General features: G+C 38.9%; 2 protein-coding genes across 3 annotated transcripts; both read left to right on the plus strand.

Moving 5' to 3' along the window:
* The first annotated feature begins 39,799 nt into the window (after window positions 1–39,799).
* Window positions 39,800–43,390, plus strand: LOC116610238. 2 transcript variants are annotated; one of them, XM_048720213.1, is made up of 4 exons: window positions 39,800–40,162; window positions 40,274–40,433; window positions 40,756–40,821; window positions 40,954–43,390. In XM_048720213.1, exons 2-4 carry the CDS (start codon window positions 40,287–40,289, stop codon window positions 43,075–43,077), a joined length of 2,337 nt encoding a protein of 778 aa, XP_048576170.1. In that variant the 5' UTR covers window positions 39,800–40,162; window positions 40,274–40,286; the 3' UTR covers window positions 43,078–43,390. The 2 variants fall into 2 exon arrangements, with proteins under 2 accessions (XP_048576170.1, XP_048576169.1); XM_048720212.1 differs by having other exon boundaries at window positions 39,800–40,433.
* Window positions 43,391–47,887: 4,497 nt separating this feature from the next.
* On the plus strand, window positions 47,888–52,606 carry LOC125557471. The gene has a single exon (XM_048720115.1). It carries the CDS (start codon window positions 47,888–47,890, stop codon window positions 52,604–52,606), a length of 4,719 nt encoding a protein of 1,572 aa, XP_048576072.1.
* Window positions 52,607–72,089: the final 19,483 nt, after the last annotated feature.

The following is a 72,089-nucleotide window of genomic DNA, read 5'->3' on the forward strand; positions in this document are numbered from 1 at the left end:
TACTTCTTATTTTCAAGAGAGTGGCTAGATAGCTCAGTGATACGGGCTTCGCTTCTCAAACAAGAGGACCGGGTTTCGAATCCATGTCAGATCAACTTGGGATTTTTTCAGGGGTGTAAAGATAAGGACGTTAAGTTGACGTTTAGATAAGTGATTTTGTGGGTGAGTTGACAGGTGTATAGGGTAACAAGAGTTGGTCAAAGGGGTCCAGGGTTTCAAGGGTTGACAATAAGGGTCAATGATATCAAGAACTAGGTCATAGGGGTGCAAGTTATGAATGCGTGAGTACACAGGGGTACAGGGTATCTATGGCTTGGTATTGGACGTGCCGGGTTTTAAGGTATGGTTCAAACAGGTACAGGGATCCAAGAGCTAGGTAATATGGGTACATTATAATAATTAATAATAATAATTACCCTATATCCCTGAGTATTCACCCACAGTTAAGCTACACCCCTACGACCTAGCACCAACTACGCTAAACTCCTGAATACCTACCCCTAACTAAGCCTCACCCCTACTACCTAGCAATAACTACACTTTACCCCTGAGTACCCAACCCTTGCAAAGCTACACCCCTGTGAGCTGAACCCTTTGACGTAGCACTAACTTACCCTATACCACGCCCGTTTGATTGAGAAGCGAAGCCCGTACCACTGAGCCATAGCGCCACTCTCGAGATATCAAGGAAAAACTACTCTATACCTTATAAGGCTGGGTAAACAAGGCTATACGGAAGTTACTTCTAGTTTTCAAGAGAGTGGCGCGATAGCTCAGTGGTACGGGCTTCGCTACTCAAACAACAGGGCCGGGGTTCGAATCCAGGTCAGATCAACTTTGGATTTTTTCAGGGGTGTAAAGATAAGGACGTTAAGGGGACGTTAAGATAAGTAAGTTTGTGGGTGAGTTGACAGGTGTATAGGGTAACAAGAATTGTTCAAAGGGGTACAGGGTTTCAAGGGTTGGTAATAAGGGTCAATGATATCAAGAACTAGGTCATAGGGGTGCAAGTTATGAATGAGTGTGTACACAGGGGTGCAGGGTATCAATGGCTTGGTCTTGCCGGTGCAGGGTTCTAAGGGATCGCTCAAACAGGTACAATGATTCAAGGGCTAGGCAATATGGGTACATTATAATAATTAAAAATAATAATTAAGGATAATAGTTAAGGATAATAGCTACCCTATATCCCTGAGTAACCACCCATAATTAAGCTACACCTCTACGACCTAGCACTAACTACGCTATACTCCTGAATACCTACCCCTAACTAAGCTTTACCCCTACGACCTAGCAATAACTACACTTTACCCCTGAGTACCCAACCCTTGCTAAGCTACACCCAAATGACGTAGCACTAACTACCCTATACCCCTGAATACCCAACCCTAACTAAACTACACCCCTATAACCGAGCACTTACCTACCCTATAACCCTGAGTACCCACCCATAACTAAACTACACCCCTATGTCCTAGCACTAACTGGCCTATACCCCTGAGTACCCGCACCTAGCTGAGCTACACCCCTACGACCTAGCACTAACTAGCCAATACCCCTCAATACCCAACCCTAACTAAACTACACCTCTACTACCTAGCACTAACTACCCTATACCCCTGAATACCCACCCCTAACTAAGATAATCCCGTACGACTCAGCACTAACTACCCGATACCCCTGCCTAGCCATCCCTAACTGACCTACACCCCTATGACTTAGCACTTACTACCATATACCCCTGAGTACCAACCCCTAACTATGCTACACCCCTATGACCTAGCACTTACTACCCTATACCCCTGCCTACCCACCCTCAACTGACCTACACCCCTATGACACCCAATCACATAACTACCATTTACGCATGTATAACCAAGCGCTTACCAACTTGCTCCCCAGTGACTCTGCCGTTTATATCCTGTACCCCTGTGCACGCACCCCCTAATGACACCGGCCTTACCTTAACACCCCTGAAAAAGTCCCTAGTTGATCTTACCTGGATTCGAACCCTGGCCAGTTTGATTGAGAAGCGAAGCCCGTACCACTGAGCCATAGCGCCACTCTCGAGATATCAAGGAAAAACTACTCTATACCTTATAAGGCTGGGTAAACAAGGCTATACGGTGGTTACTTCTAGTTTTCGAGAGAGTGGCGCGATAGCTCAGTGATACGGGCTTCGCTTCTCAAACAAGAGGGCCGGGGTTCGAATCCAGGTCAGATCAACTTGGGATTTTTTCAGGGGTGTAAAGATAAGGACGTTAAGTTGACGTTTAGATAAGTGATTTTGTGGGTGAGTTGATAGGTGTATAGGGTAACAAGAGTTGGTCAAAGGGGTACAGGGTTTCAAGGGTTGGTAATAAGGGTCAATGATATCAAGAACTAGGTAATAGGGGTGCAAGTTATGAATGAATGAGTACACAGGGGTACAGGGTATCAATGGCTTGGTATTGGAGGTGCAGGGTTTTAGGGGATGCTCCAAACAGGTACAGTGATTCAAGGGCTAGGTAATATGAGTACATTATAATACTTACAATTATAATTAAAAATAATAATTAACAATAATAGCTACCCTATATCCCTGAGTATCCACCCATAATTAAGCTACACCCCTACGACCTAGCACTAACTACGCTATACTCCTGAATACATACCCCTAGCTAAGCTTTACCCGTACGACCTAGCAATAACTACACTTTACCCCTGAGTACACAACCCTTGCTAAGCTACTCCCTTGTGACGTAGCACTAACTACCCTATACCCCTGAATACCCAACCCTAACTAAAATACACCCCTATAACCGTGCACTTACCTACCCTATAACCCTAAGTACCCACCCGTAACTAAACTACACCCCTATGTCCTAGCACTAACTAGCCTATACCCCTGGGTACCCACACCTAGCTTAGCTACACCCCTACGACCTAGCACTAACTACCCTATACCCCTGCCTACCCATCCTAAACTGACCTACACCCCTATGACACCTAATCACATAACTACCCTTTACCCATGTATGACCAAGCGTTTACCAACTTGCACCCCTTTGACCCTGCCGTTTATATAATGTACCCCTGTGCACTCGACCCCTTAATAAGAATAAATAATTAATAATAAATAAAACATAATTAATAAATAATAATTAATAATAATTAATAATAATAATTAATAATAATAATTAATAATAATGATTAATAGTAATTAATAATAATAACTAATTATAATAATTTATAATAATAATTAATAATAAATAATTAATTAAAATAATAATGATAATTATAATTAATAATAATAATTAATAATAATAGCTACCCTATATCCCTGAGTATCCACCCCTAATTAAGGTACACCCCTACGACCTAGCACTAACTACGCTATACTCCTGAATACCTACCCCTAACTCAGCTTTACCCCTACGACCTAGCAGTAACTACACTTTACACCTGAGTACCCAACCCTTGCTAAGCTACACCCCTGTGACGTAGCACTAACTACTCTTTACCCTTGAATACCCAACCCTAACTAAACTACACCCCTATAACCGAACACTTACCTATCCTATAAGTCTGAGAACCCACCCCTAACTAAACTACACCCCTATGTCCTAGCACTAACTAGCCTATACCCCTGAGTACGGACACCTAGCTGAGCTACACCCCTACGACTTAGCACTAACTACCCTATACCCCTGAGTACCCACCCCAAACTAAGCTAAACCAGTACGACCTAGCACTAACTACCCTATACACATGAGCACCCACCGCTAACTAAGCTACTTCCCTTTGACTTAGCACTTACTACCCTATACCCCTGAGTACCAACCCCTAACAAAGCTACACCCCTATAACCTAACACTTACTACCCTTCACCCCTGCATACCCATCCCTAACTGACCTACACCCTATGACACCTAATCACATAACTACCCTTTTCCCATGTATGACCAAGCGCTTACAAACTTGCACCCCAGTGACCATGCCATTTATATCCTGTACCCCTCCGCACCCACCCCCTAATGCCACCGTCCTTACCTTAACACCCCTGAAAAAGTCCCTAGTTGATCTTACCTGGATTCAAACCCTGGGCCGTTTGCTTGAGAAGCGAAGCCCGTACCACTGAGCCATAGCGCCACTCTCGAGATATCAAGGAAAACTACTCTATACCTTATATGGCTGGGTAAACAAGGCTATACGGTAGTTACTTCTAGTTTTCAAGAGAGTGGCGCGATAGCTCAGTGGTACGGGCTTTGCTTCTCAAACAAGAGGGCCGGGGTTCGAATCCAGGTCAGATCAACTTGGGATTTTTTCAGTGGTGTAAAGATAAAGACGTTAAGGAGACATTAAGATAAGTGAGTTTGTGGGTGAGTTGACAGGTGTATGGGGCAACAAGAGATGGTCAAAGGGGTACAGGGTTTCATGGGTTGGTAATAAGGGTCAATGATATCAAGAACTAGGTCATAGGGGTGCAAGTTATGAATGAGTGAGTACACAGGGGTACATGAAATCAATGGCTTGGTCTTGGAGGTGCAGGGTTTTAGGGGATGGTTCAAACAGTTACAGGGATTCAAGAGCTAGGTTATATTGGTATATATAATAATTAATAATAATAATTAATAGTAATTAATAATAATAATTATTAATAATAATTATTAATAATAATTATTATTAATAATAATTATTAATAATAAATATTATTTATTATTAATTATTATTTATTCATAATTATTATCGATAATTATTATTAATATATATTATTATTATTAATGTAAAATATAATTATATATAATATATATAATATAATATATATAATTATTATTCATATATATTGATTTTTTTTAATTATTATTAATTACTATTATTAATTACTCTTAATTATTATTAATTACTTTTATGAATTACTTTCATTAATTATTATTAATTACAATTATTCATTATTATTAATAATTACAAATAATAATTAATAATTAATAAAAATAATTTATAATAATAATTTATAATAATAATTTATAATAATAATTAATAATAGTAATTAATAATAATTAATAATAGTAATTGATAATAATTACAAAAAGTAATTCATAATACTAATAAATAATAATAAATAATAATTAATAGTAATTAATAATAATTAATAATAATTAATAATAATTAATAATATTTAATAATAATTAATAGTAATTAATAATATTTCTATAATTAATAATAATTAATAAAAATTAATAAAAATTAAGAATAATCAATAATAATCATTAGAAATTAATAATAATAATTAATAATATTTATTAATTATAATAACTAATAATAATAATTAATAATAATCAATAATAATAAAAATAACTAATAATAATCAATAATATTAATCAATAATATTAATCAATAATTGAAATTAATAATAATAATTAATTATAATTAATAATAATCTTTAATAAGAATTAATAATTAATAATAATTAATAACAATTAATAATAAATAATAAATAATAATTAATAATTAATAATAATAAATAATTATTAATTAATAATTAATGACAATTAATATTGATATTAATAATAACAATTAATAATAATAATTAATAATTAATAATAATTAAGAGTAATAATAATTATTAATAATAAATAAATTATAAAAATTAATATTAATTAATAGTAGTTATTAATAATAATTAATAATAATAAATAATTAATAATAATAAATATTAAGAATTAATTAATAAAAATTAATAATAATTAATAAATAATAATAATCAATAATAATTATAATTAATAATAATCAATAATAGGTAATAATTCATAATTAATAATAAATAATAAATAATAATAAATAATAATTAAAGATAATAAATAATAATTAATAATAAATAAAAAAATTAAATAATAAAAATTAATAGTTAATAATAATAATAATTAATAATAAATAATATTTAATAAATAATTGATAATAGTAATAAATAATTGTAATTAATAATTAATAATAATTAATAATTAATAATATTTATTATTTATAATAAATAATAATTAATAATTAATATTAATAACTAATAATAATAATTAATAATAATAATTAATTAATAATAATAATAATAATTAAAAATAATGTTTAATATAATAATAATAATTAATGATAATGATTAATAGTAATTAATAATAATAACTAATAATATTAATTAATAATAATAATTAATAACAATAATTACCCTATATCCCTGAGTATCCACCCCTAATTGAGCTACGCCCCTACGACCTAGCAATAACTACACTTTACCCCTGTGTACCCAACCCTTGCTAAGCTACACCCCTGTGACGTAGCACTAACTACCCTATACCCCTAAATACCCAACCCTAACTCAATTACACTCCTATAACCGAGCAATTACCTACCTTATAACCCTGAGTACCCACCCCCAACTAAACTACACCCCTGTCCTAGAACTAACTAGCCTATACCCCTGAGTACCCACAACTAGCTAAGCTACACCCCTACGACCTAGCACTAACTAGCCTATACCCCTGAATACCCAACCCTAACTAAGCTACACCCTTATGACTTGGCTGTAACTACCCTATACCCCTAAGTACCCGTCCCAAACTAAGCTAAACCCCTATGACCTAGCACTAACTACCCTATACCCATGAGTACCCACCGCTAACTAAGCTACACCCCTATGACTTAGCACTTACTACCCTATACCCCTGAGTACAAACCCCTAACTAAGGAACACCACTATGACCTAGCACTTACTACCCTATACCCCTGCCTACCCATCCCTAACTGACCTACACCCCTATGACACCTAATCACATAACTACCCTTCACCCATGTATGACCAAGCGCTTACCAACTTGCACTCCTTTGACCCTGCCGTTTATATCCTGTACCCCTGTGCACCCACCCCCTTAATAATAAATAATTAATAATTAATAAAAAATAATTAATAAATGATAATTAATAATTAATATTAATAACTAATAATAATAATTAATAATGATAATAATAATTAATAATAATAATTAATAATAATGGTTAATAGTAATTAATAATAATAACTAATAATAATTAATAATAAATAATTAATAATACTAAAAATAATAATAATAGCTACCCTATATCCCTGAGTATTAACCCCTAACTAAGCTACACCCCTAAGACCTAGCACTAACTACGCTATACTCCTGAATAGCTACCCCTAACTAAGCCTCACCCCTACGACCTAGCAATAACTACACTTTACCCCTGAGTACCCAACCCTTGCTAAGCTACACCCCTGTGACGTAGCACTAACTACACTATACGCCTGAATACCCAACCCTAACTAAACTACACCCCTATAACCGGGCACTTACCTACCCTATAACCCTGAGTACCCACCCGTAACTAAACTACACCCCTATGTCGTTGCACTAACTAACCTATACCCCTGGGTACCCACACCTAGCTTAGCTACACCCCTACGACCTAGCACTAACTAGCCTATACCCTGAATTCCCAACCCTAACTAAACTACACCTCTACTATCTAGCACTAACTACCCTATACCCCTGAATACCCACCCCTAACTAAGCTACACCCTTATGACTTGGCTGTAACTACAATATACCCCTGAGTACCCACCCTTAACTAAGCTAAACCCCTACGACCTAGCACTAACTACCCTATACCCATGAGTACCCACCGCTAATTAAGCTACACCTGTATGACTTAGCACTTACTACCCTATACCCATGAGTACCAACCCCTAACTGACCTACACCCCTATGATACCTAATCACATAACTACCCTTTACCCATGTATAACCAAGCGCTTACCAACTTGCACCCCTGTGACCATGCCGTTTATATCCTGTACCCCTGTGCATTCACCCCCTAATGCCATCGTTCTTACCTTAACACCCCTGAAAAAGTCCCTAGTTGATCTTACCTGGATTCGAACCCTGGCCCGTTTGCTTGAAAAGCGAAGCCCGTACCACTGAGCCATAGCGCCACTCTCGAGATATCAAGGAAAAACTACTCTATACCTTATAAGGCCGGGTAAACAAAGCTATACGGTAGTTACTTCTAATTTTCAAGAGAGTGGCGCGATAGCTCAGTGGTACGGGCTTCGCTTCTCAAACAGGAGGGCCTGGGTTCGAATCCAGGTGAGATCAACTTGGGATTTATTCAGGGGTGTAAAGATAAGAACGTTAAGTTGACGTTTAGATAAGTGAGTTTGTGGGTGAGTTGACAGGTGTATAGGGTAACAAGAGTTGGTAAAAGGGGTACAGGATTTCAAGGGTTGATAATAAGGGTCGATGATATCAAGAACTAGGTCATAGGGGTGCAAGTTATGAATGAGTGAGTACACAGGGGGTACAGGGTATCAATGGCTTGGTCTTGGAGGTGCAGGGTTTTAGGGTGTGGTTCAAACAGGTACAAGGTTTAAAGAGTTAGGTAAAATGGGTACATTATAAGAATTAATAATAATAATTAATAATAATAATTACCCTATATCCCTGAGTATCCATCCCTAATTAAGCTACACCCCTACGACCTAGCACCAACTACGCTATACTGCTGAAAACCTACCACTAACTAAGCCTCACCCCTACTACCTAGCAATAACTACATTTTACCCCTGAGTACCCAACCTTTGCAAAGCTACACCCCTGTGACGTAGCACTAACTTACCCTATATCCCTGAATACCCAACCCTAACTAAACTACACCCCCATAACGGAGCACTTACCTATCCTATAACCCTGAGTACCCACCCGTAACTAAACTACACCCCTCTGTCCTAGCACTAACTAGCCTATACCCCTGGGTACCCACACCTAGCTAAGCTACACCCCTACGACCTAGCACTAACTAGCCTATACCCCTGAATACCCACCCCTAACTAAGCTACACCCTTATGACTTGGCTGTAACTACAATATACCCCTGAGTACCCACCCCTAACAAAGCTACACCCTTATGACCTAGCACTAACTACCCTATACCCATGAGTACCCACCGCTAATTAGGCTACACCTCTATGACGTAGCACTAACTACCCTATACACCTGAATACCCAACCCTAACTTAACTACACCCCTATAACCGAGCACTTACCTACCCTATAACCCTGAGTTACCCACACCTAACTAAACTACACCCTTATGACTTGGCTGTAACCACCCTATACCCCTGAGTACCCACAGCAAACTAAACAAACCCCTACGAACTAGCACTAACTACCCTATACCCATGAATACCCATCCCTAACTGACCTACACCCCTATAACCGAGCACTTACCTACCCTATAACCCTGAGTACCCACCCCTAACTAAACTACACCCCTCTGCCCTAGCACTAACTAGCCTATACCCCTGGGTACCCACACCTAGCTAAGCTACACCCCTACGACCTAGCATTAACTAGCCTATACCCTTGAATACCCACCCCTAACTAAGCTACACACTTATGACTTCGCTGTAACTACAATATATCCCCCGATTACCCACCCCTAACTGAGCTAAACCCCTACGAACTAGAACTAACTACCCTATACCCATGAGTACACACCGCTAATTAAGCTACACCTCTATGACTTAGCACTTACTACCCTTACCAATGAGTACCAACCCCAAACTAAGCTAAACCCCTACAAACTAGCACTAACTACCCTATACCCATGAGTACCCACCGCTAATTTAGCTACACCTCTATGACTTAGCACTTACTACCATATACCAATGAGTACCAACCCCTGATTAAGCTACACCCATATGACCTAGCACTTACTACCATATACTCTTGCCTACCCATCCCTAACTGACGTACACCCCTATGATACCTAATCACATAACTACCCTTTACCCATGTATAACCAAGCGCTTACCAACTTGCACCCCTGTGACCATGCCGTTTATATCATGTACCCCTGTGTACCAACCCCCTAATGCCACCGTCCTTACCTTAACACCCCTGAAAAAGTCCCTAGTTGATCTTACCTGGGTTCTAACCCTGGACCGTTTGCTTCAGAAGCGAAGCCCGTAGCTTTGAGCCATAGCGCAACCCTTGAGATATCAAGGAAAAACTACTATATACCTTATAAGGCTGGGTAAACAAGGCTATACGGTAGTTACTTCTAATTTTCAAGAGAGTGGCTAGATAGCTCAGTGATACGGGCTTCGCTTCTCAAACAAGAGGGCCGGGTTTCGAATCCAGGTCAGATCAACTTGGGATTTTTTCAGGGGTGTAAAGATAAGGACGTTAAGTTGACGTTTAGATAAGTGATTTTGTGGGTGAGTTGACAGGTGTATAGGGTAACAAGAGTTGGTCAAAGGGGTCCAGGGTTTCAAGGGTTGGTAATAAGGGTCAATGATATCAAGAACTGGGTCATAGGGGTGCAAGTTATGAATGCGTGAGTACACAGGGGTACAGGGTGTCTATGGCTTGGTATTGGAGGTGCCGGGTTTTAAGGTATGGTTCAAACAGGTACAGGGATCCAAGAGCTAGGTAATATGGGTACATTATAATAATTAATAATAATAATTACCCTATATCCCTGAGTATTCACCCCCAATTAAGCTACACCCCTACGACCTAGCACCAACTACGCTAAACTCCTGAATACCTACCCCTAACTAAGCCTCACCCCTACTACCTAGCAATAACTACACTTTACCCCTGAGTACCCAACCCTTGCAAAGCTACACCCCTGTGAGCTACACCCTTGGACGTAGCACTAACTTACCCTATACCACGCCCGTTTGATTGAGAAGCGAAGCCCGTACCACTGAGCCATAGCGCCACTCTCGAGATATCAAGGAAAAACTACTCTATACCTTATAAGGCTGGGTAAACAAGGCTATAGGGAAGTTACTTCTAGTTTTCAAGAGAGTGGCGCGATAGCTCAGTGGTACGGGCTTCGCTACTCAAACAACAGGGCCGGGGTTCGAATCCAGGTCAGATCAACTTTGGATTTTTTCAGGGGTGTAAAGATAAGGACGTTAAGGGGACGTTAAGATAAGTAAGTTTGTGGGTGAGTTGACAGGTGTATAGGGTAACAAGAGTTGTTCAAAGGGGTACAGGGTTTCAAGGGTTGGTAATAAGGGTCAATGATATCAAGAACTAGGTCATAGGGGTGCAAGTTATGAATGAGTGTGTACACAGGGGTACAGGGTATCAATGGCTTGGTCTTGCCGGTGCAGGGTTCTAGGGGATGGCTCAAACAGGTACAGTGATTCAAGGGCAAGGCAATATGGGTACATTATAATAAATAAAAATAATAATTAAGGATAATAATTAAGGATAATAGCTACCCTATATCCCTGAGTAACCACCCATAATTAAGCTACACCCCTACGACCTAGCACTAACTACGCTATACTCCTGAATACCTACCCCTAACTAAGCTTTACCCCTACGACCTAGCAATAACTACACTTTACCCCTGAGTACCCAACCCTTGCTAAGCTACACCCATGTGACGTAGCACTAACTACCCTATACCCCTGAATACCCAACCCTAACTAAACTACACCCCTCTAACCGAGCACTTACCTACCCTATAACCCTGAGTACCCACCCCTAACTAAACTACACCCCTATGTCCTAGCACTAACTGGCCTATACCCCTGAGTACCCGCACCTAGCTGAGCTACACCCCTACGACCTAGCACTAACTAGCCAATACCCCTCAATACCCAACCCTAACTAAACTACACCTCTACTACCTAGCACTAACTACCCTATACCCCTGAATACCCACCCCTAACTAAGATAATCCCGTACGACTCAGCACTAACTACCCGATACCCCTGCCTAGCCATCCCTAACTGACCTACACCCCTATGACTTAGCACTTACTACCCTATACCCCTGAGTACCAACCCCTAACAAAGCTACACCCCTATAACCTAACACTTACTACCCTATACCCCTGCATACCCATCCCTAACTGACCTACACCCTATGACACCTAATCACATAACTACCCTTTTCCCATGTATGACCAAGCGCTTACAAACTTGCACCCCAGTGACCATGCCATTTATATCCTGTACCCCTCTGCACCCACCCCCTAATGCCACCGTCCTTACCTTAACACCCCTGAAAAAGTCCCTAGTTGATCTTACCTGGATTCAAACCCTGGCCCGTTTGCTTAAGAAGCGAAGCCCGTACCACTGAGCCATAGCGCCACTCTCGAGATATCAAGGAAAACTACTCTATACCTTATATGGCTGGGTAAACAAGGCTATACGGTAGTTACTTCTAGTTTTCAAGAGAGTGGCGCGATAGCTCAGTGGTACAGGCTTTGCTTCTCAAACAAGAGGGCCGGGGTTCGAATCCAGGTCAGATCAACTTGGGATTTTTTCAGTGGTGTAAAGATAAAGACGTTAAGGGGACATTAAGATAAGTGAGTTTGTGGGTGAGTTGACAGGTGTATGGGGCAACAAGAGATGGTCAAAGGGGTACAGGGTTTCATGGGTTGGTAATAAGGGTCAATGATATCAAGAACTAGGTCATAGGGGTGCAAGTTATGAATGAGTGAGTACACAGGGGTACATGAAATCAATGGCTTGGTCTTGGAGGTGCAGGGTTTTAGGGGATGGTTCCAACAGTTACAGGGATTCAAGAGCTAGGTTATATGGGTACATTATAATAATTAATAATAATAATTAATAGTAATTAATAATAATTATTAATAATAATTATTATTTATTATTAATTATTATTTATTCATAATTATTATCGATAATTATTATTAATATATTATTATTAATGTAAAATATAATTATATATAATATATATAATATAATATATATAATTATTATTCATATATATTAATTTTTTTTCAATTATTATTAATTACTATTATTAATTACTATTAATTATTATTAATTACTTTTATGAATTACTTTCATTAATTATTATTAATTACAATTATTCATTATTATTAATAATTATTAATAATAATTAATAATAGTAATTATTAATAATAATTAATAATAATAATTTATAATAATAGTTAATAATAATAATTTATAATAATAATTAATAATAGTAATTAATAATAGTAATTAATAATAATTAATAATAGTAATTGATAATAATTACAAAAAGTAATTCATAATACTAATAAATAATAATAAATAATAATTAATAGTAATTAATAATAGTAATTAATAATAATTAATAATAATTAATAATATTTAATAATATTTTATAGTAATTAATAATATTTACTATAATTAATATTAATTAATAAAAATTAATAAAAATTAAGAATAATCAATAATAATCATTAGAAATTAATAATAATAATTAATAATATTTATTAATTATAATAACTAATAATAATAATTAATAATAATCAATAATAATAATAAGAACTAATAATAATCAATAATATTAATCAATAATATTAATCAATAATTGAAATTAATAATAATAATTAATTATAATTAATAATAATCTTTAATAATAATTAATAATTAATAATAATTAATAACAATTAATAATAAATAATAAATAATAATTAATCATTAATAATAATAAATAATTGTTAATTAATAATTAATGACAATTAATATTAATATTAATAATAACAATTAATAATAATAATTAATAATTAATAATAATTAAGAGTAATAATAATTATTAATAATAAATAAATTATAAAAATTAATATTAATTAATAGTAGTTATTAATAATAATTAATAATAATAAATAATTAATAATAATAAATATTAAGAATTAATTAATAAAAATTAATAATAATTAATAAATAATAATAATCAATAATAATTATAATTAATAATAATCAATAATAGGTAATAATTCATAATTAATAATAAATAATAAATAATAATAAATAATAATTAAAGATAATAAATAATAATTAATAATAAATAAAAAAATTAAATAATAAAAATTAATAATTAATAATATTAATAATTAATAATAAATAATATTTAATAAATAATTGATAATAGTAATAAATAATTGTAATTAATAATTAATAATAATTAATAATTAATAATATTTATTATTTATAATAAATAATAATTAATAATTAATAATAATAACTAATAATAATAATTAATAATAATAATTAATTAATAATAATTATAATAATTAATAATAATGTTTAATATAATAATAATAATTAATGATAATGATTAATAGTAATTAATAATAATAACTTATAATATTAATTAATAATAATAATTAATAATAATAATTAATAACAATAATTACCCTTTATCCCTGAGTGTCCACCCCTAATTGAGCTACGCCCCTACGACCTAGCAATAACTACACTTTACCCCTGTGTACCCAACCCTTGCTAAGCTACACCCCTGTGACGTAGCACTAACTACCCTATACCCCTAAATACCCAACCCTAACTAAATTACACTCCTATAACCGAGCAATTACCTACCTTATAACCCTGAGTACCCACCCCCAACTAAACTACACCCCTGTCCTAGAACTGACTAGCCTATACCCCTGAGTACCCACAACTAGCTAAGCTACACCCCTACGACCTAGCACTAACTAGCCTATACCCCTGAATACCCAACCCTATTAAACTACACCTCTACTACCTAGCACTAACTACCCTATACCCCTGAATACCCACCAATAACTAAGCTACACCCTTATGACTTGGCTTTAACTACCCTATACCCCTGAGTACCCGTCCCAAACTAAGCTAAACCCCTATGACCTAGAACTAACTTCCCTATACCCATGAGTACCCACCGCTAACTAAGCTACACCCCTATGACTTAGCACTTACTACCCTATACCCCTGAGTACAAACCCCTAACTAAGGCACACCACTATGACCTAGCACTTACTACCCTATACCCCTGCCTACCCATCCCTAACTGACCTACACCCCTATGACACCTAATCACATAACTACCCTTCACCCATGTATGACCAAGCGCTTACCAACTTGCACTCCTTTTACCCTGCCGTTTATATCCTGTTCCCCTGTGCACCCACCCCCTTAATAATAAATAATTAATAATTAATAAAAAATAATTAATAAATCATAATTAATAATTAATAATAATAACTAATAATAATAATTAATAATGATAATAATAATTAATAATAATAATTAATAATAATGATTAATAGTAATTAATAATAATAACTAATAATAATTAATAATAATAATTAATAATAAATAATTAATAATACTAAAAATAATAATAATAATAATACTAATAATAATAATAATAGCTACCCTATATCCCTGAGTATTAACCCCCAACTAAGCTACACCCCTAAGACCTAGCACTAACTACGCTATACTCCTGAATAGCTACCCCTAACTAAGCCTCACCCCTACGACCTAGCAATAACTACACTTTACCCCTGAGTACCCAACCCTTGCTAAGCTACACCCCTGTGACGTAGCACTAACTACACTATACGTCTGAATACCCAACCCTAACTAAACTACACCCCTATACCCGGGCACTTACCTACCCTATAACCCTGAGTACCCACCCGTAACTAAACTACACCCCTATGTCCTTTAACTAACTAACCTATACCCCTGGGTACCCACACCTAGCTTAGCTACACCCCTACGACCTAGCACTAACTAGCCTATACCCTGAATACCCAACCCTAACTAAACTACACCTCTACTATCTAGCACTAACTACCCTATACCCCTGAATACCCACCCCTAACTAGGCTACACCCTTATGACTTGGCTGTAACTACAATATACCCCTGAGTACCCACTCCTAACTAAGCTAAACCCCTACGACCTAGCACTAACTACCCTATACCCATGAGTACCCACCGCTAATTAAGCTACACCTGTATGACTTAGCACTTACTACCCTATACCCATGAGTACCAACCCCTAACTGACCTACACCCCTATGATACCTAATCACATAACTACCCTTTACCCATGTATAACCAAGCGCTTACCAACTTGCACCCCTGTGACCCTGAGGTTCATATCCTGTACCCCTATGCACCAACCCCCTAATGACACCGTTCTTACCTTAACACCCCTGAAAAAGTCCCTAGTTGATCTTACCTGGATTCGAACCCTGGACCGTTTGCTTCAGAAGCGAAGCCCGTAGCTTTGAGCCATAGCGCAACCCTTGAGATATCAAGGAAAAACTACTATATACCTTATAAGGCTGGGTAAACAAGGCTATACGGTAGTTTCTTCTAATTTTCAAGAGAGTGGCTAGATAGCTCAGTGATACGGGCTTCGCTTCTCAAACAAGAGGGCCGGGGTTCGAATCCAGGTCAGATCAACTTGGGATTTTTTCAGGGGTGTAAAGATAAGGACGTTAAGTTGACGTTTAGATAAGTGATTTTGTGGGTGAGTTGACAGGTGTATAAGGTAACAAGGGTTGGTCAAAGGGGTCCAGGGTTTCAAGGGTTGGTAATAAGGGTCAATGATATCAAGAACTAGGTCATAGGGGTGCAAGTTATGAATGCGTGAGTACACAGGGGTACAGGGTATCTATGGCTTGGTATTGGAGGTGCCGGTTTTTAAGGTATGGTTCAAACAGGTACAGGGATCCAAGAGCTAGGTAATATGGGTACATTATAATATTTAATAATAATAATTACCCTATATCCCTGAGTATTCACCCCCCAATTAAGCTACACCCCTACGACCTAGCACCAACTACGCTAAACTCCTGAATACCTACCCCTAACTAAGCCTCACCCCTACTACCTAGCAATAACTACACTTTACCCCTTAGTACCCAACCCTTGCAAAGCTACACCCCTGTGAGCTACACCCTTGGACGTAGCACTAACTTACCCTATACCACGCCCGTTTGATTGAGAAGCGAAGCCCGTACCACTGAGCCATAGCGCCACTCTCGAGATATCAAGGCAAAATTACTCTATACCTTATAAGGCTGGGTAAACAAGGCTATACGGTAGTTACTTCTAGTTTTCAAGAGAGTGGCGCGATAGCTCAGTGGTACGGGCTTCGCTACTCAAACAACAGGGCCGGGGTTCGAATCCAGGTCAGATCAACTTTGGATTTTTTCAGGGGTGTAAAGATAAGGACGTTAAGGGGACGTTAAGATAAGTAAGTTTGTGGGTGAGTTGACAGGTGTATAGGGTAACAAGAGTTGTTCAAAGGGGTACAGGGTTTCAAGGGTTGGTAATAAGGGTCAATGATATCAAGAACTAGGTCATAGGGGTGCAAGTTATGAATGAGTGTGTACACAGGGGTACAGGGTATCAATGGCTTGGTCTTGCCGGTGCAGGGTTCTAGGGGATGGCTCAAACAGGTACAGTGATTCAAGGGCTTGGCAATATGGGTACATTATAATAATTAAAAATAATAATTAAGGATAATAATTAAGGATAATAGCTACCCTATATCCCTGAGTAACCACCCATAATTAAGCTACACCTCTACGACCTAGCACTAACTACGCTATACTCCTAAATACCTACCCCTAACTAATCTTTACCCCTACGACCTAGCAATAACTACACTTTACCCCTGAGTACCCAACCCTTGCTAAGCTACACCCATGTGACGTAGCACTAACTACCCTATACCCCTGAATACCCAACCCTAACTAAACTACACCCCTATAACCGAGCACTTACCTACCCTATAACCCTGAGTACCCACCCCTAACTAAACTACACCCCTATGTCCTAGCACTAACTGGCCTATACCCCTGAGTACCCGCACCTAGCTGAGCTATACCCCTACGACCTAGCACTAACTAGCCAATACCCCTCAATACCCAACCCTAACTAAACTACACCTCTACTACCTAGCACTAACTACCCTATACCTCTGAATACCCACCCCTAACTAAGATAATCCCGTACGACGCAGCACTAACTACCCGATACCCCTGCCTAGCCATCCCTAACTGACCTACACCCCTATGACTTAGCACTTACTACCATATACCCCTGAGTACCAACCCCTAACTATGCTACACCCCTATGACCTAGCACTTACTACCCTATACCCCTTCCTACCCATCCTTAACTGACCTACACCCCTATGACACCCAATCACATAACTACCATTTACCCATGTATAACCAAGCGCTTACCAACTTGCTCCCCTGTGACTCTGCCGTTTATATCCTGTACCCCCTGTGCACGCACCCCCTAATGACACCGGCCTTACCTTAACACCTCTGAAAAAGTCCCTAGTTGATCTTACCTGGATTCGAACCCTGGCCAGTTTGATTGAGAAGCGAAGCCCGTACCACTGAGCCATAGCGCCACTCTCGAGATATCAAGGAAAAACTACTCTATACCTTATAAGGCTGGTAAACAAGGCTATACGGTAGTTACTTCTAGTTTTCAAGAGAGTGACGCGATAGCTCAGTGATACGGGCTTCGCTTCTCAAACAAGAGGGTCGGGGTTCGAATCCAGGTCAGATCAACTTGGGATTTTTTCAGGGGTGTAAAGTTAAGGACGTTAAGTTGACGTTTAGATAAGTGATTTTGTTGGTGAGTTGATAGGTGTATAGGGTAACAAGAGTTGGTCAAAGGGGTACAGGGTTTCAAGGGTTGGTAATAAGGGTCAATGATATCAAGAACTAGGTAATAGGGGTGCAAGTTATGAATGAGTGAGTACACAGGGGTACAGGGTATCAATGGCTTGGTATTGGAGGTGCCGGGTTTTAGGGGATGCTCCAAACAGGTACAGTGATTCAAGAGCTAGGTAAAATGGGTACATTATAATAATAAATAATAATAATTAATAATAATAGCTACCCTATATCCCTGAGTACCCACCCGTAACTAAACTACACCCCTATGTCCTAGCACTAACTAGCCTATACCCCTGGGTACCCACACCTAGCTTAGCTACACCCCTACGACCTAGCACTAACTACCCTATACCCCTGCCTACCCATCCCTAACTGACCTACACCCCTATGACACCTAATCACATAACTACCCTTTACCCATGTATGACCAAGCGTTTACCAACTTGCACCCCTTTGACCCTGCCGTTTATATAATGTACCCCTGTGCACTCTACCCCTTAATAATAATAAATAATTAATAATAAATAAAACATAATTAATAAATAATAATTAATAATAATACTTAATAATAAAAATTAATAATAATAGTTAATAATAATGATTAATAGTAATTAATAATAATAACTAATTATAATAATTTATAATAATAATTAATAATAAATAAACAATTAAAATAATAATGATAATTATAATTAATAATAATAATTAATAATAATAGCTACCCTATATCCCTGAGTATCCACCCCTAATTAAGCTACACCCCTACGACCTAGCACTAACTACGCTATACTCCTGAATACCTACCCCTAACTCAGCTTTACCCCTACGACCTAGCAGTAACTACACTTTACACCTGAGTACCCAACCCTTGCTAAGCTACACCCCTGTGACGTAGGACTAACTACCCTATACCCTTGAATACCCAACCCTAACTAAACTGCACCCCTATAACCGAACACTTACCTATCCTATAAGTCTGAGAACCCACCCCTAACTAAACTACACCCCTATGTCCTAGCACTAACTAGCCTATACCCCTGAGTACGCACACCTAGCTGAGCTATACCCCTACGACTTAGCACTAACTACCCTATACCCCTGAGTACCCACCCCAAACTAAGCTAAACCAGTACGACCTAGCACTAACTACCCTATACACATGAGCACCCACCGCTAACTAAGCCACTTCCCTTTGACTTAGCACTTACTACCCTATACCCCTGAGTACCAACCCCTAACAAAGCTACACCCCTATAACCTAACACTTACTACCCTATACCCCTGCATACCCATCCCTAACTGACCTACACCCTATGACACCTAATCACATAACTACCCTTTTCCCATGTATGACCAAGCGCTTACAAACTTGCACCCCAGTGACCATGCCATTTATATCCTGTACCCCTCTGCACCCACCCCCTAATGCCACCGTCCTTACCTTAACACCCCTGAAAAAGTCCCTAGTTGATCTTACCTGGATTCGAACCCTGGCCCGTTTGCTTGAGAAGCGAAGCCCGTACCACTGAGCCATAGCGCCACTCTCGAGATATCAAGGAAAAACTACTCTATACCTTATAAGGCCGGGTAAACAAGGCTATACGGTAGTTACTTCTAATTTTCAAGAGAGTGGCGCGATAGCTCAGTGGTACGGGCTTCGCTTCTCAAACAGGAGGGCCGGGGTTCGAATCCAGGTCAGATCAACTTGGGATTTATTCAGGGGTGTAAAGATAAGGACGTTAAGTTGACGTTTAGATAAGTGAGTTTGTGGGTGAGTTGACAGGTGTATAGGGTAACAAGAATTGGTCAAAGGGGTACAGGATTTCATGGGTTGATAATAAGGGTCGATGATATCAAGAACTAGGTCATAGGGGTGCAAGTTATGAATGAGTGAGTACACAGGCGTACAGGGTATCAATGGCTTGGCCTTGGAGGTGCAGGGTTTTAGTGTATGGTTCAAACAGGTACAGGGAGTCAAGAGCTAGGTAATATGGGTGCATTATAATAATTACCCTATATCCATGAGTATCCACCCCTAATTAAGCTACACCCCTACGAGCTAGCACGAACTACGCTATACTCCTGAATACCTACCCCTAACTAAGCCTTGCCCCTACTACCTAGCAATAACTACACTTTACCCCTGAGTACCCAACATTTGCAAAGCTACACCCCGTTGACGTAGCACTAACTATCCTATACCCCTGAATACCCAACCCTAACTAAACTACACCCCTATAACCGAGCACTTACCTACCCTATAACCTGGAGTACCCACCCGTAACTAAACTACACCCCTATGTCCTAGCACTAACTAGCCTATACCCCTGGGTACCCACACCTAGCTTAGCTACACCCCTACGACATAGCACTAACTAGCCTATACCCCCTGAATACCCAACCCTTACTAAACTACACCTCTACTATCTAGCACTAACTACAATATACCCCTGAGTACCCACCCCTAACAAAGCTACACCCTTGTGACCTAGCACTAACTAGCCTATACCCATGAGTACCCACCGCTAATTAGGCTACACCTCTATGACGTAGCACTAACTACCCTATACACCTGAATACCCAACCCTAACTTAACTACACCCCTATAACCGAGCACTTACCTACCCTATAACCCTGAGTTACCCACACCTAACTAAACTACACCCTTATGACTTGGCTGTAACCACCCTATACCCCTGAGTACCCACAGCAAACTAAACAAACCCCTACGAACTAGCACTAACTACCCTATACCCATGAGAACCCACCGCTAATTAAGCTACACCTCTATGACTTAGCACTTACTACCCTATACCAATGAGTACCAACCCCAAACTAAGCTAAACCCCTACGAACTAGCACTAACTACCCTACACCTACATGACTTAGCACTTACTACCATATACCAATGAGTACCAACCCCTAACTAAGCTACACCCCTATGACCTAGCACTTACTACCCTATACCCCTGCCTACCCATCCCTAACTGACCTACACCCCTATGACACTCAATCACATAACTACCCTTTACCCATGTATGACCGAGCGCTTACCAACTTGCACCCCTGTGACCCTGCAGTTTATATCCTGTACCCCTGTGTACCCACCCCCTAATGCCACCGTCCTTACCTTAACACCCCTGAAAAAGTCCTTAGTTGATCTTACCTGGATTCGAACCCTGGCCCGTTTGCTTGAGAAGCGAAGCCCGTACCACTGAGCCACAGCGCCACTCTTGAGATATCAAGGAAAAACTACTCTATACCTTATAAGGCTGGGTAAACAAGGCTATAGGGTATTTACTTCTAGTTTTCAAGAGAGTAGCGCGATAGCTCAGTGGTACGGGCTTCGCTTCTCAAACAAGAGGGCCGGGGTCCGAATCCAGGTCAGATCAACTAGGGATTTTTTCAGGGGTGTAAAGATAAGGACGTTAAGTTGACGTTTAGATAAGTGAGTTTGTGGGTGAGTTGACAGGTGTATAGGGTAACAAGAGTTGGTCAAAGGGGTACAGGATTTCAAGGGTTGATAATAAGGGTCGATGATATCAAGAACTAGGTCATAGGGGTGCAAGTTATGAATGAGTGAGTACACACGGGGTACAGGGTATCAATGGCTTGGTCTTGGAGGTGCAGGGTTTTAGGGTATGGTTCAAACAGGTACAAGGATTCAAGAGTTAGGTAAAATGGGTACATTATAAGAATTAATAATAATAATTAATAATAATAATTACCCTATATCCCTGAGTATCCATCCCTAATTAAGCTACACCCCTACGACCTAGCACCAACTACGCTATACTGCTGAAAACCTACCACTAACTAAGCCTCACCCCTACTACCTAGCAATAACTACACTTTACCCCTGAGTACCCAACCCTTGCAAAGCTACACCCCTGTGACTTAGCACTAACTTACCCTATATCCCTGAATACCCAACCCTAACTAAACTACACCCCCATAACCGAGCACTTACCTATCCTATAACCCTGAGTTCCCACCCGTAACTAAACTACACCCCTATGTCCTAGCACTAACTAGCCTATAACCCTGGGTACCCACACCTAGCTAAGCTACACCCCTACGACCTAGCACTAACTAGCCTATACCCCTGAATACCCACCCCTAACTAAGCTACACCCTTATGACTTGGCTGTAACTACAATATACCCCTGAGTACCCACCACTAACTAAGCTAAACCCCTACGACCTAGCACTGACTACCCTATACCCATGAGTACCCACCGCTAACTAAGCTACACCTCTATGACTTAGCACTTACTACCCTATACCCATGAGTACCAACCCCTAACTAAGCTACACCCCTATGAACTAGCACTTACTACCCTATACCCCTGCCTACCCATCCCTAACTGACCTACACCCCTATAACCGAGCAATTACCTACCCTATAACCCTGAGTACCCACCCCTAACTAAACTACACCCCTCTGCCCTAGCACTAACTAGCCTATACCCCTGGGTACCCACACCTAGCTAAGATACACCCCTGTGAGCTACACCCTTGGACGTAGCACTAACTTACCCTATACCACGCCCGTTTGATTGAGAAGCGAAGCCCGTACCATTGAGCCATAGCGCCACTCTCGAGATATCAAGGAAAAACTACTCTATACCTTATAAGGCTGGGTAAACAAGGCTATACGGTAGTTACTTCTAGTTTTCAAGAGAGTGGCGCGATAGCTCAGTGATACGGGCTTCGCTTCTCAAACAAGAGGGCCGGGGTTTGAATCCAGGTCAGATCAACTTGGGATTTTTTCATGGGTGTAAAGATAAGGACGTTAAGTTGACGTTTAGATAAGTGATTTTGTGGGTGAGTTGATAGGTGTATAGGGTAACAAGAGTTGGTCAAAGGGGTACAGGGTTTCAAGGGTTGGTAATAAGGGTCAATGATATCAAGAACTAGGTAATAGGGGTGCAAGTTATGAATGAGTGAGTACACAGGGGTACAGGGTATCAATGGCTTGGTATTGGAGGTGCCGGGTTTTAGGGGATGCTCCAAACAGGTACAGTGATTCAAGGGCTAGGTAATATGAGTACATTATAATACTTACAATTATAATTAAAATTAATAATTAACAATAATAGCTACCCTATATCCCTGAGTATCCACCCATAATTAAGCTACACCCCTACGACCTAGCACTAACTACGCTATACTCCTGAATACATACCCCTAGCTAAGCTTAACCCGTACGACCTAGCAATAACTACACTTTACCCCTGAGTACACAACCCTTGCTAAGCTACTCCCCTGTGACGTAGCACTAACTACCCTATACCCCTGAATACCCAACCCTAACTAAACTACACCCCTATAACCGTGCACTTACCTACCCTATAACCCTGAGTACCCACCCGTAACTAAACTACACCCCTATGTCCTAGCACTAACTAGCCTATACCCCTGGGTACCCACACCTAGCTTAGCTACACCCCCACGACCTAGCACTAACTACCCAATACCCCTGCCTACCCATCCCTAACTGACCTACACCCCTATGACACCTAATCACATAACTACCCTTTACCCATGTATGACCAAGCGTTTACCAACTTGCACCCCTTTGACCCTGCCGTTTATATAATGTACCCCTGTGCACTCGACCCCTTAATAATAATAAATGATTAATAATAAATAAAACATAATTAATAAATAATAATTAATAATAATTAATAATAATAATTAATAATAATAATAATTAATAATAATGATTAATAGTAATTAATAATAATAACTAATTATAATAATTTATAATAATAATTAATAATAAATAATTATTTTAAATAATAATGATAATTATAATTAATAATAATAATTAATAATAATAGCTACCCTATATCCCTGAGTATCCACCCCTAATTAAGGTACACCCCTACGACCTAGCACTAACTACGCTATACTCCTGAATACCTACCCCTAACTCAGCTTTACCCCTACGACCTAGCAGTAACTACACTTTACACCTGAGTACCCAACCCTTGCTAAGCTACACCCCTGTGACGTAGCACTAACTACCCTATACCCTTGAATACCCAACCCTAACTAAACTACACCCCTATAACCGAACACTTACCTATCCTATAAGTCTGAGAACCCACCCCTAACTAAACTACACCCCTATGTCCTAGCACTAACTAGCCTATACCCCTGAGTACGCACACCTAGCTGAGCTACACCCCTACGACTTAGCACTAACTACCCTATACCCCTGAGTACCCACCCCAAACTAAGCTAAACCAGTACGACCTAGCACTAACTACCCTATACACATGAGCACCCACCGCTAACTAAGCTACTTCCCTTTGACTTAGCACTTACTACCCTATACCCCTGAGTACCAACCCCTAACAAAGCTACACCCCTATAACCTAACACTTACTACCCTATACCCCTGCATACCCATCCCTAACTGACCTACACCCTATGACACCTAATCACATAACTACCCTTTTCCCATGTATGACCAAGCGCTTACAAACTTGCACCCCAGTGACCATGCCATTTATATCCTGTACCCCTCTGCACCCACCCCCTAATGCCACCGTCCTTACCTTAACACCCCTGAAAAAGTCCCTAGTTGATCTTACCTGGATTCAAACCCTGGGCCGTTTGCTTAAGAAGCGAAGCCCGTACCACTGAGCCATAGCGCCACTCTCGAGATATCAAGGAAAACTACTCTATACCTTATATGGCTGGGTAAACAAGGCTATACGGTAGTTACTTCTAGTTTTCAAGAGAGTGGCGCGATAGCTCAGTGGTACGGGCTTTGCTTCTCAAACAAGAGGGCCGGGGTTCGAATCCAGGTCAGATCATCTTGGGATTTTTTCAGTGGTGTAAAGATAAAGACGTTAAGGGGACATTAAGATAAGTGAGTTTGTGGGTGAGTTGACAGGTGTATGGGGCAACAAGAGATGGTCAAAGGGGTACAGGGTTTCATGGGTTGGTAATAAGGGTCAATGATATCAAGAACTAGGTCATAGGGGTGCAAGTTATGAATGAGTGAGTACACAGGGGTACATGAAATCAATGGCTTGGTCTTGGAGGTGCAGGGTTTTAGGGGATGGTTCAAACAGTTACAGGGATTCAAGAGCTAGGTTATATGGGTACATTATAATAATTAATAATAATAATTAATAGTAATTAATAATAATTATTATTAATAATAATTATTAATAATAATTATTATTTATTATTAATTATTATTTATTCATAATTATTATCGATAATTATTATTAATATATATTATTAATATTAATGTAAAATATAATTATATATAATATATATAATATAATATATATAATTATTATTCATATATATTAATTTTTTTTAAATTATTATTAATTACTATTATTAATTACTCTTAATTATTATTAATTACTTTTATGAATTACTTTCATTAATTATTATTAATTACAATTATTCATTATTATTAATAATTATAAATAATAATTAATAATAGTAATTATTAATAATAATTAATAATAATAATTTATAATAATAATTTATAATAATAATTTATAATAATAATTAATAATAGTAATTAATAATAATAATTAATAATAATTAATAATAGTAATTGATAATAATTACAAAAAGTAATTCATAATACTAATAAATAATAATAAATAATAATTAATAGTAATTAATAATAATTCATAATAATTAATAATAATTAATAATATTTAATAATAATTAATAGTAATTAATAATATTTACTATAATTAATAATAATTAATAAAAATTAATAAAAATTAAGAAAAATCAATAATAATCATTAGAAATTAATAATAATAATTAATAATATTTATTAATTATAATAACTAATAATAATAATTAATAATAATCAATAATAATAATAATAATTAATAATAATCAATAATATTAATCAATAATATTAATCAATAATTGAAATTAATAATAATAATTAATTATAATTAATAATAATCTTTAATAATAATTAATAATTAATAATAATTAATAACAATTAATAATAAATAATAAATAATAATTAATAATTAATAATAATTATTAATTAATAATTAATGACAATTAATATTAATATTAATAATAACAATTAATAATAATAATTAATAATTAATAATAATTAAGAGTAATAATAATTATTGATAATAAATAAATTATAAAAATTAATATTAATTAATAGTAGTTATTAATAATAATTAATAATAATATATATTAAGAATTAATTAATAAAAATTAATAATAATTAATAAATAATAATAATCAATAATAATTATAATTAATAATAATCAATAATAGGTAATAATTCATAATTAATAATAAATAATAAATAATAATAAATAATAATTACTGATAATAAATAATAATTAATAATAAATAAAAAAATTAAATAATAAAAATTAATAATTAATAATAATAATAATTAATAATAAATAATATTTAATAAATAATTGATAATAGTAATAAATAATTGTAATTAATAATTAATAATAATTAATAATTAATAATATTTATTATTTATAATAAATAATAATTAATAATTAATAATAATAACTAATAATAATAATTAATAATAATAATTAATTAATAATAATTATAATAATTAATAATAATGTTTAATATAATAATAATAATTAATGATAATGATTAATAGTAATTAATAATAATAACTAATAATAATAATTAATAATAATAATTAATAATAATAATTAATAACAATATTTACCCTTTATCCCTGAGTATCCACCCCTAATTGAGCTACGCCCCTACGACCTAGCAATAACTACACTTTACCCCTGTGTACCCAACCCTTGCTAAGCTACACCCCTGTGACGTAGCACTAACTACCCTATACCCCTAAATACCCAACCCTAACTAAATTACACTCCTATAACCGAGCAATTACCTACCTTATAACCCTGAGTACCCACCCCCAACTAAACTACACCCCTGTCCTAGAACTAACTAGCCTATACCCCTGAGTACCCACAACTAGCTAAGCTACACCCCTACGACCTAGCACTAACTAGCCTATACCCCTGAATACCCAACCCTATTAAACTACACCTCTACTACCTAGCACTAACTACCCTATACCCCTGAATACCCACCCATAACTAAGCTACACCCTTATGACTTGGCTGTAACTACCCTATACCCCTGAGTACCCGTCCCAAACTAAGCTAAACCCCTATGACCTAGAACTAACTTCCCTATACCCATGAGTACCCACCGCTAACTAAGCTACACCCCTATGACTTAGCACTTACTACCCTATACCCCTGAGTACAAACCCCTAACTAAGGCACACCACTATGACCTAGCACTTACTACCCTATACCCCTGCCTACCCATCCCTAACTGACCTACACCCCTATGACACCTAATCACATAACTACCCTTCACCCATGTATGACCAAGCGCTTACCAACTTGCACTCCTTTGACCCTGCCGTTTATATCCTGTACCCCTGTGCACCCACCCCCTTAATAATAAATAATTAATAATTAATAAAAAATAATTAATAAATGATAATTAATAATTAATAATAATAACTAATAATAATAATTAATAATGATAATAATAATTAATAATAATAATTAATAATAATGATTAATAGTAATTAATAATAATAACTAATAATAATAACTAATAATAATTAATAATAAATAATTAATAATACTAAAAATAATAATAATAATAATACTAATAATAATAATAATAGCTACCCTATATCCCTGAGTATTAACCCCTAACTAAGCTACACCCCTAAGACCTAGCACTAACTACGCTATACTCCTGAATAGCTACCCCTAACTAAGCCTCACCCCTACGACCTAGCAATAACTACACTTTACCCCTGAGTACCCAACCCTTGCTAAGCTACACCCCTGTGACGTAGCACTAACTACACTATACGCCTGAATACCCAACCCTAACTAAACTACACCCCTATACCCGGGCACTTACCTACCCTATAACCCTGAGTACCCACCCGTAACTAAACTACACCCCTATGTCCTTGCACTAACTAACCTATACCCCTGGGTACCCACACCTAGCTTAGCTACACCCCTACGACCTAGCACTAACTAGCCTATACCCTGAATACCCAACCCTAACTAAACTACACCTCTACTATCTAGCACTAACTACCCTATACCCCTGAATACCCACCCCTAACTAAGCTACACCCTTATGACTTGGCTGTAACTACAATATACCCCTGAGTACCCACCCCTAACTAAGCTAAACCCCTACGACCTAGCACTAACTACACTATACCCATGAGTACCCACCGCTAATTAAGCTACACCTGTATGACTTAGCTCTTACTACCCTATACCCATGAGTACCAACCCCTAACTGACCTACACCCCTATGATACCTAATCACATAACTACCCTTTACCCATGTATAACCAAGAGCTTACCAACTTGCACCCCTGTGACCCTGAGGTTCATATCCTCTACCCCTATGCACCATCCCCCTAATGACACCGTTCTTACCTTAACACCCCTGAAAAAGTCCCTAGTTGATCTTACCTGGATTCGAACCCTGGACCGTTTGCTTCAGAAGCGAAGCCCGTAGCTTTGAGCCATAGCGCAACCCTTGAGATATCAAGGAAAAACTACTATATACCTTATAAGGCTGGGTAAACAAGGCTATACGGTAGTTACTTCTAATTTTCAAGAGAGTGGCTAGATAGCTCAGTGGTACGGGCTTCGCTTCTCAAACAAGAGGGCCGGGTTTCGAATCCAGGTCAGATCAACTTGGGATTTTTTCAGGGGTGTAAAGATAAGGACGTTAAGTTGACGTTTAGATAAGTGATTTTGTGGGTGAGTTGACAGGTGTATAGGGTAACAAGGGTTGGTCAAAGGGGTCCAGGGTTTCAAGGGTTGGTAATAAGGGTCAATGATATCAAGAACTAGGTCATAGGGGTGCAAGTTATGAATGCGTGAGTACACAGGGGTACAGGGTATCTATGGCTTGGTATTGGAGGTGCCGGGTTTTAAGGTATGGTTCAAACAGGTACAGGGATCCAAGAGCTAGGTAATATGGGTACATTATAATAATTAATAATAATAATTACCCTATATCCCTGAGTATTCACCCCCAATTAAGCTACACCCCTACGACCTAGCACCAACTACGCTAAACTCCTGAATACCTACCCCTAACTAAGCCTCACCCCTACTACCTAGCAATAACTACACTTTACCCCTGAGTACCCAACCCTTGCAAAGCTACACCCCTGTGAGCTACACCCTTGGACGTAGCACTAACTTACCCTATACCACGCCCGTTTGATTGAGAAGCGAAGCCCGTACCACTGAGCCATAGCGCCACTCTCGAGATATCAAGGAAAAACTACTCTATACCTTATAAGGCTGGGTAAACAAGGCTATACGGAAGTTACTTCTAGTTTTCAGGAGAGTGGCGCGATAGCTCAGTGGTACGGGCTTCGCTTCTCAAACAAGAGGGCCGGGTTTCGAATCCAGGTCAGATCAACTTGGGATTTTTTCAGGGGTGTAAAGATAAGGACGTTAAGTTGACGTTTAGATAAGTGATTTTGTGGGTGAGTTGACAGGTGTATAGGGTAACAAGGGTTGGTCAAAGGGGTCCAGGGTTTCAAGGGTTGGTAATAAGGGTCAATGATATCAAGAACTAGGTCATAGGGGTGCAAGTTATGAATGCGTGAGTACACAGGGGTACAGGGTATCTATGGCTTGGTATTGGAGGTGCCGGGTTTTAAGGTATGGTTCAAACAGGTACAGGGATCCAAGAGCTAGGTAATATGGGTACATTATAATAATTAATAATAATAATTACCCTATATCCCTGAGTATTCACCCCCAATTAAGCTACACCCCTACGACCTAGCACCAACTACGCTAAACTCCTGAATACCTACCCCTAACTAAGCCTCACCCCTACTACCTAGCAATAACTACACTTTACCCCTGAGTACCCAACCCTTGCAAAGCTACACCCCTGTGAGCTACACCCTTGGACGTAGCACTAACTTACCCTATACCACGCCCGTTTGATTGAGAAGCGAAGCCCGTACCACTGAGCCATAGCGCCACTCTCGAGATATCAAGGAAAAACTACTCTATACCTTATAAGGCTGGGTAAACAAGGCTATACGGAAGTTACTTCTAGTTTTCAAGAGAGTGGCGCGATAGCTCAGTGGTACGGGCTTCGCTACTCAAACAACAGGCCCGGGGTTCGAATCCAGGTCAGATGAACTTTGGATTTTTTCAGGGGTGTAAAGATAAGGACGTTAAGGGGACGTTAAGATAAGTAAGTTTGTGGGTGAGTTGACAGGTGTATAGGGTAACAAGAGTTGTTCAAAGGGGTACAGGGTTTCAAGGGTTGGTAATAAGGGTCAATGATATCAAGAACTAGGTCATAGGGGTGCAAGTTATGAATGAGTGTGTACACAGGGGTACAGGGTATCAATGGCTTGGTCTTGCCGGTGCAGGGTTCTAGGGGATGGCTCAAACAGGTACAGTGATTCAAGGGCTAGGCAATATGGGTACATTATAATAATTAAAAATAATAATTAAGGATAATAATTAAGGATAATAGCTACCCTATATCCCTGAGTAACCACCCATAATTAAGCTACACCTCTACGACCTAGCACTAACTACGCTATACTCCTGAATACCTACCCCTAACTAAGCTTTACCCCTACGACCTAGCAATAACTACACTTTACCCCTGAGTACCCAACCCTTGCTAAGCTACACCCATGTGACGTAGCACTAACTACCCTATACCCCTGAATACCCAACCCTAACTAAACTACACCCCTATAACCGAGCACTTACCTACCCTATAACCCTGAGTACCCACCCCTAACTAAACAACACCCCTATGTCCTAGCACTAACTGGCCTATACCCCTGAGTACCCGCACCTAGCTGAGCTACACCCCTAGGACCTAGCACTAACTAGCCAATACCCCTCAATACCCAACCCTAACTAAACTACACCTCTACTACCTAGCACTAACTACCCTATACCCCTGAATACCCACCCCTAACTAAGATAATCCCGTACGACTCAGCACTAACTACCCGATACCCCTGCCTAGCCATCCCTAACTGACCTACACCCCTATGACTTAGCACTTACTACCATATACCCCTGAGTACCAACCCCTAACTATGCTACACCCCTATGACCTAACACTTACTACCCTATACCCCTGCCTACCCATCCTTAACTGACCTACACCCCTTTTGACACCCAATCACATAAATACCGTTTACCCATGTATAACCAAGCGCTTACCAACTTGCTCCCCTGTGACTCTGCCGTTTATATCCTGTACCCCTGTGCACGCACCCCCTAATGACACCGGCCTTACCTTAACACCCCTGAAAAAGTCCCTAGTTGATCTTACCTGGATTCGAACCCTGGCACGTTTGATTGAGAAGCGAAGCCCGTACCACTGAGCCATAGCGCCACTCTCGAGATATCAAGGAAAAACTACTCTATACCTTATAAGGCTGGGTAAACAAGGCTATACGGTATTTACTTCTAGTTTTCAAGAGAGTGGCGCGATAGCTCAGTGATACGGGCTTCGCTTCTCAAACAAGAGGGCCGGGGTTTGAATCCAGGTCAGATCAACTTGGGATTTTTTCAGGGGTGTAAAGATAAGGACGTTAAGGGGACGTTAAGATAAGTAAGTTTGTGGGTGAGTTGACAGGTGTATAGGGTAACAAGAGTTGTTCAAAGGGGTACAGGGTTTCAAGGGTTGGTAATAAGGGTCAATGATATCAAGAACTAGGTCATAGGGGTGCAAGTTATGAATGAGTGTGTACACAGGGGTACAGGGTATCAATGGCTTGGTCTTGCCGGTGCAGGGTTCTAGGGGATGGCTCAAACAGGTACAGTGATTCAAGGGCTAGGCAATATGGGTACATTATAATAATTAAAAATAATAATTAAGGATAATAATTAAGGATAATAGCTACCCTATATCCCTGAGTAACCACCCATAATTAAGCTACACCTCTACGACCTAGCACTAACTACGCTATACTCCTGAATACCTACCCCTAACTAAGCTTTACCCCTACGACCTAGCAATAACTACACTTTACCCCTGAGTACCCAACCCTAACTAAACTACACCTCTACTACCTAGCACTAACTACCCTATACTTTTGAATACCCACCCCTAACTAAGATAATCCCGTACGACGCAGCACTAACTACCCGATACCCCTGCCTAGCCATCCCTAACTGACCTACACCCCTATGACTTAGCACTTACTACCATATACCCCTGAGTACCAACCCCTAACTATGCTACACCCGCTATGACCTAGCACTTACTACCCTATACCCCTGCCTACCCATCCTTAACTGACCTACACCCCTATGACACCCAATCACATAACTACCATTTACCCATGTATAACCAAGCGCTTACCAACTTGCTCCCCTGTGACTCTGCCGTTTATATCCTGTACCCCTGTGCACGCACCCCCTAATAACACCGGCCTTACCTTAACACCTCTGAAAAAGTCCCTAGTTGATCTTACCTGGATTCGAACCCTGGCCAGTTTGATTGAGAAGCGAAGCCCGTACCACTGAGCCATAGCGCCACTCTCGAGATATCAAGGAAAAACTACTCTATACCTTATAAGGCTGGGTAAACAAGGCTATACGGTAGTTACTTCTAGTTTTCAAGAGAGTGGCGCGATAGCTCAGTGATACGGGCTTCGCTTCTCAAACAAGAGGGTCGGGGTTCGAATCCAGGTCAGATCAACTTGGGATTTTTTCAGGGGTGTAAAGATAAGGACGTTAAGTTGACGTTTAGATAAGTGATTTTGTTGGTGAGTTGATAGGTGTATAGGGTAACAAGAGTTGGTCAAAGGGGTACAGGGTTTCAAGGGTTGGTAATAAGGGTCAATGATATCAAGAACTAGGTAATAGGGGTGCAAGTTATGAATGAGTGAGTACACAGGGGTACAGGGTATCAATGGCTTGGTATTGGAGGTGCCGGGTTTTAGGGGATGCTCCAAACAGGTACAGTGATTCAAGGGCTAGGTAATATGAGTACATTATAATACTTAAAATTATAATTAAAAATAGTAATTAACAATAATAGCTACCCTATATCCCTGAGTATCCACCCATAATTAAGCTACACCCCTACGACCTAGCACTAACTACGCTATACTCCTGAATACATACCCCTAACTAAGCTTTACCCGTACGACCTAGCAATAACTATACTTTACCCCTGAGTACACAACCCTTGCTAAGCTACTCCCCTGTGACGTAGCACTAACTACCCTATACCCCTGAATACCCAACCCTAACTAAACTACACCCCTATAACCGTGCACTTACCTACCCTATAACCCTGAGTACCCACCCGTAACTAAACTACACCCCTATGTCCTAGCACTAACTAGCCTATACCCCTGAGTACCCACACCTAGCTTAGCTACACCCCTACGACCTAGCACTAACTACCCTATACCCCTGCCTACCCATCCCTAACTGACCTAAATCCCTATGACACCTAATCACATAACCACCCTTTACCCATGTATGACCAAGCGTTTACCAACTTGCACCCCTTTGACCCTGCCGTTTATATAATGTACCCCTGTGCACTCGACCCCTTAATAATAATAAATAATTAATAATAAATAAAACATAATTAATAAATAATAATTAATAATAATTAATAATAATAATTAATAATAAAAATTAATAATAATAATTAATAATAATGATTAATAGTAATTAATAATAATAACTAATTATAATAATTTATAATAATAATTAATAATAAATAAATAATTAAAATAATAATGATAATTATAATTAATAATAATAATTAATAATAATAGCTACCCTATATCCCTGAGTATCCACCCCTAATTAAGCTACACCCCTACGACCTAGCACTAGCTACGCTATACTCCTGAATACCTACCCCTAACTCAGCTTTACCCCTACGACCTAGCAGTAACTACACTTTACACCTGAGTACCCAACCCTTGCTAAGCTACACCCCTGTGACGTAGCACTAACTACCCTATACCCTTGAATACCCAACCCTAACTAAACTACACCCTTATAACCGAACACTTACCTATCCTTTAACTCTGAGAACCCACCCCTAACTAAACTACACCCCTATGTCCTAGCACTAACTAGCCTATACCCCTGAGTACGCACACCTAGCTGAGCTATACCCCTACGACTTAGCACTAACTACCCTATACCCCTGAGTACCCACCCCAAACTAAGCTAAACCAGTACGACCTAGCACTAACTACCCTATACCCCTGCATACCCATCCCTAACTGACCTACACCCTATGACACCTAATCACATAACTACCCTTTTCCCATGTATGACCAAGCGCTTACAAACTTGCACCCCAGTGACCATGCCATTTATATCCTGTACCCCTCTGCACCCACCCCCTAATGCCACCGTCCTTACCTTAACACCCCTGAAAAAGTCCCTAGTTGATCTTACCTGGATTCAAACCCTGGCCCGTTTGCTTAAGAAGCGAAGCCCGTACCACTGAGCCATAGCGCCACTCTCGAGATATCAAGGAAAAACTACTCTATACCTTATATGGCTGGGTAAACAAGGCTATACGGTAGTTACTTCTAGTTTTCAAGAGAGTGGCGCGATAGCTCAGTGGTACGGGCTTTGCTTCTCAAACAAGAGGGCCGGGGTTCGAATCCAGGTCAGATCAACTTGGGATTTTTTCAGTGGTGTAAAGATAAAGACCTTAAGGGGACATTAAGATAAGTGAGTTTGTGGGTGAGTTGACAGGTGTATGGGGCAACAAGAGATGGTCAAAGGGGTACAGGGTTTCAAGGGTTGGTAATAAGGGTCAATGATATCAAGAACTAGGTCATAGGGGTGCAAGTTATGAATGAGTGAGTACACAGGGGTACATGAAGTCAATGGCTTGGTCTTGGAGGTGCAGGGTTTTAGGGGATGGTTCAAACAGTTACAGGGATTCAAGAGCTAGGTCATATGGGTACATTATAATAATTAATAATAATAATTAATAGTAATTAATAATAATTATTATTAATAATAATTATTAATAATATTTATTTATTATTATTAATTATTATTTATTCATAATTATTATTAATATATATTATTATTATTAATGTAAAATATAATTATATATAATATATATAATATAATATATATAATTATTATTCATATATATTAATTTTTTTAATTATTATTAATTACTATTAATTATTATTAATTACTTTTATGAATTACTTTCATTAATTATAATTAATTACAATTATTCATTATTATTAATAATTATTATTAATAATTAATAATAGTAATTATTAATAATAATTAATAATAATAATTTATAATAATAGTTAATAATAATAATTTATAATAATAATTAATAATAGTAATTAATAATAATTAATAATAGTAATTGATAATAATTACAAAAAGTAATTCATAATACTAATTAATAATAATAAATAATAATTAATAGTAATTAATAATAGTAATTTATAATAATTAATAATAATTAATAATATTTAATATTAATTAAAAGTAATAAATAATATTTAATATTAATTAATAGTAATTAATAATATTTAAAATAAATAATAATAATTAATAAAAATTAATAATAATCAATAATATTCATTAGAAATTAATAATAATAATTGATAATAATTATTAATAATAATAACTAATAATAATAATTAATAATAATCAATAATAATAATCAAAAAAAATAATAATTAATATTAATCAATAACAATAATAATAATTAATAATAATCAATAATATTAATCAATAATATTAATCAATAATTGAAATTAATAATAATAATTATTTATAATTAATAATAATCTTTAATAATAATTAATAATTAATAATTAATAATAATTAATAACAATTAATAATAAATAATAAAAAATAATTAATAATTAATAATAATAAATAATTAACAATTTATAATTAATGACATTTAATATTAATAATAACAATTAATAATAATAATTAATAATAATTAATAATTAATAATAAATAAGAGTAATAATAATTATTAATAATAAATAAATTATATTAATTAATATTAATTAATAGTAGTTATTAATAATAATTAATAAAAATAAATAATTAATAATAATAAATATTAAGAATTAATTAATAAAAATTAATAATAATTAATAAATAATAATAATTAATAATAATTATAATTAATAATAATCAATAATAGGTAATAATTTATAATTAAAAATAAATAATAAATAAAAATAAATAATAATTACTAATAATAAATAATAATTAATAATAAATAAAAAAAAATTAAATAATAAAAATTAATAATTAATAATAATAATATTTAATAATAAATAATATTTAATAAACAATTGATAAAAGTAATAAATAATTGTAATTAATAATTAATAATAAATAATAATTAATAATATTTATTATTTATAATAAATAATAATTAATAATTAATAATAATAACTAATAATAATAATTAATAATAATAATTAATTAATAATAATAATAATAATTAATAATAATGTTTAATATAATAATAATAATTAATGATAATGATTAATAGTAATTAATAATAATAACTAATAATATTAATTAATAATAATAATTAATAATAATAATTATTAATAATAATTAATAACAATAATTACCCTATATCCCTGAGTATCCACCCCTAATTGAGCTACGCCCCTACGACCTAGCAATAACTACACTTTACCCCTGTGTACCCAACCCTTGCTAAGCTACACCCCTGTGACGTAGCACTAACTACCCAACCCTAACTAAATTACACTCCTGTAACCGAGCAATTACCTACCTTATAACCCTGAGTACCCACCCCCAACTAAACTACACCCCTGTCCTAGAACTAACTAGGCTATACCCCTGAGTACCCACAACTAGCTAAGCTACACCCCTACGACCTAGCACTAACTAGCCTATACCCCTGAATACCCAACCCTATTAAACTACACCTCTACTACCTAGCACTAACTACCCTATACCCCTGAATACCCATCCCTAACTAAGCTACACCCTTATGACTTGGCTGTAACTACCCTATACCCCTGAGTACCCGTCCCAAACTAAGCTAAACACCTATGACCTAGCACTAACTACCCTATACCCATGAGTACCCACCGCTAACTTAGCTACACCCCTATGACTTAGCACTTACTACCCTATACCCCTGAGTACAAACCCCTAACTAAGGCACACCACTATGACCTAGCACTTACTACCCTATACCCCTGCCTACCCATCCCTAATTGACCTACACCCCTATGACACCTAATCACATAACTACCCTTCACCCATGTATGACCAAGCGCTTACCAACTTGCACTCCTTTGACCCTGCCGTTTATATCCTGTACCCCTGTGCACCCACCCCCTTAATAATAAATAATTAATAATTAATAAAAAATAATTAATGAATGATAATTAATAATTAATAATAATAACTAATAATAATAATTAATAATGATAATAATAATTAATAATAATGATTAATAGTAATTAATAATAATAACTAATCATAATTAATAATAAATAATTAATAATACTAAAAATAATAATAATAATAATACTAATAATAATAATAATAGCTACCCTATATCCCTGAGTATTGACCCCTAACTAAGCTACACCCCTAAGACCTAGCACTAACTACGCTATACTCCTGAATAGCTACCCCTAACTAAGCCTCACCCCTACGACCTAGCAATAACTACACTTTATCCCCGAGTACCCAACCCTTGCTAAGCTACACCCCTGTGACGTAGCACTAACTACACTATACGCCTGAATACCCAACCCTAACTAAACTACACCCCTATAACCGACTACTTACCTACCCTATAACCCTGAGTACCCACCCGTAACTAAACTACACCCCTATGTCCTTGCACTAACTAACCTATACCCCTGGGTACCCACACCTAGCTTAGCTACACCCCTACGACCTAGCACTAACTAGCCTATACCCTGAATACCCACCCCTAACTAAGCTACACCCTTATGACTTGGCTGTAACTACAATATACCCCTGAGTACCCACCCCTAACTAAGCTAAACCCCTACGACCTAGCACTAACTACCCTATACCCATGAGTACCCACCGCTAATTAAGCTACACCTGTATGACATAGCACTTACTACCCTATACCCATGAGTACCAACCCCTAACTGACCTACACCCCTATGATACCTAATCACATAACTACCCTTTACCCATGTATAACCAAGCGCTTACCAACTTGCACCCCTGTGACCATGCCGTTTATATCCTGTACCCCTGTGCATTCACCCCCTAATGCCACCGTCCTTACCTTAACACCCCTGAAAAAGTCCCTAGTTGATCTTACCTGGATTCGAACCCTGGCCCGTTTGCTTGAGAAGCGAAGCCCGTACCACTGAGCCATAGCGCCACTCTCGAGATATCAAGGAAAAACTACTCTATACCTTATAAGGCCGGGTAAACAAGGCTATACGGTAGTTACTTCTAATTTTCAAGAGAGTGGCGCGATAGCTCAGTGGTACGGGCTTCGCTTCTCAAACAGGAGGGCCGGGGTTCGAATCCAGGTCAGATCAACTTGGGATTTATTCAGGGGTGTAAAGATAAGGACGTTAAGTTGACGTTTAGATAAGTGAGTTTGTGGGTGAGTTGACAGGTGTATAGGGTAACAAGAGTTGGTCAAAGGGGTACAGGATTTCATGGGTTGATAATAAGGGTCGATGATATCAAGAACTAGGTCATAGGGGTGCAAGTTATGAATGAGTGAGTACACAGGCGTACAGGGTATCAATGGCTTGGTCTTGGAGGTGCAGGGTTTTAGGGTATGGTTCAAACAGGTACAGGGAGTCAAGAGCTAGGTAATATGGGTGCATTATAATAATTACCCTATATCCATGAGTATCCACCCCTACGACCTAGCACGTACTACGCTATACTCCTGAATACCTACCCCTAACTAAGCCTTGCCCCTACTTCCTAGCAATAACTACACTTTACCCCTGAGTACCCAACATTTGCAAAGCTACACCCCGTTGACGTAGCACTAACTATCCTATACCCCTGAATACCCAACCCTAACTAAACTACACCCCTATAACCGAGCACTTACCTACCCTATAACCTGGAGTACCCACCCGTAACTAAACTACACCCCTATGTCCTAGCACTAACTAGCCTATACCCCTGGGTACCCACACCTACACGCCGGGTCAGTTGTCACGGGATATCGGACTTCCGCTTGAAGTCGAAAATGGCTTCCCGGACGATTGATATCCGCGTAGTACTGGGAACTACCTCCACCGTGTATATAAATGGCTTGCTGGGGCTTCTGGGTTTACGCGGGCAAATTAAAAACGCTCACAGTCAGAAAGCGGGAAAAATAAACTTTACAATGATACCAAACATGACTATATACGCTTGATTAACACTTCTTGAATCAAAGGCGCTTTTAGTACACGATAGAGCTCGCAAATTTTGATGATAATTTCCCCATTTTGGGGTTCTAAAGGCTTTTTCGCTTAGCCTAAATTACAGTCGAGATGAGGAGTTCTAGATTGAAGATTTATCAGGTAAGAATCGGGTCGTTTTGGATTTTTGAGAATTGCGCTCCTTATTGAGAAATTTTCGAAAATCTGAATGCCCTTCATACATAATCAGCTGCTGTTCACTCTGTATCTTAGTGATCCCCGTACAATGCCTCGGAAGCGCAACAATAATTTTCCTATCGGCACGTACGCGAAGAAGAAGAGGGCAGTTCTTGAAGAATTATGCGAGGAAAAAGTCCATGCACTTTCGGAAGTCAAGATCCAACAGCAGAAGATCCGCAGACTGAAGGAAAAGGTAATATTTATAGCGAATCAGAGCGACCGCCAGTTGCGTGTTTATGCCAAAACTAACTCACTCGTAAATAAATCTGTTAAGAAATTTTAATTTGGTCTTCACTGGTTTCCATTTGTAGCAGACTTTTGATAATTGTATTATTGTTGCAGTTTTTATTTTTTGGAATCGATTTCTTACACGCATTGTTGTTTTTTAGACAAATGTTTAGATTTTGATGAGATATGAAAATCTTATAAGACCAAGCCCATCATTATTGTTCGTATGTAATGAGAATCTAAATTTTGATCAGGGTCATTAGTCCTTTGTATTTATTTAATTCCAGGGACATGTTCTGAGACAAACAGCCGAGAACACAAACACGGGAATTCAAACACCCCCAAGTACTAAGGTAAACATGTTTTTTTGTATATTATTTTTGACCATCAGTGTTAAATAGGAGGATTTTAGTTCATAAATAAAACAAGCTTACCAAAGCTTTTATTTATTTTTATTTGTCACAAACAAATGTTTTTTTTTTCAGAGGCAACTTCGAGTGTTGACACCAACTTCATTGGAAAATCCTATGATAACACCTAGGGAGTCTAGAAGGAGGAGAGTCAATACAATCGAAGCTGCAGCAAAAATCCATGGGGCAACAAACAGCAACATCAAACCAGCATTGGATGGGCTTTTTGACACTCTTCAAGGAAAGTGCAAAACCAGTGAGTTAGGGGACTATGTCCTAAAGGACGAAGAGCTTGCAGGTTATATAGTTAAACAAATTCAAAAAAAAGAAAAACATACTTTTCATAATTCAGCACGCAATATTTTGAGAAGTATTGCTGCATACTATAGTGCTGGAGTAATGGGCAAGAGAAAGTATCAGGCAGTAAGGCTTGCCACCTCAATGACATGTAGTAAAAGGAAAAGGGGTGGGAGAACTAGCATTAAGTATATGGGTAGTCTAGATATTCCAAAACTACTCACTTACAATACTCTGGTTAAAGAAATTAATGCTATTGATATAGGCAATGTTCAGTCAGTGCAAGTCTTTGCATTAGATAATGAAGATAGCACTACTCGTGGATGCTTTAGAGACTTACGAGAATACTTACCAAGATTAGCTAAGCATTATCTATCTGGTACAGATAATCTTAAGTGGTTTGGAGAAACAGAGGGGACTTTTAAGGTTGCCTTTGGGGGAGATGGCTGCCCATTTGGGAAATTTGAAACTGCATGCTCCTTTTTAGTGAGCTTCCTCAATACTGGAAAGAAAGTAGCCTCTAGCAGTGATAACTTTTTAGTTTTTGGGGCTAACTGTGAGGAAACATCTTCCCTTGTTAAAAAATATGTGCTGTCAATATACAAGCAAATATCAGATATTGAAGGCACATTGTATGAAATAGATGGCTTTCATGTGTCATTTCAATTTGCTGAGCTCCCAAATGATATGAAAATGCTTGCAATGCTTGCTGGAGAGCTCTCAAATGCTGCTACTTACTTTTCATCCTTTGCTAACGTAAGCTCAGCTGATAGTGGCAACCTTCAAGGCAGATTTGGTACTGACGAAGAATGTAAATGGAAACCGTGGAGCTACAACCAAAGGAATGAAGTGGCTAGTAAAGTTAAAGCACTCAAAGCTAAGCTCGAAAACCAAACTCTCTGTCAACAGACAAAAAGGTCTAAAGTTACAGATTTCATTTCCAAACAAAAGAGTCGCCAAGAATTTCAACCCATGCTAGGCAAGTTTATTGACAAAGCACACGTTGAGCCTCTCTATCTCAAAAACAATGCCTGGCAGTACTTCTTTAGATCTGTCTTAAAAGAAGCATTAGGAAAAACCTGCTTACTACCATCTCATAAAACCTTTGAAGAAATACCACCAGACAGTTGTTTTGCTAGAGTTATTAATGCACTTCAACATGAAGTAAAGACCAAACGGCTAGCTAAAAGAGTAAGGCAATGGTATAATGAAACCCAAGGCAAAAAAGGAGATCTACAATATAGATTTACAGGCAAAGAATCTCGTCTTTTTTGTCATAACTTTATGCGACTTCTGAAGTATCTAAGCAGTGAGGAAGATACTCCCAAGCAAAAACAAACTGTCTTGGCACTAGTTTATATAGGTATCAGGTTAAGAGACTGCTGCTCTATTTTCAACCGCCTTGATATCAATGAACAAGATATTGCAAAGCTAGAAGTTGCTGCCATTGAGTATTGCCATGCAAACAAATTGTTTCTTCCCTACACCATCAACCCAACTATATGGACTCTAGGTCATGTACTTCCCGTGCATGCTAGAGATGTATTTTCAAAGTACCAGCAGGGACTCCTAACAGTGACAATGGAAGGTAGGGAGGCAAAACATATTGCATTGCAGAGGTTAAGTCACAACACTACATACCAGTCTAGGTGGCAAGAAATCTTTAGGCATGAATTTATTATGCTAGTCTGGCTGCCTGAGCAAGGCCATCAGCCCTGCTCTTACACAGAAAGCAAAGATGTTTATATCCCAGAAAGAGTCAATGATCCAGCTTATTGCTACTGTGGCCTGCTGAAAGCTTCCCCAGCAAACACTCATTGCTGTTTCTGTGGGGACAAACTAATGACCCTAATCCATGAGAGTGTAGTAAATAAGAAGTACAGCCCAGGCTTGTCAATGTAAATGTAATATACCCCTAGTTACTGTGTGAATTTATTAGATAGGTAAATTGGAATTGCCTTTGGAAAATACCATGCAGTAATTAAAAGCATTCTAGTTATTGCACAACTCTGTCATTCCAGTTAACACACAGGGCAAAATTTCAAGATTTTGGTTGAATACAGCATTGATTATTGGGTTCATTATTAAATTCAAGAATGCATTCAGAAATCCAATATTTGAATCGAATTAAGCTATTAGTAGAGCTATTTGTAAAGATAGGTAGACAATTACGATAATACAATAACAAGTAAGGCAATAAAATAATTTATTGTGATTTTATTTGTTATCAATTTTGAAATTCTTTATTCCAGTATAGAATTTTAATTATATTCTTAGTTTAAAAAAATAACAGAAGTTATATGAAACAATTCATTACATAAATATTTCTCAGAGAAATGATTGGATAAAAAGAAAGTAATAACAATGCTATTTATTGACTTGAATATGTTTATTGAAAGTGGCAATCAGCTCTAAATCATATTCCAATCATAAAATGTTTGACAATTTCCAAAGTACAGTAGAAATAGTACTTATTAATATAATGAAATTGTAAAAGTTTGATAAGACTGCCTGCTATCACAAATATGTTTAACATTGAAAGATGTTTTTATCATTATTATTGTAAACTATACACTGTATAATAAATTCATTTTTTCAATCAATCAACATGTAAATATTTTTGTGTATTTTTGTAAGTTATTTAGCCATGGAAAGCATATCCTAGCTCATTCCAAAACCCAAAATGGCATGCAATTATTATATATAAACGTCTGGGGTCATAGCTTATGACAACAGGCTTTTCATTTGTAACTAATAGCTCTGCTTTACAGCCATCTTGCTTCCCTTTAAAAATTTTCTGGAGAAAATCCCTGACTTCCCTTGTTTCAATGCCTGCTAGTTTAGCAAAGTCACGTACAAGCCTTTTTTTGTGGTTGAATGTGATTTTAAGGTTCTTTGATTCAACCAAAACGCCAAAACTAGTTGGTGTTTTTGATACAGCCATCAGGATTGTATCAAATATGGCCCTTGGTAGATCCCGTTTTAACTCAATTCGATACGGGTCTCTAGCCTTTCGTGAAGGTAAAAGCCGCCTATGGACACTTTTCAGCCATATAACAACTTCTGTGGCGATGATTGGGCCAACCTTTATGCTCATATTTAGAGCCCTTTCGCTTTCAGTGTAAAACCCTTCCTTGTTCCTTTTAAACACTTCTTCCAATGCGTTCTTAGCTTCCTCTTCGAAGGCCAAAACGGATCGAATATCACCTCGAAGTGGCCTAAAACATCGCACGGCATTTTTTACTTCCTCCTCAAGACTTGGTACTTCCTCTTCACTACTAATTTCACCATCTTCAGCACAAACCTCTTCCAAAACTTGATCCAATGATATACTATCTGTTCTCGTCGCCATTTTGTTTTTGAAGATACCCGCTGACCATGTATGCGTTGACCGCGGTAGCTAAATGTCCGCTTGGCCGAGCCAGCTGACCCGGCGTGCTAGCTTAGCTACACCCCTACGACATAGCACTAACTAGCCTATACCCCCTGAATACCCAACCCTTACTAAACTACACCTCTACTATCTAGCACTAACTACAATATACCCCTGAGTACCCACCCCTAACAAAGCTACACCCTTATGACCTAGCACTAACTACCCTATACCCATGAGTACCCACCGCTAATTAGGCTACACCTCTATGACGTAGCACTAACTACCCTATACACCTGAATACCCAACCCTAACTTAACTACACCCCTATAACCGAGCACTTACCTACCCTATAACCCTGAGTTACCCACACCTAACTAAACTACACCCTTATGACTTGGCTGTAACCACCCTATACCCCTGAGTACCCACAGCAAAATAAACAAACCCCTACGAACTAGCACTAACTACCCTATACCCATGAGTACCCACCGCTAATTAAGCTACACCTCTATGACTTAGCACTTACTACCCTATACCCATGAGTACCAACCCCTAACTAAGCTACACCCCTATGACCTAGCACTTACTACCCTATACCCCTGCCTACCCATCCCTAACTGACCTACACCCCTATGACACTCAATCACATAACTACCCTTTACCCATGTATGACCAAGCGCTTACCAACTTGCACCCCTGTGACCCTGCCGTTTATATCCTGTACCCCTGTGTACCCACCCCCTAATGCCACCGTCCTTACCTTAACACCCCTGAAAAAGTCCTTAGTTGATCTTACCTGGATTCGAACCCTGGCCCGTTTGCTTGAGAAGCGAAGCCCGTACCACTGAGCCACAGCGCCACTCTTGAGATATCAAGGAAAAACTACTCTATACCTTATAAGGCTGGGTAAACAAGGCTATAGGGTAGTTACTTCTAGTTTTCAAGAGAGTAGCGCGATAGCTCAGTGGTACGGGCTTCGCTTCTCAAACAACAGGGCCGGGGTCCGAATCCAGGTCAGATCAACTAGGGATTTTTTCAGGGGTGTAAAGATAAGGACGTTAAGTTGACGTTTAGATAAGTGAGTTTGTGGGTGAGTTGACAGGTGTATAGGGTAACAAGAGTTGGTCAAAGGGGTACAGGATTTCAAGGGTTGATAATAAGGGTCGATGATATCAAGAACTAGGTCATAGGGGTGCAAGTTATGAATGAGTGAGTACACAGGGGGTACAGGGTATCAATTGCTTGGTCTTGGAGGTGCAGGGTTTTAGGGTATGGTTCAAACAGGTACAAGGATTCAAGAGTTAGGTAAAATGGGTACATTATAAGAATTAATAATAATAATTAATAATAATAATTACCCTATATCCCTGAGTATCCATCCGTAATTAAGCTACACCCCTACGACCTAGCACCAACTACGCTATACTGCTGAAAACCTACCACTAACTAAGCCTCACCCCTACTACCTAGCAATAACTACACTTTACCCCTGAGTACCCAACCCTTGCAAAGCTACACCCCTGTGACTTAGCACTAACTTACCCTATATCCCTGAATACCCAACCCTAACTAAACTACACCCCCATAACCGAGCACTTACCTATCCTATAACCCTGAGTACCCACCCGTAACTAAACTACACCCCTATGTCCTAGCACTAACTAGCCTATACCCCTGGGTACCCACACCTAGCTAAGCTACACCCCTACGACCTAGCACTAACTAGCCTATACCCCTGAATACCCACCCCTAACTAAGCTACACCCTTATGACTTGGCTGTAACTACAATATACCCCTGAGTACCCACCACTAACTAAGCTAAACCCCTACGACCTAGCACTAACTACCCTATACCCATGAGTACCCACCGCTAACTAAGCTACACCTCTATGACTTAGCACTTACTACCCTATACCCATGAGTACCAACCCCTAACTAAGCTACACCCCTATGAACTAGCACTTACTACCCTATACCCCTGCCTACCCATCCCTAACTGACCTACACCCCTATAACCGAGCAATTACCTACCTTATAACCCTGAGTACCCACCCCCAACTAAACTACACCCCTGTCCTAGAACTAACTAGCCTATACCCGCCTCTCGAGAGAACAAGCCTTATCTAGATTCTTTTGGTCTGTCCTGTTGTTGTCACCATTATCCGGGCTCCCTGTGTTAGAGGCTGGTTCCGAGCTTGGCGCGGCCGCATAGCCTCGTGCAAAAACGTTTTCAGTTCGTCGAGAATTTCCTGGAGTTTTTGATTGGAGTTTTTGACCTGAATCTAATGAATATTGTATGGATATGTTTTTGGATGGATTCCGCACCCGTCGAATCTCGTGGTAATTCGTGATAATTTTGAAGTTGAAACTCGTGTAGAACTTTACCCGTGAATATCGACAAGTGGAAAATAAAAGTTGTGTTCATATCCAGAAGCATCTCATCTATCTGACCTATCTGAATTCCAACATCATTCGACGGGAGAGTAAATGAACACTGAGGATTATTATCTTGGAAACATGAGTGAAAACGAAGCTAGTAGTGAAGTCGAACGAATAGAAAGCAAGAAAAGGTCCCTAGGAGGCTACCTAGGGCGCGTGAGTATTCACATGAAAGAGCTCAAAACTTGTCTTGATGATCCCTCTAGAGCCGATGAAATACAGACAGCCTTGAATGAATTACAGTCGGCTTTGAATAACTATGAGGACTGCTATCAGTCGTACATTTTGGAAGAATTGGCAACCGATGAATTCAACAGAGTGAAAGAGACATTTGAAGAAACTCGTAATGAGTGTGAAACTACTACCAAATTGGCAAATGAACGTTTGAAGAAAGGAAAGTCAAACTCAACTAAGTCAAGGCTGTCTAGTAGGTCTAGGAAATTAAGAGAGAAAATAGAAATGAAAAAGCTTCTTTTGCAACAAGAAGAAGAGATAGCTCAGCATCGAATGGATCTGGAACGTAAGAAAATAGAATTGGAATATGAACAGAAAGCGAGAGCATGTAAGCTCAAGTTCCAGGTTCAAATCGCAGAAAAGGAAGCTGAGTTATTAGAAGAGAGAGGGAGTGAGTCTGATAGTTGTGTGTCAGAAGAGTATAAAGGGGATGTAGGGGTCATGCCACCCATGTCTCAAGAGGAAAAGCTAATGAAATGGACCGAGCAATGTGACCCCATTCCTGATAATCCTAGACCAGACACACCTAAGCTAATGGAGGGCCCTTCCCATCCTAAAGACCCCATTCCTGAGAGAAAACCCCAGATTAATGACCAAGAAGCCCCCCTAGTAGTTATAGGAAAACCCCGTTTGGTTTTCTTCCCGTAAACAGTACTGATATCATGTTAAAGCTGACCATGCTCCAAGCCATGCAACCTGTTAAGTTCTCTGGGAATCCAAGTGACTTTCCTAATTTTAGGAAGAGATTGAGAGATAATTTAGAAGATGAAATTTTAAGTGATTCACAAAAGGTTGAATTCCTACCGAAGTTCCTCTCGGGGGAGGCTTTTGAAGTTATGGAAAGGGTTTCCGGTTGCAGCTATTCAGTGATAGTTGATATTTTGGAAGACCGATATGGGCAGCCAGCGACCGTCGCTGCTTCTTGTATTGACAATTTGACCAGAGGCCCAAGATTGAACAATCATGATTATAAGGGACTGAGGGATTTTGCAGAGCAACTTGAATCAGCCTCAAAGAAACTTGTTGGGGAATATGCTATTGAAGCCAGTACCATCTCAAACATGAAACAGATAGTTAGAAGGCTTCCCCAATATTTAGTGAATAAATGGGGTGATGTATCCTACAAGATAAGAGAAAAGGGGGGTATCCCTAAGATTTCAGATTTGGCAGATTATGTGAAGAGGCAAGCAGCCATAAAGAATGACCCAGGTTTTGTTAACCTAAGCATGAGTGAGAACAAGGGTGGTGGTGATAAAAGACCCGAGCAGGGTGGGAAAGGCAAGAACTACCAGAAACAGACTTCTGTCTTTAAAGCAGACATGGAAGGCTCACCCCCTGAAACTACTATGGGAAAACAAGCCCCAATTAAGACCTGTCCTTGCTGTCAAGGAGAACATAGGCTTTCAGACTGTGCAAATTTCAAGGGAAGGGACTTACCCGGCCGTTGGCGACTGGTAAAGGAGAAGAGATTGTGTCATATATGCCTAAGGCCAGGACATATGAGGGACAGATGCCATACTACCACTTTTTGTAACTGCAAAAGTGAGCGAAAACACCACACCTTGTTACATAACCCCCCTAGAGCTAAAGATGACCCTCCCAAAGAACTTAACTCGAGCGCAGGGGAGGGGATGACCGAGGGACCCCCTAGAAGAGACCATGCTCAGGGCACCCGGGGTGGGGAGCCACACAGGCAAACCGAGCAATACGCAACATTTTCTGAAAGAGCCACAAAAACGGTGTTACTACATGTTGTACCAGTTAAATTGATTGCCCCAAATGGGAACTCTCTGACAACGTATGGGCTACTGGATAATGGCTCAAGAGGAACTATGATAAGCTCGGAGGTTTCAGCGAAACTCGAACTTAAAGGTCATACTGAGGAAATATCCATCACCACCATGATGGGAAGTAGTAAGGAACAGATAGAGGTTGTGGAGTTTGAACTGCAACACGCAAGTGGTGAAGGGGATAGAATTCCCGTAACTGAGGGTTTGGTAACGAAGAAATTCAATGTCAACGAAAAGTGTCTTCCCAAAGATATTGACAGAGAGGCACACCCGCATCTGAGGGATATTGAGATTCCCTCGGTAGACATGCCTAAGGTTTCGGTTCTGATAGGAAAGGACGTTGGCTATGCGCATGAGGTGTTTGAAGTGCGTAGACCAGCGACGAAAGCCAGTGATTTGAAGGCTTTGAGAGGTCCTCTTGGATGGGTAATTACAGGAACCCTTCAAGGGGAGACCTCATGCAAGGAAGTAAACCTGAACTTTGCTGATTATAAGAAAGAACTTCAGCATCAGATTGAGCGGTTCTGGGATTTGGAGAGTTTCGGTACAAAGAGTGTTGGGACGGACAAGGGATCCCCAAGTTTTATATCGCACCATCTGTCCAGGGAAGACAGGAAGGCTATCGATAAGTTGGAGAAGACCATTACTAAGCGTGATGGTCACTATGAAACAGGCCTCCTGTGGCGGGATGATGATGTGACCCTACCTAATAACCGGAATGAAGCCGATAAAAGACTGAATAGTCTGAAGCGTAAGTTTTCACGAGAGCCTGGATTGGAGGAGAAGTATCGAGCAGCCATGGAGAAGTATATCACTAAAGGGCATGCACGCAAACTCAGCCCAGAAGAAGCACAAGAGACTGGACCGAGAACTTGGTACTTACCTCATTTTGCAGTGACGAATATCAATAAACCTGGTAAGCTGAGGATAATTTTTGATGCTGCATCAGAGTATCAAGGTACTTCGTTGAATAAGAACTTGTTACATGGACCTGATTGTACAAACAGCCTGACTGGGGTGCTCCTACGGTTCAGGGAGGACAATGTTGCATTGGTAGCTGATATAGAAGGGATGTTCCTTCAGGTCGGAGTTAGAGAAGAAGACCAAGATTCTCTGCGATTTCTTTGGTGGGACAAAAGCTCTGATGACCCTCCAGAAGAATATGCCATGAACGTGCATGTTTTTGGGGAAACCGACTCGCCTTGTGCAGCCAACTGGACACTCAAGAAAACTACAACTGACAATGCTGGAGACTTTGGAGATACCACCATCGAAACTGTCCTGCATAATTTTTATGTGGATGATGTACTAAAAAGCGTAGACACGAGTGCGAGTGCAGTCACGCTTGCGAACGAGTTAACCGAACTTTGTGGTAGAGGAGGGTTCAACCTCACAAAGTTTATGAGTAACAGTAGGGAGGTCCTTGCTGAAGTGCCTATCGAGAAGAGGGCAGCACCAACGCTTGATTTAGATCTTGATGAACTCCCAGTCGAGCGGGCACTTGGAGTTAGATGGAACGTGGAGACAGACACCTTCGGGTTCAAGGTGAGCAACACTGAGAAGGCTGATACTATGAGAGGAGTACTATCGACAATCAGCTCTGTCTTTGACCCTTTGAACTTTGCTGCACCAGTGATAATGCGTGGCAAGCAGATCATGCAAACCCTATGGAGGCGGAAGGCACCATGGGACGAGCCGCTCAGTGGAGACATTCTGCGTCAGTGGGAGACATGGAAAAGGGAACTTGTACGGCTTGAAGATTTGTCCATCCCCCGATGCTACTTCAGCAGGCCAGACCATGAAGGTGTTGGACTACAACTCCATCACTTTAGTGATGCCTCGGAGGCAGGATACGGGTCAGTAAGCTACTTACGAATCGAGTACCCGGACGGAATGGTGGAGTGTGCTTTCGTCGCCGGAAAGTCAAGGAATGCACCTATTAAAGGCTCAACCATCCCAAGGCTGGAGCTACAAGGAGCCCTACTGGCAACACGGGTGGACCAAGCAGTTCGCCGAGAACTGGACCTGAAGCCTGACAGAGTCGTGTTTTGGACTGATTCGATGATAACACTTAACTATATCAATAATGAAACCCGCAGATTCCAGACGTATGTAGCCAACAGGGTTACAGAGATTCGCGAAGCGACTAATCCTGACCAATGGCGACACTGTCCGGGAAAACTAAATCCTTCCGACGAAGTAAGTCGAGGTCTAACCATAGATGAGTTTCTCCGGGATGAGCGATGGCTTAATGGTCCGAGTTTCTTGAGAGAGTCAGAAGATCAATGGCCAGATAATAAATTTGATGCCCTGTCTGAAGAAAGTCTGGAGATAAAGAAAGAAGTGTTCTTCACTGACCTGGAGCCAGGAGATGGCCTGGAAAAGCTTCTAACCGACACTTCTGATTGGATGAAGACCATTCGAAAGGTTGCGTGGGTAATGAAGTTTGTGGAGTGGTTGAAGACAAGAAAGCATGCAAAGCCTACTGAAAAGACACCTGGAGAGTCAGAGAACAAGCTAAGTCCAGACGACATAGAACGCGCCAAGCGACGAATAGCTGTACTAGTACAGCGGGAAAGTTTCCCTGAAGAAGTGAAGGCTCTGAAGGCAGGAAAGGAGGTGAATGTTGCTAGTGCTATCTTGAAGCTTAAGCCGGTCATGAAAGGCGATGAAGTTATGAGAGTTGGAGGAAGGATCTCGATGGCACCGATGAGTGATGATGCCAAGAATCCCATGATATTGCCGAAACAGAGTCATATCACTACTATCTTGATCCGCCACCTACACGAAAGCAACGGTCATTGTGGCGTGGAACAAGTACTATCCCTGCTGAGAGAGCAGTTTTGGATTGTGAAAGCGAGAGTGGCCATCAAGGCTGTTCTTGGAAGATGCATTCATTGTCGCAAGCAAAGAAGAACTACTTTGAAGCAAGAGATGGGAGATCTACCTAGAATTCGGATGATCCCTTACGAGCCACCCTTTACGTATACAGGTATTGACTATTTTGGACCGCTATATGTTAAGCGGGGAAGAGGAAGAGTGACTGAGAAGCGCTGGGGAGCTATCTTTGTTTGCATGAACTCCCGAGCAGTTCATCTCGAGTTAGCTAAGTCGCTAGAGACGGATGATTTCATACTCGCTCTGATGAGGTTCCTGAATCGCAGGGGCCATGTTGTGGAACTGTGGTCGGATAACGGGTCCAATTTTGTGGGAGCTGATCGGGAGATACGTGAACATCTGGAAGGAATGGATCAAGACAAGATCGGACGTGAGTGTTCTGCGAAAGGATGCAAGTGGATCTTTAATCCACCTGGAGCCACCCACATGTCAGGCGTGTGGGAGAGGATGGTGAGAGTCGTCAAGCGAAGTCTGAAGGCGATCCTGGGGAAGAACCCCCTCAACGATGAAGTGCTGACCACCGTGTTTACTGAGGCAGAACGTATCGCGAATTCAAGACCGCTAACCCGGAATCCAGAGAATCCTGATGATGAGGATCCTCTTACGCCCAATCACTTTCTGAACGTGCGACCTACGATGAATCTTCCTACGGATACGGATGAACGGGCAGATAAGTACAGTCGGAAGCGGTGAAGACAAGCGCAATTACTTGCTAACCACTACTGGCGTCGCTGGTTGAAAGAGTACATTCCTTCCTTGCAAGTTCGAAGCAAGTGGAACAGGAAACAGCGAAACCTACACGTCGGAGATATAGTGCTCGTTGCGGACGACAACGTTGGACGAAACAACTGGCCTCTTGCGCGCGTGATTAATGTGTTTCCTGGCGTGGATGGATTGGTAAGGAGTGCAGAGGTGCGCGGTAAAGGGACGACCTACAAGCGCCCGGTAACCAAGTTGTGTCTGCTGGAAGCCGAGGATGAGGATGTCTAGATACGGATCGGATTGGAGACTCAAGGGACAGACGTAGATAGTGTAATATAGAACGGACATTAGCGTTATGACAATACGTTTATAGTTATGAACCTCCTCCGCAGGAGTTCATGGGGGGCGGGATGTTGTCGCCATTATCCGGGCTCCCTGTGTTAGAGGCTGGTTCCGAGCTTGGCGCGGCCGCATAGCCTCGTGCAAAAACGTTTTCAGTTCGTCGAGAATTTCCTGGAGTTTTTTATTGGAGTTTTTGACCTGAATCTAATGAATATTGTATGGATTTGTTTTTGGATGGATTCCGCACACGTCGAATCTCGTGGTAATTCGTGATAATTTTGAAGTTGAAACTCGTGTAGAACTTTACCCGTGAATATCGACAAGTGGAAAATAAAAGTTGTGTTCATATCCAGAAGCATCTCATCTATCTGACCTATCTGAATTCCAACACCTGTCACGCCCAGGGCATGCACAAACACGTGTGGGCCTTAACCCCCATCACTTTTGTAATGGTCCCTCTTCCTTATCACAAGTCTGCTACTTATAACATTATGTGGTGTCATGGAGTAATGTACTCTTACATGAGAGAGAAAGCGTCTTTTGTTTTAATTTTATATTGAAACCTGTGTCAACAGGTGTAAAGTGTATTAACACTAGCTTTACACCTGTAAAATATCAGCAACTATCTGTGATAGAAGTGGCTGGCGTAAAGACAGCTTGGCTTGCTTGAATCTCTGCCTTGTATTTGGATAGAACTAGTTCTTTGATCTCGAACGGGTAAAGGGGAAATGCAGGTTATTTTTTTTCACGATATACACCTTATAATTATAATTGATGTCCATCGCAATCCCTGCTTCCTAAAGTTAGAGCCTAGTGCACCACTGGAGTCCAATGGACTCCGAGAAATTTAAAAATTCATACTGCTAGTTTTGCCGCTGTTAATTCAACATATACCATTGTCTGGTCTTGCAAATAAATAATAAGAGATACTTTATACATTTCAATATATACAGAAATACTTTGTATATTAATATAATATAAGAGTCTCCAGAGGGACTTTAAAGGCTGTTCCAAAAATTTGCTTATTATACATGTACGACCTACTTTGGGTTTAGAAGTTTGTGAGAAGTCATTGAATATCTTATTCGGTTTTGATTCTCTGGTGTACTGACTAGTCCTGGTGCAGGTGCCAATGGCCAGATTAGAAGAGTTCTGGGCTCTTGTCAAAGTCGTGTTAGTTTTTTATTTTTCGGTGTATTGAATAGTCCACATGGTGTTATTTGTTGAAGGGAAGTCTCAAAACTTCTGGGTTGGACCGCATATGGTACTTCTAAGAGCCTCTCGAGAGAAAAAGCCTTATCTAGATTTTTTTGGTCCGTCCTGTCACGCCAAGGGCATGCACAAACACGTGTGGGCCTCACCCCCCATCACTTTTGTAATGGTCCCACTTCCTTATCACAAGTCTGGTACTCTTAACATTATGTGGTGTCATGGAGTAATGTACTCTTACATGAGAGAGAAAGCGTCTTTTGTTTTAATTTTATATTGAAACCTGTGTCAACAGGTGTAAAGTGTATTAACACTAGCTTTACACCTATAAAATATCAACAACTATCTGTGATAGAAGTGGCTGGCGTAATGACAGCTTGGCTTGCTTGAATCTGCCTTGTATTTGGATAGAACTAGTTCTTTGATCTTGAACGGGTAAAGGGGCCCATGCAGGTTATTTTTTTTTTCACGATATACACCTTATAATTATAATTGATGTCCACCGCAATCCCTGCTTCCTAAAGTTAGAGCCTATTGCACCACTGGAGTCCAATGGACACCGAGAAATTAAAAAATGCATACTGCTAGTTTTGCCGCTGTTAATTTAACATATACCATTGTCTGGTCTTGCAAATAAATAATAAGAGATACTTTATACATTTCAATATATACAGAAATACTTTATATATTAATATAATATAAGAGCCTCAAGAGGGACTTTGAAGGCTGTTCCAAAAATGTGCTTATTATACATGTACGATCTACTTTGGGTTTAGAAGTTTGTGAGAAGTCATTGAATATCTTATTCGGTTTTGATTTATCTGGTGTACTGACTAGTCCTGGTGCAGGTGCCAATGGCCAGATTAGAAGAGTTCTGGGCTCTTGTCAAAGTCGTATTCGTTTTTTTTTTCGGTGTATTGAATAGTCCACATGGTGTTCTTTGTTAAAGGGAAGTCTCAAAACTTCTGGGTTGGACCGCATATGGTACTTCTAAGAGCATCTCGAGAGAACAAGCCTTATCTAGATTTTTTTGGTCCGTCCTGTCACGCCCAGGGCATGCACAAACACGTGTGGGCCTCACCCCCCATCACTTTTGTAATGGTCCCTCCTCCTTATCACAAGTCTGCTACTCATAACATTATGTGGTGTCATGGAGTAATGTACTCTTACATGAGAGAGAAAGCGTCTTTTGTTTTAATTTTATATTGAAACCTGAGTCAACAGGTGTAAAGTGTATCAACACTAGCTTTACACCTGTAAAATATCAGCAACTATCTGTGATAGAAGTGGCTGGCGTAAAGACAGCTTGGCTTGCTTGAATCTCTGCCTTGTATTTGGATAGAACTAGTTCTTTGATCTCGAACGGGTAAAGGAGCCCATGCAGGCTATTTTTTTTCACGATATACACCTTATAATTATAATTGATGTCCACCGCAATCCCTGCTTCCTAAAGTTAGAGCCTATTGCACCACTGGAGTCCAATGGACTCCGAGAAATTTAAAAATGCATACTGCTAGTTTTGCCGCTGTTAATTTAACATATACCATTGTCTGGTCTTGCAAATAAATAATAAGAGATACTTTATACATTTCAATATATACAGAAATACTTTGTATATTAATATAATATAAGAGTCTCCAGAGGGACTTTGAAGGCTGTTCCAAAAATGTGCTTATTATACATGTACGATCTACTTTGGGTTTAGAAGTTTGTGAGAAGTCATTGAATATCTTATTCGGTTTTGATTCTCTGGTGTACTGACTAGTCCTGGTGCAGGTGCCAATGGCCAGATTAGAAGAGTTCTGGGCTCTTGTCAAAGTCGTGTTAGTTTTTTATTTTTCGGTGTATTGAATAGTCCACATGGTGTTCTTTGTTGAAGGGAAGTCTCAAAACTTCTGGGTTGGACCGCATATGGTACTTCTAAGAGCCTCTCGAGAGAACAAGCCTTATCTAGATTTTTTTGGTCCGTCCTGTCACGCCAAGGGCATGCACAAACACGTGTGGGACTCACCCCCCATCACTTTTGTAATGGTCCCTCTTCCTTATCACAAGTCTGGTACTCTTAACATTATGTGGTGTCATGGAGTAATGTACTCTTACATGAGAGAGAAAGCGTCTTTTGTTTTAATTTTATATTGAAACCTGTGTCAACAGGTGTAAAGTGTATTAACACTAGCTTTACACCTATAAAATATCAACAACTATCTGTGATAGAAGTGGCTGGCGTAATGACAGCTTGGCTTGCTTGAATCTGCCTTGTATTTGGATAGAACTAGTTCTTTGATCTCGAACGGGTAAAGGGGCCCATGCAGGCTATTTTTTTTTTCACGATATACACCTTATAATTATAATTGATGTCCACCGCAATCCCTGCTTCCTAAAGTTAGAGCCTATTGCACCACTGGAGTCCAATGGACACCGAGAAATTAAAAAATGCATACTGCTAGTTTTGCCGCTGTTAATTTAACATATACCATTGTCTGGTCTTGCAAATAAATAATAAGAGATACTTTATACATTTCAATATATACAGAAATACTTTATATATTAATATAATATAAGAGCCTCAAGAGGGACTTTGAAGGCTGTTCCAAAAATGTGCTTATTATACATGTACGACCTACTTTGGGTTTAGAAGTTTGTGAGAAGTCATTGAATATCTTATTCGGTTTTGATTTATCTGGTGTACTGACTAGTCCTGGTGCAGGTGCCAATGGCCAGATTAGAAGAGTTCTGGGCTCTTGTCAAAGTCGTATTCGTTTTTTTTTTTCGGTGTATTGAATAGTCCACATGGTGTTCTTTGTTAAAGGGAAGTCTCAAAACTTCTGGGTTGGACCGCATATGGTACTTCTAAGAGCCTCTCGAGAGAACAAGCCTTATCTAGATTTTTTTGGTCCGTCCTGTCACGCCCAGGGCATGCACAAACACGTGTGGGCCTCACCCCCCATCACTTTTGTAATGGTCCCTCCTCCTTATCACAAGTCTGCTACTCATAACATTATGTGGTGTCATGGAGTAATGTACTCTTACATGAGAGAGAAAGCGTCTTTTGTTTTAATTTTATATTGAAACCTGAGTCAACAGGTGTAAAGTGTATCAACACTAGCTTTACACCTGTAAAATATCAGCAACTATCTGTGATAGAAGTGGCTGGCGTAAAGACAGCTTGGCTTGCTTGAATCTCTGCCTTGTATTTGGATAGAACTAGTTCTTTGATCTCGAACGGGTAAAGGGGCCCATGCAGGCTATTTTTTTCACGATATACACCTTATAATTATAATTGATGTCCACCGCAATCCCTGCTTCCTAAAGTTAGAGCCTAGTGCACCACTGGAGTCCAATGGACTCCGAGAAATTTAAAAATGTATACTGCTAGTTTTGCCGCTGTTAATTTAACATATACCATTGTCTGGTCTTGCAAATAAATAATAAGAGATACTTTATACATTTCAATATATACAGAAATACTTTGTATATTAATATAATATAAGAGTCTCCAGAGGGACTTTGAAGGCTGTTCCAAAAATGTGCTTATTATACATGTACGATCTACTTTGGGTTTAGAAGTTTGTGAGAAGTCATTGAATATCTTATTCGGTTTTGATTCTCTGGTGTACTGACTAGTCCTGGTGCAGGTGCCAATGGCCAGATTAGAAGAGTTCTGGGCTCTTGTCAAAGTCGTATTCGTTTTTTATTTTTCGGTGTATTGAATAGTCCACATGGTGTTCTTTGTTGAAGGGAAGTCTCAAAACTTCTGGGTTGGACCGCATATGGTACTTCTAAGAGCCTCTCGAGAGAACAAGCCTTATCTAGATTTTTTTGGTCCGTCCTGTCACGCCAAGGGCATGCACAAACACGTGTGGGCCTCACCCCCCATCACTTTTGTAATGGTCCCTCCTCCTTATCACAAGTCTGCTACTCATAACATTATGTGGTGTCATGGAGTAATGTACTCTTACATGAGAGAGAAAGCGTCTTTTGTTTTAATTTTATATTGAAACCTGAGTCAACAGGTGTAAAGTGTATCAACACTAGCTTTACACCTGTAAAATATCAGCAACTATCTGTGATAGAAGTGGCTGGCGTAAAGACAGCTTGGCTTGCTTGAATCTCTGCCTTGTATTTGGATAGAACTAGTTCTTTGATCTCGAACGGGTAAAGGGGCCCATGCAGGCTATTTTTTTTCACGATATACACCTTATAATTATAATTGATGTCCACCGCAATCCCTGCTTCCTAAAGTTAGAGCCTAGTGCACCACTGGAGTCCAATGGACTCCGAGAAATTTAAAAATGCATACTGCTAGTTTTGCCGCTGTTAATTTAACATATACCATTGTCTGGTCTTGCAAATAAATAATAAGAGATACTTTATACATTTCAATATATACAGAAATACTTTGTATATTAATATAATATAAGAGTCTCAAGAGGGACTTTGAAGGCTGTTCCAAAAATGTGCTTATTATACATGTACGATCTACTTTGGGTTTAGAAGTTTGTGAGAAGTCATTGAATATCTTATTCGGTTTTGATTCTCTGGTGTACTGACTAGTCCTGGTGCAGGTGCCAATGGCCAGATTAGAAGAGTTCTGGGCTCTTGTCAAAGTCGTATTCGTTTTTTATTTTTCGGTGTATTGAATAGTCCACATGGTGTTCTTTGTTGAAGGGAAGTCTCAAAACTTCTGGGTTGGACCGCATATGGTACTTCTAAGAGCCTCTCGAGAGAACAAGCCTTATCTAGATTTTTTTGGTCCGTCCTGTCACGCCAAGGGCATGCACAAACACGTGTGGGCCTCACCCCCCATCACTTTTGTAATGGTCCCTCTTCCTTATCACAAGTCTGGTACTCTTAACATTATGTGGTGTCATGGAGTAATGTACTCTTACATGAGAGAGAAAGCGTCTTTTGTTTTAATTTTATATTGAAACCTGTGTCAACAGGTGTAAAGTGTATTAACACTAGCTTTACACCTATAAAATATCAACAACTATCTGTGATAGAAGTGGCTGGCGTAATGACAGCTTGGCTTGCTTGAATCTGCCTTGTATTTGGATAGAACTAGTTCTTTGATCTTGAACGGGTAAAGGGGCCCATGCAGGCTATTTTTTTTTCACGATATACACCTTATAATTTTTATTGATGTCCACCGCAATCCCTGCTTCCTAAAGTTAGAGCCTATTGCACCACTGGAGTCCAATGGACACCGAGAAATTAAAAAAATGCATACTGCTAGTTTTGCCGCTGTTAATTTAACATATACCATTGTCTGGTCTTGCAAATAAATAATAAGAGATACTTTATACATTTCAATATATACAGAAATACTTTATATATTAATATAATATAAGAGTCTCAAGAGGGACTTTGAAGGCTGTTCCAAAAATGTGCTTATTATACATGTACGATCTACTTTGGGTTTAGAAGTTTGTGAGAAGTCATTGAATATCTTATTCGGTTTTGATTCTCTGGTGTACTGACTAGTCCTGGTGCAGGTGCCAATGGCCAGATTAGAAGAGTTCTGGGCTCTTGTCAAAGTCGTATTAGTTTTTTATTTTTCGGTGTATTGAATAGTCCACATGGTGTTCTTTGTTGAAGGGAAGTCTCAAAACTTCTGGGTTGGACCGCATATGGTACTTCTAAGAGCCTCTCGAGAGCACAAGCCTTATCTAGATTTTTTTGGTCCGTCCTGTCACGCCAAGGGCATGCACAAACACGTGTGGGCCTCACCCCCCATCACTTTTGTAATGGTCCCTCTTCCTTATCACAAGTCTGGTACTCTTAACATTATGTGGTGTCATGGAGTAATGTACTCTTACATGAGAGAGAAAGCGTCTTTTGTTTTAATTTTATATTGAAACCTGTGTCAACAGGTGTAAAGTGTATTAACACTAGCTTTACACCTATAAAATATCAACAACTATCTGTGATAGAAGTGGCTGGCGTAATGACAGCTTGGCTTGCTTGAATCTGCCTTGTATTTGGATAGAACTAGTTCTTTGATCTCGAACGGGTAAAGGGGCCCATGCAGGCTATTTTTTTTTCACGATATACACCTTATAATTATAATTGATGTCCACCGCAATCCCTGCTTCCTAAAGTTAGAGCCTATTGCACCACTGGAGTCCAATGGACACCGAGAAATTAAAAAATGCATACTGCTAGTTTTGCCGCTGTTAATTTAACATATACCATTGTCTGGTCTTGCAAATAAATAATAAGAGATACTTTATACATTTCAATATATACAGAAATACTTTATATATTAATATAATATAAGAGTCTCAAGAGGGACTTTGAAGGCTGTTCCAAAAATGTGCTTATTATACATGTACGACCTACTTTGGGTTTAGAAGTTTGTGAGAAGTCATTGAATATCTTATTCGGTTTTGATTTATCTGGTGTACTGACTAGTCCTGGTGCAGGTGCCAATGGCCAGATTAGAAGAGTTCTGGGCTCTTGTCAAAGTCGTATTCGTTTTTTATTTTTCGGTGTATTGAATAGTCCACATGGTGTTCTTTGTTAAAGGGAAGTCTCAAAACTTCTGGGTTGGACCGCATATGGTACTTCTAAGAGCCTCTCGAGAGAACAAGCCTTATCTAGATTTTTTTGGTCCGTCCTGTCACGCCCAGGGCATGCACTAACACGTGTGGGCCTCACCCCCCATCACTTTTGTAATTGTCCTTCCTCCTTATCACAAGTCTGCTACTCATAACATTATGTGGTGTCATGGAGTAATGTACTCTTACATGAGAGAGAAAGCGTCTTTTGTTTTAATTTTATATTGAAACCTGAGTCAACAGGTGTAAAGTGTATCAACACTAGCTTTACACCTGTAAAATATCAGCAACTATCTGTGATAGAAGTGGCTGGCGTAAAGACAGCTTGGCTTGTTTGAATCTCTGCCTTGTATTTGGATAGAACTAGTTCTTTGATCTCGAACGGGTAAAGGGGCCCATGCAGGTTATTGTTTTTCACGGTATACACCTTATAATTATAATTGATGTCCATCGCAATCCCTGCTTACTAAAGTTAGAGCCTAGTGCACCACTGGAGTCCAATGGACTCCGAGAAATTTAAAAATTCATACTGCTAGTTTTGCCGCTGTTAATTTAACATATACCATTGTCTGGTCTTGCAAATAAATAATAAGAGATACTTTATACATTTCAATATATACAGAAATACTTTGTATATTAATATAATATAAGAGTCTCCAGAGGGACTTTGAAGGCTGTTCCAAAAATGTGCTTATTATACATGTACGATCTACTTTGGGTTTAGAAGTTTGTGAGAAGTCATTGAATATCTTATTCGGTTTTGATTTATCTGGTGTACTGACTAGTCCTGGTGCAGGTGCCAATGGCCAGATTAGAAGAGTTCTGGGCTCTTGTCAAAGTCGTATTCGTTTTTTATTTTTCGGTGTATTGAATAGTCCACATGGTGTTCTTTGTTAAAGGGAAGTCTCAAAACTTCTGGGTTGGACCGCATATGGTACTTCTAAGAGCCTCTCGAGAGAACAAGCCTTATCTAGATTTTTTTGGTCCGTCCTGTCACGCCCAGGGCATGCACTAACACGTGTGGGCCTCACCCCCCATCACTTTTGTAATTGTCCTTCCTCCTTATCACAAGTCTGCTACTCATAACATTATGTGGTGTCATGGAGTAATGTACTCTTACATGAGAGAGAAAGCGTCTTTTGTTTTAATTTTATATTGAAACCTGAGTCAACAGGTGTAAAGTGTATCAACACTAGCTTTACACCTGTAAAATATCAGCAACTATCTGTGATAGAAGTGGCTGGCGTAAAGACAGCTTGGCTTGTTTGAATCTCTGCCTTGTATTTGGATAGAACTAGTTCTTTGATCTCGAACGGGTAAAGGGGCCCATGCAGGTTATTGTTTTTCACGGTATACACCTTATAATTATAATTGATGTCCATCGCAATCCCTGCTTACTAAAGTTAGAGCCTAGTGCACCACTGGAGTCCAATGGACTCCGAGAAATTTAAAAATTCATACTGCTAGTTTTGCCGCTGTTAATTTAACATATACCATTGTCTGGTCTTGCAAATAAATAATAAGAGATACTTTATACATTTCAATATATACAGAAATACTTTGTATATTAATATAATATAAGAGTCTCCAGAGGGACTTTGAAGGCTGTTCCAAAAATGTGCTTATTATACATGTACGATCTACTTTGGGTTTAGAAGTTTGTGAGAAGTCATTGAATATCTTATTCGGTTTTGATTCTCTGGTGTACTGACTAGTCCTGGTGCAGGTGCCAATGGCCAGATTAGAAGAGTTCTGGGCTCTTGTCAAAGTCGTATTCGTTTTTTATTTTTCGGTGTATTGAATAGTCCACATGGTGTTCTTTGTTGAAGGGAAGTCTCAAAACTTCTGGGTTGGACCGCATATGGTACTTCTAAGAGCCTCTCGAGAGAACAAGCCTTATCTAGATTTTTTTGGTCCGTCCTGTCACGCCAAGGGCATGCACAAACACGTGTGGGCCTCACCCCCCATCACTTTTGTAATGGTCCCTCCTCCTTATCACAAGTCTGCTACTCATAACATTATGTGGTGTCATGGAGTAATGTACTCTTACATGAGAGAGAAAGCGTCTTTTGTTTTAATTTTATATTGAAACCTGAGTCAACAGGTGTAAAGTGTATCAACACTAGCTTTACACCTGTAAAATATCAGCAACTATCTGTGATAGAAGTGGCTGGCGTAAAGACAGCTTGGCTTGCTTGAATCTCTGCCTTGTATTTGGATAGAACTAGTTCTTTGATCTCGAACGGGTAAATGGGACCATGCAGGCTATTTTTTTTCACGATATACACCTTATAATTATAATTGATGTCCACCGCAATCCCTGCTTCCTAAAGTTAGAGCCTAGTGCACCACTGGAGTCCAATGGACTCCGAGAAATTTAAAAATGCATACTGCTAGTTTTGCCGCTGTTAATTTAACATATACCATTGTCTGGTCTTGCAAATAAATAATAAGAGATACTTTATACATTTCAATATATACAGAAATACTTTGTATATTAATATAATATAAGAGTCTCCAGAGGGACTTTGAAGGCTGTTCCAAAAATGTGCTTATTATACATGTACGATCTACTTTGGGTATAGAAGTTTGTGAGAAGTCATTGAATATCTTATTCGGTTTTGATTCTCTGGTGTACTGACTAGTCCTGGTGCAGGTGCCAATGGCCAGATTAGAAGAGTTCTGGGCTCTTGTCAAAGTCGTATTCGTTTTTTATTTTTCGGTGTATTGAATAGTCCACATGGTGTTCTTTGTTGAAGGGAAGTCTCAAAACTTCTGGGTTGGACCGCATATGGTACTTCTAAGAGCCTCTCGAGAGAACAAGCCTTATCTAGATTTTTTTGGTCCGTCCTGTCACGCCAAGGGCATGCACAAACACGTGTGGGCCTCACCCCCCATCACTTTTGTAATGGTCCCTCTTCCTTATCACAAGTCTGGTACTCTTAACATTATGTGGTGTCATGGAGTAATGTACTCTTACATGAGAGAGAAAGCGTCTTTTGTTTTAATTTTATATTGAAACCTGTGTCAACAGGTGTAAAGTGTATTAACACTAGCTTTACACCTATAAAATATCAACAACTATCTGTGATAGAAGTGGCTGGCGTAATGACAGCTTGGCTTGCTTGAATCTGCCTTGTATTTGGATAGAACTAGTTCTTTGATCTCGAACGGGTAAAGGGGCCCATGCAGGCTATTTTTTTTTCACGATATACACCTTATAATTTTAATTGATGTCCACCGCAATCCCTGCTTCCTAAAGTTAGAGCCTATTGCACCACTGGAGTCCAATGGACACCGAGAAATTAAAAAAATGCATACTGCTAGTTTTGCCGCTGTTAATTTAACATATACCATTGTCTGGTCTTGCAAATAAATAATAAGAGATACTTTATACATTTCAATATATACAGAAATACTTTATATATTAATATAATATAAGAGTCTCAAGAGGGACTTTGAAGGCTGTTCCAAAAATGTGCTTATTATACATGTACGATCTACTTTGGGTTTAGAAGTTTGTGAGAAGTCATTGAATATCTTATTCGGTTTTGATTCTCTGGTGTACTGACTAGTCCTGGTGCAGGTGCCAATGGCCAGATTAGAAGAGTTCTGGGCTCTTGTCAAAGTCGTTTTATTTTTTTATTTTTCGGTGTATTGAACAGTCCACATGGTGTTCTTTGTTGAAGGGAAGTCTCAAAACTTCTGGGTTGGACCGCATATGGTACTTCTAAGAGCCTCTCGAGAGCACAAGCCTTATCTAGATTTTTTTGGTCCGTCCTGTCACGCCAAGGGCATGCACAAACACGTGTGGGCCTCACCCCCCATCACTTTTGTAATGGTCCCTCTTCCTTATCACAAGTCTGGTACTCTTAACATTATGTGGTGTCATGGAGTAATGTACTCTTACATGAGAGAGAAAGCGTCTTTTGTTTTAATTTTATATTGAAACCTGTGTCAACAGGTGTAAAGTGTATTAACACTAGCTTTACACCTATAAAATATCAACAACTATCTGTGATAGAAGTGGCTGGCGTAATGACAGCTTGGCTTGCTTGAATCTGCCTTGTATTTGGATAGAACTAGTTCTTTGATCTCGAACGGGTAAAGGGGCCCATGCAGGCTATTTTTTTTTCACGATATACACCTTATAATTATAATTGATGTCCACCGCAATCCCTGCTTCCTAAAGTTAGAGCCTATTGCACCACTGGAGTCCAATGGACACCGAGAAATTAAAAAATGCATACTGCTAGTTTTGCCGCTGTTAATTTAACATATACCATTGTCTGGTCTTGCAAATAAATAATAAGAGATACTTTATACATTTCAATATATACAGAAATACTTTATATATTAATATAATATAAGAGTCTCAAGAGGGACTTTGAAGGCTGTTCCAAAAATGTGCTTATTATACATGTACGACCTACTTTGGGTTTAGAAGTTTGTGAGAAGTCATTGAATATCTTATTCGGTTTTGATTTATCTGGTGTACTGACTAGTCCTGGTGCAGGTGCCAATGGCCAGATTAGAAGAGTTCTGGGCTCTTGTCAAAGTCGTATTCGTTTTTTATTTTTCGGTGTATTGAATAGTCCACATGGTGTTCTTTGTTAAAGGGAAGTCTCAAAACTTCTGGGTTGGACCGCATATGGTACTTCTAAGAGCCTCTCGAGAGAACAAGCCTTATCTAGATTTTTTTGGTCCGTCCTGTCACGCCCAGGGCATGCACTAACACGTGTGGGCCTCACCCCCCATCACTTTTGTAATTGTCCTTCCTCCTTATCACAAGTCTGCTACTCATAACATTATGTGGTGTCATGGAGTAATGTACTCTTACATGAGAGAGAAAGCGTCTTTTGTTTTAATTTTATATTGAAACCTGAGTCAACAGGTGTAAAGTGTATCAACACTAGCTTTACACCTGTAAAATATCAGCAACTATCTGTGATAGAAGTGGCTGGCGTAAAGACAGCTTGGCTTGCTTGAATCTCTGCCTTGTATTTGGATAGAACTAGTTCTTTGATCTCGAACGGGTAAAGGGGCCCATGCAGGTTATTGTTTTTCACGGTATACACCTTATAATTATAATTGATGTCCATCGCAATCCCTGCTTACTAAAGTTAGAGCCTAGTGCACCACTGGAGTCCAATGGACTCCGAGAAATTTAAAAATTCATACTGCTAGTTTTGCCGCTGTTAATTTAACATATACCATTGTCTGGTCTTGCAAATAAATAATAAGAGATACTTTATACATTTCAATATATACAGAAATACTTTGTATATTAATATAATATAAGAGTCTCCAGAGGGACTTTGAAGGCTGTTCCAAAAATGTGCTTATTATACATGTACGATCTACTTTGGGTTTAGAAGTTTGTGAGAAGTCATTGAATATCTTATTCGGTTTTGATTCTCTGGTGTACTGACTAGTCCTGGTGCAGGTGCCAATGGCCAGATTAGAAGAGTTCTGGGCTCTTGTCAAAGTCGTATTAGTTTTTTATTTTTCGGTGTATTGAATAGTCCACATGGTGTTCTTTGTTGAAGGGAAGTCTCAAAACTTCTAGGTTGGACCGCATATGGTACTTCTAAGAGCCTCTCGAGAGAACAAGCCTTATCTAGATTTTTTTGGTCCGTCCTGTCACGCCAAGGACATGCACAAACACGTGTGGGCCTCACCCCCCATCACTTTTGTAATGGTCCCTCTTCCTTATCACAAGTCTGGTACTCTTAACATTATGTGGTGTCATGGAGTAATGTACTCTTACATGAGAGAGAAAGCGTCTTTTGTTTTAATTTTATATTGAAACCTGTGTCAACAGGTGTAAAGTGTATTAACACTAGCTTTACACCTATAAAATATCAACAACTATCTGTGATAGAAGTGGCTGGCGTAATGACAGCTTGGCTTGCTTGAATCTGCCTTGTATTTGGATAGAACTAGTTCTTTGATCTCGAACGGGTAAAGGGGCCCATGCAGGCTATTTTGTTTTCACGATATACACCTTATAATTATAATTGATGTCCACCGCAATCCCTGCTTCCTAAAGTTAGAGCCTATTGCACCAGTGGAGTCCAATGGACACCGAGAAATTAAAAAATGCATACTGCTAGTTTTGCCGCTGTTAATTTAACATATACCATTGTCTGGTCTTGCAAATAAATAATAAGAGATACTTTATACATTTCAATATATACAGAAATACTTTATATATTAATATAATATAAGAGTCTCAAGAGGGACTTTGAAGGCTGTTCCAAAAATGTGCTTATTATACATGTACGACCTACTTTGGGTTTAGAAGTTTGTGAGAAGTCATTGAATATCTTATTCGGTTTTGATTTATCTGGTGTACTGACTAGTCCTGGTGCAGGTGCCAATGGCCAGATTAGAAGAATTCTGGGCTCTTGTCAAAGTCGTATTCGTTTGTTATTTTTCGGTGTATTGAATAGTCCACATAGTGTTCTTTGTTGAAGGGAAGTCTCAAAACTTCTGGGTTGGACCGCATATGGTACTTCTAAGAGCCTCTCGAGAGAACAAGCCTTATCTAGATTTTTTTGGTCCGTCCTGTCACGCCCAGGGCATGCACAAACACGTGTGGGCCTCACCCCCCATCACTTTTGTAATGGTCCCTCCTCCTTATCACAAGTCTGCTACTCATAACATTATGTGGTGTCATGGAGTAATGTACTCTTACATGAGAGAGAAAGCGTCTTTTGTTTTAATTTTATATTGAAACCTGAGTCAACAGGTGTAAAGTGTATTAACACTAGCTTTACACCTGTAAAATATCAACAACTATCTGTGATAGACGTGGCTGGCGTAAAGACAGCTTGGCTTGCTTGAATCTCTGCCTTGTATTTGGATAGAACTAGTTCTTTGATCTCGAACGGGTAAAGGGGCCCATGCAGGTTATTTTTTTTCACGATATACACCTTATAATTATAATTGATGTCCATCGCAATCCCTGCTTCCTAAAGTTAGAGCCTAGTGCACCACTGGAGTCCAATGGACTCCGAGAAATTTAAAAATTCCTACTGCTAGTTTTGCCGCTGTTAATTTAACATATACCATTGTCTGGTCTTGCAAATAAATAATAAGAGATACTTTATACATTTCAATATATACAGAAATACTTTGTATATTAATATAATATAAGAGTCTCCAGAGGGACTTTGAAGGCTGTTCCAAAAATTTGCTTATTATACATGTACGATCTACTTTGGGTTTAGAAGTTTGTGAGAAGTCATTGAATATCTTATTCGGTTTTGATTCTCTGGTGTACTGACTAGTCCTGGTGCAGGTGCCAATGGCCAGATTAGAAGAGTTCTGGGCTCTTGTCAAAGTCGTATTAGTTTTTTATTTTTCAGTGTATTGAATAGTCCACATGGTGTTCTTTGTTGAAGGGAAGTCTCAAAACTTCTAGGTTGGACCGCATATGGTACTTCTAAGAGCCTCTCGAGAGAACAAGCCTTATCTAGATTTTTTTGGTCCGTCCTGTCACGCCAAGGACATGCACAAACACGTGTGGGCCTCACCCCCCTATCACTTTTGTAATGGTCCCTCTTCCTTATCACAAGTCTGGTACTCTTAACATTATGTGGTGTCATGGAGTAATGTACTCTTACATGAGAGAGAAAGCGTCTTTTGTTTTAATTTTATATTGAAACCTGTGTCAACAGGTGTAAAGTGTATTAACACTAGCTTTACACCTATAAAATATCAACAACTATCTGTGATAGAAGTGGCTGGCGTAATGACAGCTTGGCTTGCTTGAATCTGCCTTGTATTTGGATAGAACTAGTTCTTTGATCTCGAACGGGTAAAGGGGCCCATGCAGGCTATTTTTTTTTCACGATATACACCTTATAATTATAATTGATGTCCACCGCAATCCCTGCTTCCTAAAGTTAGAGCCTATTGCACCACTGGAGTCCAATGGACACCGAGAAATTAAAAAAATGCATACTGCTAGTTTTGCCGCTGTTAATTTAACATATACCATTGTCTGGTCTTGCAAATAAATAATAAGAGATACTTTATACATTTCAATATATACAGAAATACTTTATATATTAATATAATATAAGAGTCTCAAGAGGGACTTTGAAGGCTGTTCCAAAAATGTGCTTATTATACATGTACGACCTACTTTGGGTTTAGAAGTTTGTGAGAAGTCATTGAATATCTTATTCGGTTTTGATTTATCTGGTGTACTGACTAGTCCTGGTGCAGGTGCCAATGGCCAGATTAGAAGAATTCTGGGCTCTTGTCAAAGTCGTATTCGTTTGTTATTTTTCGGTGTATTGAATAGTCCACATAGTGTTCTTTGTTGAAGGGAAGTCTCAAAACTTCTGGGTTGGACCGCATATGGTACTTCTAAGAGCCTCTCGAGAGAACAAGCCTTATCTAGATTTTTTTGGTCCGTCCTGTCACGCCCAGGGCATGCACAAACACGTGTGGGCCTCACCCCCCATCACTTTTGTAATGGTCCCTCCTCCTTATCACAAGTCTGCTACTCATAACATTATGTGGTGTCATGGAGTAATGTACTCTTACATGAGAGAGAAAGCGTCTTTTGTTTTAATTTTATATTGAAACCTGTGTCAACAGGTGTAAAGTGTATTAACACTAGCTTTACACCTATAAAATATCAACAACTATCTGTGATAGAAGTGGCTGGCGTAATGACAGCTTGGCTTGCTTGAATCTGCCTTGTATTTGGATAGAACTAGTTCTTTGATCTCGAACGGGTAAAGGGGCCCATGCAGGTTTTTTTTTTCACGCTATACACCTTATAATTATAATTGATGTCCATCGCAATCCCTGCTTCCTAAAGTTAGAGCCTAGTGCACCACTGGAGTCCAACGGACTCCGAGAAATTTAAAAATTCATACTGCTAGTTTTGCCGCTGTTAATTTAACATATACCATTGTCTGGTCTTGCAAATAAATAATAAGAGATACTTTATACATTTCAATATATACAGAAATACTTTGTATATTAATATAATATAAGAGTCTCCAGAGGGACTTTGAAGGCTTTTCCAAAAATGTGCTTATTATACATGTACGACCTACTTTGGGTTTAGAAGTTTGTGAGAAGTCATTGAATATCTTATTCGGTTTTGATTCTCTGGTGTACTGACTAGTCCTGGTGCAGGTGCCAATGGCCAGATTAGAAGAATTCTGGGCTCTTGTCAAAGTCGTATTCGTTTGTTATTTTTCGGTGTATTGAATAGTCCACATAGTGTTCTTTGTTGAAGGGAAGTCTCAAAACTTCTGGGTTGGACCGCATATGGTACTTCTAAGAGCCTCTCGAGAGAACAAGCCTTATCTAGATTTTTTTGGTCCGTCCTGTCACGCCCAGGGCATGCACAAACACGTGTGGGCCTCACCCCCCATCACTTTTGTAATGGTCCCTCCTCCTTATCACAAGTCTGCTACTCATAACATTATGTGGTGTCATGGAGTAATGTACTCTTACATTAGAGAGGAAGAGTCTTTTGTTTTAATTTTATATTGAAACCTGAGTCAACAGGTGTAAAGTGTATTAACACTAGCTTTACACCTGTAAAATATCAGCAACTATCTGTGATAGAAGTGGCTGGCGTAAAGACAGCTTGGCTTGCTTGAATCTCTGCCTTGTATTTGGATAGAACTAGTTCTTTGATCTCGAACGGGTAAAGGGGCCCATGCAGGTTATTTTTTTCACGATATACACCTTATAATTATAATTGATGTCCATCGCAATCCCTGCTTCCTAAAGTTAGAGCCTAGTGCACCACTGGAGTCCAATGGACTCCGAGAAATTTAAAAATTCCTACTGCTAGTTTTGCCGCTGTTAATTTAACATATACCATTGTCTGGTCTTGCAAATAAATAATAAGAGATACTTTATACATTTCAATATATACAGAAATACTTTGTATATTAATATAATATAAGAGTCTCCAGAGGGACTTTGAAGGCTGTTCCAAAAATTTGCTTATTATACATGTACGACCTACTTTGGGTTTAGAAGTTTGTGAGAAGTCATTGAATATCTTATTCGGTTTTGATTCTCTGGTGTACTGACTAGTCCTGGTGCAGGTGCCAATGGCCAGATTAGAAGAGTTCTGGGCTCTTGTCAAAGTCGTATTAGTTTTTTATTTTTCGGTGTATTGAATAGTCCACATGGTGTTCTTTGTTGAAGGGAAGTCTCAAAACTTCTGGGTTGGACCGCATATGGTACTTCTAAGAGCCCCTCGAGAGAACCAGCCTTATCTAGATTTTTTTGGTCCGTCCTGTCACGCCCAGGGCATGCACAAACACGTGTGGGCCGCACCCACCATCACTTTTGTAATGGTCCCTCTTCCTTATCACAAGTCTGGTACTCTTAACATTATGTGGTGTCATGGAGTAATGTACTCTTACATGAGAGAGAAAGCGTCTTTTGTTTTAATTGTATATTGAAACCTGTGTCAACAGGTGTAAAGTGTATTAACACTAGCTTTACACCTATAAAATATCAACAACTATCTGTGATAGAAGTGGCTGGCGTAATGACAGCTTGGCTTGCTTGAATCTGCCTTGTATTTGGCTAGAACTAGTTCTTTGATCTCGAACGGGTAAAGGGGCCCATGCAGGTTATTTTTTTTCACAATATACACCTTATAATTATAATTGATGTCCATCGCAATCCCTGCTTCCTAAAGTAAGAGCCTAGTGCACCACTGGAGTCCAATGGACTCCGTGAAATTTAAAAATGCATACCGCTAGTTTTGCCGTTGTTAATTTATCATATACCATTGTCTGGTCTCGCAAATAAATAATAAGAGATACATTATATATTTCAATATATACAGAAATACTTTAAATGTTAATATAATATAAGAGTCTCCAGAGGGACTTTGAAGGCTGTTCCAAAACTGTGCTTATTATACATGTACGACCTACTTTGGGTTTAGAAGTTTGTGAGAAGTCATTGAATATCTTATTCGGTTTTGATTCTCTGGTTACTGACAAGTCCTGGTGCAGGTGCCAATGGCCAGATTAGAAGAATTCTGGGCTCTTGTCAAAGTCGTATTAGTTTTTTATTTTTCGGTGTAGTGAATAGTCCACATGGTGTTCTTTGTTGAAGGGAAGTCTGAAAACTTCTGGGTTGGACCGCATATGGTACTTCTAAGAGCCTCTCGAGAGAACAAGCCTTATCTAGATTTTTTTGGTCCGTCCTGTCACGCCCAGGGCATGCACAAACACGTGTGGGCCTCACCCCCCATCACTTTTGTAATGGTCAATCTTCCTTATCACAAGTCTGCTACTCATAACATTATGTGGTGTCATGGAGTAATGTACATTTACATGAGAGAGAAAGCGTCT

Source organism: Nematostella vectensis, chromosome 12, assembly GCF_932526225.1.
Source record: "Nematostella vectensis chromosome 12, jaNemVect1.1, whole genome shotgun sequence".
Taxonomy (NCBI): domain Eukaryota; kingdom Metazoa; phylum Cnidaria; class Anthozoa; order Actiniaria; family Edwardsiidae; genus Nematostella; species Nematostella vectensis.

Coding starts and splice junctions, on each gene's coding strand:
- LOC116610238 (XM_048720212.1), top strand. CDS start 40,230: ATGCCCTTCATACATAATCAGCTGCTGTTCACTCTGTATCTTAGTGAT. Junction 40,434..40,755: donor TCCGCAGACTGAAGGAAAAG/GTAATATTTATA, acceptor ATTTAATTCCAG/GGACATGTTCTGAGACAAAC. Junction 40,822..40,953: donor AAACACCCCCAAGTACTAAG/GTAAACATGTTT, acceptor TTTTTTTTTCAG/AGGCAACTTCGAGTGTTGAC.
- LOC125557471 (XM_048720115.1), top strand. CDS start 47,888: ATGTTAAAGCTGACCATGCTCCAAGCCATGCAACCTGTTAAGTTCTCT.